The sequence below is a fragment of the Vicia villosa genome, linkage group LG1 (assembly GCF_029867415.1).
Source record: "Vicia villosa cultivar HV-30 ecotype Madison, WI linkage group LG1, Vvil1.0, whole genome shotgun sequence".
NCBI lineage: Eukaryota > Viridiplantae > Streptophyta > Magnoliopsida > Fabales > Fabaceae > Vicia > Vicia villosa.
Genome location: NC_081180.1, coordinates 60,151,984 through 60,224,072, shown reverse-complemented (window position 1 = coordinate 60,224,072; position 72,089 = coordinate 60,151,984). Strand labels below are relative to the sequence as shown.

Here is a 72,089-nt window from a genome sequence, read left to right as displayed (position 1 = left end):
TCTAAGTATGGAAAGTCAAACTTTTGACTTTTTGATTCTTGGTTGATTTTCTTGATTTTTCTTGATCAAATGACTTCATATATCATATATTGATGATTCAAAACTTCAAAAGTCATGGTTGACCAAAATTCTCCAAAAGTCAATGGTTATCTTGTACAGTTGACTTTTTCAGACGAATCGCGTTTCTGGAGATTTCAAATGAAACAGGCTATCCTCACCAAATGAATGGCATGAATGGATCACATTGAAGCATTAGAGGTTATTGAGCCATGGTTTGAGTTGTGGCACCATGTCCTGATTAAAAAGGTCAGTTGTTCAGTGAATTAAGTCAAAAACCCTAATTGTCGACCTGATGAAATTGATGACTGTGGATCTTGAATTGAAATGCAATTTCCATTGGATGTTGTCATAGGGATTATTTGAGGATGATTGAAACCTTTGATTGACTTCCTGGGGATTTTTAGGGTTTCCCAAATGTGATCCCTGATTTCAGTCCCTGACAGTTCAAAACCCTAATCTGATGATTTGAAATTTCTCTGTTGATCAATCCTTGTGTAGGAGATGTCTTGAGCCAATGGATTAGGTCAAAATAATATACTTGGGGTCTTGAGGTCATGTCCCAAGTCATTGGGTCAAATCCTGAGCAAAAGTTAGGAGTATGCTATCTTCAGTCAAAACCTTAATTTGGTTGATTCAGTGCTTTTGAGCTTGTTGAAATGAATCTCTGGGGACCAAATGTTGGTTGTTTGATGAAGATGATTCATTTGAGATGAAGGGAGAACAAAACCCTAGTTGATTGTTGCTTGTATTGATGAGTGATTTCTTGTTTAAATCCTGCTGAGTCACAAGTAACAAACACAAGCTATGCAATTTGTTAGGGATGCAAATGATGCATATGCTATGATATGAGGTGGTATCTTAGGTCAAAAATTGGGGTATGACAGATGCCCCTATTTAAGTTTCTTCAACCTGAGACATGAAGATTGAAAATCTTCGTTTTGATAGGGTGGAAGAGACTTAAATATCAGAAGACGCAAATTTTGGACCTAAGATACCAAAATTGCGAATGATGCAAGGATGTATTTACCGAGGGAATATCAAGAACTGACTCCACTGGGGAAAAGAGATCGGGAAGGATACCTCAATCCGTTTTAGGAAGAGAATCCGTTTTCTTTCTTTTCGGGGAAGCAAGTGTATGCTTCACCGGGGAATGATAGCTTTGTAAGAAAAGCTTACCTATCGACATTACCGACTATCAGCACAGGGATAGACTTGTTAATAATGCGAAGGTGAAAGGTATGAAACTGTATTACCGACTATCAGCATGGTGATAGACTTGACAAGGTAAAAAGAGTTTCAAAGTTTTGGTTAATATTACCGACTATCAGCATGGTGATAGACATGTTTAATAATATAACCAGAACAAAAGGTTACCGACTACCAGCCTTGTGATAGCGGTTTTGAAGACATGATCAATTATCAGCCAAGTGATAAAATGATTCTGGAGACTTTGCTAGGGAAATTACTGGTTATTCAGCCTTGTGAACAGTAATAAGGCCCTGATTGTCAAATGGTCTTCATGATTGATTTCCTTGAGAGGAAAAAGCTTTTGAAAGAGACATAAGCTGCTCAGATGACGAGGCTATTGCTTATTGTCTATTTTTCACGACTCTGTTCGAGGAATCGGAATTTGAATCTTTGGTAAAGACAGGGTTCTAACCAAAAATGAATTGGAAAGAGACAGTCAAACAAGACTTTGTACCCATGAGGAATGAACTCAACTGGGGATTCTCTCCTTTGTTTTGAGAGGAGAAACTAAAGCAACCTTCTTCCACAAGGAATGATCTCAGTGGGGAACTGGAGAAAGAAAGGATGTTATTTCTGCTTATGGGTGACAACCTACTGGAGAGATGACACGCCCATATCTGCTTTGTTTTTCTTTTTCTTTTTTTCTCTTCTTCTTTTTTTTTCTTTTTTCTCTTTTTTTTTTTTTGGGATAGATATATCCTAAACAAGTGATTTTGAGGCAAACATTGAAAAATGCAAGAATGCATAAATGATGCAAATATGTATGAATGATGAATGTCATGAATGTAGCATGCATACTGACAATACTGACAGACAAAGAAGTATATACTGGAGAAGGACCGACGTCGTAATACAACCAGATACTTGGCAAATGTTCTTCAACACGGTGTAGATAACACAGGTGATGAATGGTGTTGCGTGCTTTAAACTTCTCTGGGGAAGATGAGCATCTTTTCTTATTGAGATGAAAGAACCTTCTCACTGGAGATGGAAAATCTTCTTCACTGGGGATAACAGATCCTCTTCACTGGGGATAAAAGACCTTCTTCACTGGGGATAGAAGAGCTTTTCCTATCATAATCTTTGATTCATCCTATGGAGATAGCTGTTGATTTTCCTTCTGTTGTTCACAACTCAAAGGAAAATTTCGCTTTTATTTTGAAAAAGAAAAGTAAATTCATTTAAAACTTATTTTTTTTCTTTCTTTTTTTTTCAAAAGTGAATAACACAATTAAAGCGTCATTTTGCAAGCTGAAAGAAATTAAAGATTGCAAACAAATGGGCACAAGGCTCAAATTTATTTAATAGGATGGTAATCAGCTAAAGGCGTGATTCCATGGAGTATTTACAAAAGTTGGAAATGGTAATTATGCGGAAAAGGCTACATTGAAAGCAATAACCACTATTCCTCCTAACAACTTTGAGTTCCAACTGTGCTGGTTGCTTCAGATTGGCGATGATTTGATTGAAGATCCTTTGATGAAAAAGACTCCTCAGGTGACGAAGTACGGACTGATGCAGTTACTTTGTCATAAATCCCTAATTTTTGCCTAGATTGCCCTTTCAGGTTTTCAATCTACCAGGATGAATTTTTTTCTATTTATTGTCTCTAATTTTTGCCTGGACCGCCCTTTCAGGTTTTCAGTCCACCGAGACGCTCATTTTTGCCTAAGTCGCCCTTTGCGGGTTTTCAACTTACCGAGCTGTTCTTTTGTATTTTTTTAGACAAAGTATTTCTTGATTGCGTCAGCATTCACAGGATGTGGGAGTTCATCACCATCCATGGTTGCAAGAGTCATGGCGCCGCCAGAAAATGTTCTTTTGACAACATACGGGCCTTCGTAATTAGGAGACCATTTGCCCCTAGAATCTGGTTGAAAAGACAAGATCTTTTTAAGCACGAGGTCGCCTTCTAGAAATTCACGAGGTCGAACCTTTTTGTTGAAGGCTTGTTTCATCCTTGCTTGGTATAACTGTCCATGGCATAGAGCAGTCATACGTTTTTCTTCGATTAAGTTCAACTGATCGTATCTGTTTTGACACCATTCAGCCTCTGATAACTTAGTCTCCATGAGAACTCTCATTGATGGGATTTCAACTTCTATGGGGAGCACAGCTTCCATGCCGTATACTAGAGAAAAGGGAGTTGCCCCTGTTGAAGTACGCACTGAAGTACGGTATCCATGTAAAGCAAATGGCAGCATTTCGTGCCAGTCTTTGTAAGTGACGACCATTTTCTGGACGATCTTCTTAATGTTCTTGTTAGCGGCTTCGACGGCGCCGTTCATTTTTGGTCTATAAGGAGAAGAGTTATGATGCCCAATCTTGAATTCCTCACACAATTCTTTCATCATTTTGTTGTTCAAGTTCGAACCATTATCAGTAATGATCTTGCTGGGAATACCATATCGGCAAATGATGTTGTTCTTGATAAACCTCACAACCACTTGTCTTGTAACATTGGCATAAGATGCTGCTTCAACCCATTTGGTGAAGTAATCAATAGCTACCAAGATGAAACGATGACCGTTTGAAGCTTTCGGTTCGATCATTCCAATCATGTCGATACCCCACATGGAGAAAGGCCATGGAGATGAGAGAACGTTGAGTAGAGTCGGTGGCACATGGATCTTATCTGCGTAGATCTGGCACTTGTGACATCTCTTCACGTGTTTGTAACAGTCTGATTCCATTGTCAACCAATAGTATCCTGCTCTTAACATTTTCTTGGACATTGCATGTCCGTTTGAATGAGTTCCAAAGGACCCTTCATGCACTTCATGCATTAACATGTCTGCTTCGTGTCTGTCCACGCATCTGAGCAAAACCATGTCGAAATTTCTTTTGTATAGCACATCTCCGTTCAGGAAGAAACTGCCAGAAAGTCTCCTTAGAGTTTTCTTATCTTTGTTTGATGCCCCAAGCGGGTACTCTTGAGTTTGAAGGAAGCGTTTGATGTCGTGGATCCACGGTTTATCATCGATGATTGCTTCAGTTGCAAACACATAGGCGGGCCTTTCAAGGCGCGTGATTCTGACTTTAGGCACATCATTCTAGTGACTGACTTTGAACATGGAAGATAGAGTAGCCAAGGCGTCTGCCATTCGATTCTGATCTCGAGGTATATGATGCAATTCAACCTGGTTGAAGAAAGTCAACAGACGTCTTGCATAATCTCTGTAGGGAATCAAGCCAGGGTGGTAAGTTTCCCACTTGTCTTTGATTTGGTTGATCACAAGGGCTGAATCTCCATATATGTCTAGGATCTTGATCCTTAAGTCAATGGCTTCTTCGAGACCCATGATACAAGCTTCATATTCTGCGATGTTGTTGGTACAATCAAATAGCAATCTGGCAGAGAACGGGATATGAGTACCCTTGGGAGTGATGATGATTGCCCCAATTCCATTGCCAAAAGCGTTTACTGCTCCATCAAAAATTAGGCCCCATCTTGATCCAGGCTCAAGACCTTCTTCAAGTAACGGCTCGTCACAATCTTTCATCTTCAAGTACAAGACATCTTCATCAGGAAAGTCAAACTTGAGAGATTGATATTCATTAATTGGTTGATGCGCCAAATGATCGGCGAGAATGCTTCCTTTGACCGCTTTTTGAGCACGGTATTCAATGTCATATTCGGATAACAGCATTTGCCATCGGGCAATCCTTCCTGTTAATGCAGGCTTTTCAAAGACATACTTGATCGGATCAATTTTGGAGATTAACCAAGTAGTATTGTTGATCATGTACTGGCGGAGACGTTTTGAAGCCCAAGCCAAAGCACAACACGTTTTTTCGAGCATGGAGTAACGAGACTCACAATCTGTGAATTTCTTACTCAAGTAATAGATGGCATGCTCCTTCTTACCGGTTTCATCTTGTTGTCCAAGCATACAACCCATGGATTCTTCCAACACGGTAAGGTACATGATTAATGGTCTCCCTTCAACTGGAGGAATCAATATTGGTGGTTCTAACAGGTATTCCTTGATACTGTCAAACGCTTTCTGGCAATCTTCAGTCCATACAACCCCTTGATCTTTGCGGAGAAGCTTGAAAATCGGCCCACAAGTAGCAGTCATTTGAGAGATGAATCTGGAGATGTAGTTCAATCGTCCAAGAAATCCTCTTACTTGCTTTTCTGTTTTTGGTGCAGGCATCTCTTGAATAGCTCTGACTTTGTCGGGATCTACTTCAATACCTCTTTGGCTGACAATGAAACCCAAGAGTTTTCCAGATCTAACCCCAAAAGGACATTTGTTAGGATTCAAGCGAAGCTGATATTTCCTTAGTCGTTGAAACAACTTCAAAAGGTATTCAATATGTTCTTCTTCTGTGCTGGACTTGGCTATCATGTCGTCCACATAAACTTCAATTTCTTTATGCATCATGTCATGAAAGAGAGTAGTCATCGCCCGTTGGTAAGTTGCGCCTGCATTTTTTAATCCAAATGGCATCACTTTGTAGCAAAAGGTACCCCATGGGGTGATGAAAGATGTCTTCTCCATGTCTTCAGGAGCCATCTTGATCTGATTATAACCGGAGAACCCGTCCATGAAGGAAAAGACGTTGAACTTAGCAGTGTTATCAACCAACATGTCAATACGTGGTAATGGAAAGTCATCTTTTGGACTGGCCTTGTTCAAGTCACGGTAATCAACACACATTCAGACTTTGCCATCTTTCTTCGGAACTGGCACTATGTTAGCCAACCATTGAGGATACTCAGAGGTGACAAGAAAACCTGCGTCGAGTTGCTTTTGAACTTCCACTTTAATCTTGTTAGCCATATCAGGGTGAGTCCTTCGCAATTTCTGCTTAACCGGCGGACATTCTGGCTTCAATGGCAAGTAATGCTGAACAATATTGGTATCCAACCCAGGCATGTCTTGGTAGGACCAGGCAAACACGTCCACATATTCTTTGAGAAGGTCTGTCAACTTACTCTTGACATCAGCATCAAGCAGCGATCCAATGGTCACTTCTTTTTTGTCTTCTTCAGAACCCAAGTTGATCTTTTCTAAAGGCTCTTTGTGAGGCAGAATGGCTCTTTCCTCGTGCTTAAGTAATCGAGAGATCTCGTCCGGGATCTCCTCTTCCTCCTCTTCTTCGGCTTCGAACACAGGAAACTCAAAGTTGGGAGAGGGCATAGGGTTATTGCATTCAATGGGTTTATCAATAGTAAATCTGCACATGTGATTTATATTTATTTCAGAAAATTTATGAATGCAGGAGTGTATGCAGATTTTTTTTGAAAAAGTTTTTTTTTTTATTTTGGTTTTTTAGGATTACCATTTCCAGAAAAAGCAAAAATAAAACATATAATGTAGGGAATTCAAAATGACACTTTATTTATGATTCATCTTTGAAACAAAGCCCTAAACACAAACTCATTTGTCTTGGGCAGGACAAAGAGGGAAACTTTTAAAACAAAGCCCTATACACAAAGTTATTTGGGCGGAACATTTAAAAGCAAAGCCCTATAAAACATCTCTCTGCTTTGGGCAAGGCAGGAGGTCAAAATAACAGCGAGGTGATTACTTTGAGCGGCGAACAACATTCGGAACGTCGACAGCTTTCCAGTAGCAACGAACTCCTCTGTGTATTATATATTCAGGAAAATTCTCCCCAGAGTTGTCTTCAGTATTGACATTGACCGCTGGTCGAGCAGGATTTGAAGGTCCTGGTTTGTCACCCTTGTTCTTTGTAGAGTTGAAACGGTCTTCTTCTACTTCTTGAAGAGCATAAGACGAGTCAAAATCTTCAGAATTCTCAGGATGTATTTCCCAGTCTTCAGGATGAAGAGACTCATTGTCAGCGACACTTTCCGAGTCAATTGCGGGGCCATCTTCCCCTTCATCTTCAAAAATGGCATTTATGTGATAATAACCATCTTCAGGATTGTTAATCTTGGCAGATGCATTGAATCCGAAATCTCCAGTAATTTCAGGTTGCTGAGAAAATTGACAGGGCTGATAAGCCTCTTCTGGTTGACTATTGCATTCAAAGGAATCTCCCCATCCAGTTGGTTGAATATCTTTAATCGCAATCTTTGAACTTTCAGGTGCAGTATATTTCACCATATAATCATATTTTCCACTTGGTTGTCCCAAGGTGTCCCAGATTTCTGCAGGAACAGGCTCAGTTTCTTTGCCATTGGATTTCTCTGAAGGAGGATATGGTTCTTCCTGAGATATATATCCCGAGTCATTGAGATAACATTTCCATTCTTCTTCATCATCGGAGAGACCTTCTTCGATGCATTCTTCGATAAGGACATTAACCTCTTGAGGAATTGGATTAAGGAATCCTCCACTAATGAATGTTTCTTTGATCGGACGAAGGGTTTCATCCTTCTTGGTGCAGTTTGAGAATGTTGGTGAACATCCGAGACCTGCTCTAGTTTCATTCTTGGTAGGGATCACAACTTGCCCCCAGCCAGTGGTAGTTCCATCTTTCACTACTTTTACCGCCTCTTTGTAAGAAGAGATCGATGCTTTCTTCTTGGAAGATTCGTCTTCTAAAGAGATACCTTGGAACTGAGTTCCTTCCACATCATCAGCACCAATGAAAGAGAAATTGGATAAATGGCTCACCATCAAGGCTTGCTCTCCACTTATTGTTACCAATTTTCCATTTGTTACAAATTTTAACTTTTGATGGAGCGTAGAAGTTACTACCCCTGCTTCATGGATCCATGGTCGTCCTAACAGACAACTATAAGCAGCTTGAATGTCCATGACCTGGAAGGTGATTTGAAATGTATGTGGACCAATTGTCATGGGAAGGTTGACTTCGCCAATAACAGATTTTCGCGATCCATCAAATGCTTTGACAACTACACCACTGAACTTCATATGCATTCCTTGGTAAGACAAGCGAGCAAGAGTCGTCTTTGGCATCACATTCAAGGAAGATCCGGTGTCTACCAACACATTGGACAAAGAGTCTGACTGACAGTTCATAGAAATGTGCAAAGCAAGATTGTGATTTCTACCCTCCTCGGGGAGTTCTTCATCACAGAAGCTTAAATTGTTGCAAGCTGTTATGTTGGCTATTATCCCATCAAAGTGGTCAACAGTCACATCATGATCTACAAAAGCTTGATCCAAGACCTTCATCAGGGCTTCCCTGTGGGCTTCTGAATTCAACAGTAATGAAAGTATTGAGATCTTTGAAGGAGTTTGCATAAGCTGATCCACAATCTTGTATTCACTTCTTTTGATAAGCTTCAAAATTTCATCAAAGTCAGGATTGACATTGGTTCCACTGGATTGACCAACATCAGTGTTTGTATTACTGACAGGAGTTTCCACAGGATTCCCTACTGGTGTACCAACAGGATTTTGCCCGGTTGCAGGAGTAACAGGCTGCTTTGGAGGTAGTGGAGTATACACACGTCCACTTCTTGTTACTCGACTCACATCAGCGATGTTTACGACAGAGGAAAGAGTAGGTAAAGGAACTTCTTGTCCATTCTTTATCATTGTAGCATTGTAATTGTATGGAACTACCTTGTCAGAGTCATAAGGAACAGGTCCAGGTAGACAAATGATCAAAGGAGCAGTAGGAACCTTCGGCTTGTTGTAAGTAACTTCCATGCGCTCAGGCATGTTGAAATGAGGAACGATGACGTTAACTGTAGGCATTTCCGAGTTGATATCTGAGACTAAAAGCTCATGCGGATAACATCCTATCATGTTAACTTCATTTTCATCCCTATTTCTGTAGATCTGAATAGTACCATTATCCAACAGCACTTGGAGATCTCTTCTCACAATCGAACATCCGTGAGGATCTACACAACATATGCTACATGAACCATATTGATGCTGGCGAAAACTCGGCCCTCGACAGAGAGTGGCGTGCATTTGTACCAAATCGGCTCTTGAGAAATTGATATTATAGACTCGGTACGGACCAGGACATCCATACACCATGTTTACAACATGCCCTCCATGATTGGGCAGCGGATTTGCTTGCACATTAGGATTCAAATTTCTGAAAGAGAGGAGATTAGACCTAACCAACCTCTGAACTTCATATTTCAAGGCTATGCAATGCTCAAGATCATGGCCAGGTGCTCCTTGATGATAAGGGCATGAGACCTCAGCTTTGTACCACCATGGGAGTTTCTCAGGTACTGGTGGTGGTGCTTTAGTTTGAACAAGACCTCTTTCAACCAAAGCAGGGTACAATTCTATGTAGGTCATTGGAATCGGATCAAACTGTGGAGCTCTTTGCACACGATTCTGATTATTGTTAAACTGCTGAGCCTGTGGTCGAGGCTGTTGTTGTTGAAACTGCGGAGTAAACCCCGGATTCGGTGCGGTATTAACGGCTGGTGCGATAGCAGCTACCTGTCGTTGACGATTGACATTTCCTCTTGGCCTCCCTTGGGATACCATGTCAACACTTTGTTCCTTCTTCTTTGGGAAACCAATTCCGAACTTTTTGGTTCCGCTTGAAGATCCACCTTCTTTAGTTAGACGTCCGGTTCGAACTACTTCTTCTAGACGCATCCCCATGTTTACCATTTCGGTGAAATCACTTGGAGCACTAGCAATCATGCGTTCATAATAAAACGGACTGAGAGTATTCAAGAAGATCTTTGTCATCTCTTTCTCTTTTAACGGTGGATTAATCTGAGCAGCAGTTTCTCTCCATCGTTGGGCATACTCTTTGAAAGCTTCATGGTCTTTCTGAGCCATGGATCGAAGCTGATCTCTGTCTGGAGCCATATCCGAGTTATACTTGTATTGTCGGACAAAGGCCTCACCTAGGTCATTGAATGTTCGAATATTAGTGCTATCCAAGCCTGTGTACCACTTCAGTGCGGCACCAGTCAAACTGTCTTGAAAGTAATGGATAAGCAACTGATGATTATCTGCATAAGTAGACATCTTTCTGGCATACATCACAAGATGGCTTTCTGGACAAGAACTACCTTTGTACTTTTCAAAGTCAGGGACCTTGAATTTAGCAGGTATTTGTACACTGGGAACCAAACATAGCTCCTGGGCATTCTTTCCAAACAAATCTTTTCCACGGATAGCCTTAACTTCCAACTGCATCTTGTTAAACTGTTCTTGGAGATCTTCCACAAGGTTACGCGGATTTGTGCTATCACCCTGATCATGATAAATCTCATTGTCTCCGTAAGGAACAGTGTGAACCATAGGAGTCGGAACCGTCATAGTGGGTTGAGAAAGTGCCATAGTGACTTGAGAAAAAGTTACCCCCTGATTTGGAGTGAACTGTGAACTTTGTGCAGCAGGCGCTTCAGTTGTGGATGTTTGAACCCCAGAAACATTATGGCGGAAACCTGTACCGAAGCTGAAAGGCGTGCCCCAACCTTCTGGCATGGAGAAAGATGGAATGCTGAACGCAACTGTAGAAACTGGAGTAGTGACTTCAGATGTTACTGTTGCTTGGCTGTTGGGTGGTGGCGGCTGATTCTGTGCGGCCATTAAGGAGTCAACCAGAGTAGTGAGACTTTCCAACTTTTCCTGAAGGGTGGTCACTGTACCACGAAGCTCAATATTCTCTTGTTCAGAGTGTTCCATTACTCTTCTTCTGCTTGAACGAGTATTGTATCTGTGATCTGATTGCGAGCGCGGTCGAGAAACTTTGAGACGCGACAGCTTGACGATCTAATGGAGAAAGATCCAAAAGATGAGACTCTATACAACAGACTCGATATGCAGAATAATGTATGCAAAAAGAAATTTATGATTTTTCCCAAATATTTTAAAGATTATTTCCTTGCAAACATTTGAACACAAACAAATCTTTTATTCATTCATTTTTTTTATTTTATTTTTTTGCAATAATGAGAAATGTTACAACATTGGAGCGTAGCTCCTTACAAAAGCAAATGATAAATAAAAAAAGCTAAACAAATCCTAAACATCTTCATCAGACGAAGAACCAAATGCATTGTGCAGCTTGAGCATCATGATTTCTTTCCCATAGTGAACTTTCAATTCGGCCTTTTCAGCTCTCAGCTTGTCAACAATATTCTTCCAATCATCAGGAGTCGGAGCGTTGCTTGTCGAGCCTTCAAGATTCTTCTTGCTTTCTTTAATGTACCTCTTGATTGCAGCGTCTTTCTGACGAATCTTCTCATCTTTACTCATGAGCCATCCATCTTGATAATAGAGAGTTTCTTCGTGATCTTTCACCCTTTTCTTCAACTTTCTATTTTCCACCTCAGTGCTACGAAAATTTTCTTCCCAAGCATCTTTTTCTATCCTCATCTTAGCCAAAGTGTCTTGGTATTCCTCCATAGTGGGAATGTTGGGTCGTTGAGACACTGCAGGAAACATGGGTTTTTCATAAGTATAAGGCATTTGAAACTCCTTTGCTCTTTTCTTTACCCAGCAGGTGTAGGCGTCCATGGCAATGCAATTTCTTTCCTCACCTTTTTCTTTCCATCGGATGTCGTACCAAGCTCTCACCATTCTTGCTTTCAACCTTTTAGGATTATCCCCTTCTCGGTAGAAGTAACCTTCCACTGTAGGACCGATGGGTTTAATTGAATTTGCATATCCGAGTTGTCGCCGGGCTAGGACCGGATTGTAGTTAATTCCTCCTTGTGTACCAATGAGGGGTACGTTGGCGAACTCTCCACAACTATCAATGGTTTTTGTACCACAGCGAGCCAAGGTATACCAATGAATATCATTATTAGTAAGAGACATAAGTCTTCGAGGCCAACGCAAGCCTTCTCGGTTTTCTGTGAAAATAGGAGACTCAGGTAAGTGTGAAACAATCCATTTGAACAGCAATGGTGCACAACATACAATGATTCCACCGCCTTGGCGATTCCTATGATGGACAGAGAAATACATGTCACCAAGCAAAGTCGGAACAGGATTTCCAATCAGAAAAATCTTTATGGCATTGATATCAACAAAGTTGTCGACATTGGGAAACAGAACCAACCCATAGATGAGCAAGGCTAGTATAGCTTCAAAAGCTATCATGCTACCAGTTTCGATGAAATCAAAGGCTTTCTTTATTAGGAAGTGTGAAGTTAAACCCGGGAGGTTTCCTTTGGTAGTCCAATTACTCTCTACTTCAGACTTTTTCATGTGGATACTTGATGCAATGACGTGTGACTTAGGAATGGCTTCCAAACCATTGAAGGGTATCTTGTCAGACACAGGAATACCTAAAATATTGGCATATTCTTCCAAGGTCGGTACCAACTGGTAGTCTGGAAAGGTGAAACACCGGTAGACGGGATCATAGAACTGAACCAGAGTTTTGAGAAGTCCTTCATCAACATGAGTGTTCAAAATAGGCAAAAGCTTTCCATGGCTTTTCCTAAAATTACAAGGATCTTGTACAAAAGATGCTAACTTTATCAGTCTTTCTACATCAGGCGCTTTGAAACCGTACTTTTTGGTATACCTTTTTTCCATAACTTAATCCTATAATGTTTGCAAGGAAAATTCTCTAAATTTTTTTGGAAAAATCATGTTTTTTATGGAAAAAGATGGGTTTTCTAATGAATGTATGCATGCGTGGATGCATGGATGCCACATATTCAAACATGGTAAAGCAAACATGGTAGTTCAAACATGGTAACACTAACATGGTACTACAAACATGGTACACAAACATGGTAACGCATAGGTTCAAAGGTCCAAAGTCACGAGCATGAGGTCAGAGAACCAAAAATGGGATAGTTCTAGTTAATCACCTGCACAACATGTTCTACTGATACGTCAGAGTCTACATTTTTCTTTCGGATATTACCGGCTTTCCACAATTAAACTCATGAGCCAGCAATATTCTCAAGAAAAACTCGTCTGAGTGTGGTTCTCCGCATGACAACTAATCCAAGTCTTCACCTGAATAGTTTCTGCACCACAACCTAATAAGGCCAGGATGGGTTGGGGTTCTACGGCCAACTCAGCTTCTACAGTTCAATGAAAGTAATAATGTCTTCGCTACGAAACATGCTAAACATATATTACCAACAAGGAACCTCCACTGAGCGGAAGGATTCTCACGTGCGCCTGCACATGACTATACCCTCCACCTAATTTCTTATGTGTACTTAATCCGGGTTAGGATTTGTCCATAATGTATCACTTGTAACAGAACCACGCAAGTAACAGAACCAGAACCACACATAAAATGAAATGAAAAATAAAGCAAATAGAATTAACCCTTCCTTTGGAAACAATAAAAAGACGGTCCCTAGTGAAGTCGCCATTTTTCTGTCGCGGGCGAAAAATCGTTGTCCTTTTTCGGGATGAGACACCTGATGCCTTCTTTGGGCTCGAGTGCTCAAAAAATGATTTTTCTTTTGTACCGACCAAACTTTTTATTATTTCCAAAGGAGGAAAAGGAAAAAAGCTGCAATAACCTAAAAGTGGGGGGAGAGATCTTGGGTAAGAGGGTTGGTTATACGAAGGGAAGGTATTAGCACCCAACGTATCTATAGTACTCTATAGGTTTCTTTGCTTTGTTTTTTCATTCCATGTTATTGAGAGGTTCTTGTGAAATAGGTGGGACCTAAGGTGTTTGTTTGATTATGCTCGCAAAGATCATCGCGATCCTCTGCATACATATCCCTTAGAGGGAATCAGAGCATCTGTAGCTCGGGTCTACGGGTGCTAAGGTTTGAGTGGTTTTTTTTGTTTTGTTTTGCTCGCCAAGGATCGACCTTGTGCCTACGTATTCTCAAAGGGATGTTGAGAAAGTCAGAGCAATCGTAGTTCCCACTTATGCTAGTGGAAGCAAAGGAAAAGAGACAAATGTCATCTAAATGTTCGATGTATCTAATCTATATCATCACATACATCTGTTTGTTTTTGTTTGAAAATCTTTTCATTATAAGCCCTAGGCCATGCCACTTATGGCGCTTAGAATGATAAAGATGTTTTTGTTTGTTTAACCAGCCTTGTGGCAAAAACTTTCAATGAAGTCAGCCTTGTGACAAAAAGTTTTGATTAATCAGCCAGCCTTGTGGCAAAAGTTTCAATGAAGTCAGCCTTGTGACAAAAACTTTGATTAATCAGCCAGTACGGTGGCAAAACGGTTTGATTGATTAGCCAGCCTTGTGGCAAAAAGAAGTTTGATTGATTAGCCAGCCTTGTGGCAAAAAAAAAGTTTGATTGATTGATTGTTTGTGATGATATAGAAAAGATACTCCTATCAAAGAGATGATAAATGTCTAATCTCCTAGGGTATTTGATTTGGATATTGGGGATGCTTATAAGAAGCCTGTGGGTCCTTGTACGAAGCCCAAGAGGAGGCTATCCGAGGGTCCTTGCATTGTAAGCCCAAGAGGAGGCTATGGGAGGGACAATCGAGGGTCCTTGCATTGTAAGCCCAAGAGGAGGCTATGGGAGGGTCACTCGTTTGTACAAAGCCCAAGGGGAGGCATGGTATAGTTGGTTTGAGCTCTTAGAGCGATTTCACCGGGAAACCATACTCTATGTCCTAACCTAAACTAGTGGAAATTCTTTGCACGAAGCCCAATAGGAGGCTATGGGGAACCTAGTGTTGTACTAAGTTGAACAAGCACACATATCACACATATGAACAAACATGAACAAGTATGAACAAACATGAACAGGTATGAACAATTATATATATATGACAGAGTGTGTGTATATAATGGAGTTTATGAAGGAAATATACCTGTAAGCATGATCCATTTGTATACACGGGGGGCTCGGGACTCACTCGATGAAAGGTCCACTTGAGTTTATTCAAAGCTATGTAAACAGGTATTTACAAAGGGCTTGGGACTTATACCTACATGGAGGCCCATGGTGTTTTTTGGGAAAATTTAAAGAAAACCTTCATTTTTGATTAGTTGTTCAAAGTTAAAAAACAAACTGATCGGGGTATGTACAAAAAAGTGTATGTACAAAAAGGCGTACAATGAAATACCTAATGAGACTTATACCTACGTGGAGGCCCATGTTTTATTTTATAAAACATGGTTGATTGTTTTATTTACAGACGCGTTGTTTGGAAAACTGTTTGAAAGTTGTTTTGAAAGAAGTTTTCTGTACAAAGAAAAACTGTACAAAGAAAGACGAAAGGGACTTATACTCTCTAATATTCGAGAGGCCCCACATCGCTTTGAAAATCAATTGATCAATTAAAAAGATTTAATCAATAGTTTTCTTTGAAAAATCAAAAAGAAATGGTTTATCGTTTTTTTTGGAAAAAATCGCGATTGCTCGTTTTAAAATGATTCGAATTTGACAAAAGTCAGCTTAATTAAGTTAAAATCAAATTTTAATGCTTAATTAAGACCTAAGTGGTTATGGTTTGATCACAAAACTATTTACAAGTGATTAGGTTTGAAAATTAGATGAAAAACAATATTTAAAGTATTTAAAAGTACTTAAAAATGTATCATTTTAAACCTAATTAAAAACATATTAAATAAATCCTTTTTTGTGATTTTTTTTTATATTGTCAAAATATGTATATTAAATAAGAGGTGTGTAAAAAATGAATGAAAAATGAATTGATTTGATTGGTTAAATTAAATGATGAAGTTTGTTAAAAAATGAAAGAAAAATAGTGTCAAAAAATTGGTTTTGGTCCTACCAGGGTTTGAACCCACGCACCCACGCTTGCTGACCAAAACATGGACCAACTGAGCCACGCTTGTGGCTTGTTAAACATACGCGTTTTGTAAAATATATTTTAAATCAAGAATTTGAATTTTCCAAACCAAATCTGGCGCCAAGAACACAACCCTAACTGATTTTTGAATTTCTTCAAATCTGTGTTGTTTTGATCGATCAAAGGGTCTATCTCACTCGGTTTTGGACGAGGAACATGATGATGACCTTTAATTTCATTTATTTTTGCTCTAAGATGATTAATTCTCTGATGAACACGAAGAACCCTAATATGGCAAATCTTTGTGAAATCGTGTATGATCATGATATGATGCAATTGATTGAGGGTTATTATTCAGTGATATGTGAAATTTTGAGTTATTCCCTTCCAAAGTTTGGAAAAAACCATGAAAAAACACTCAAAAACTTTTCTAAGTATGGAAAGTCAAACTTTTGACTTTTTGATTCTTGGTTGATTTTCTTGATTTTTCTTGATCAAATGACTTCATATATCATATATTGATGATTCAAAACTTCAAAAGTCATGGTTGACCAAAATTCTCCAAAAGTCAATGGTTATCTTGTACAGTTGACTTTTTCAGACGAATCGCGTTTCTGGAGATTTCAAATGAAACAGGCTATCCTCACCAAATGAATGGCATGAATGGATCACATTGAAGCATTAGAGGTTATTGAGCCATGGTTTGAGTTGTGGCACCATGTCCTGATTAAAAAGGTCAGTTGTTCAGTGAATTAAGTCAAAAACCCTAATTGTCGACCTGATGAAATTGATGACTGTGGATCTTGAATTGAAATGCAATTTCCATTGGATGTTGTCATAGGGATTATTTGAGGATGATTGAAACCTTTGATTGACTTCCTGGGGATTTTTAGGGTTTCCCAAACGTGATCCCTGATTTCAGTCCCTGATAGTTCAAAACCCTAATCTGATGATTTGAAATTTCTCTGTTGATCAATCCTTGTGTAGGAGATGTCTTGAGCCAATGGATTAGGTCAAAATGATATACTTGGGGTCTTGAGGTCATGTCCCAAGTCATTGGGTCAAATCCTGAGCAAAAGTCAGGAGTATGCTATCTTCAGTCAAAACCTTAATTTGGTTGATTCAGTGCTTTTGAGCTTGTTGAAATGAATCTCTGGGGACCAAATGTTGGTTGTTTGATGAAGATGATTCATTTGAGATGAAGGGAGAACAAAACCCTAGTTGATTGTTGCTTGTATTGATGAGTGATTTCTTGTTTAAATCCTGCTGAGTCACAAGTAACAAACACAAGCTATGCAATTTGTTAGGGATGCAAATGATGCATATGCTATGATATGAGGTGGTATCTTAGGTCAAAAATTGGGGTATGACAGTAGGTCTGAAGAAACAGAGAAAAGATCATCAAATCAAAATTCGGGACAAAACACATAGTCAGGAGGAAAAAGGAAGACATTAACCTTAGCTACCCAGACGCGTATGAGAGTGTCATATGTGTATGGCCCCTCAGCCTCACATTGCATGATACGAGTATGGGAGCTTCAACAGCCAGTAAGAGGCACCATATTGGGTCTTACACATATTGAACCAGGCCGATCATACACGTCATCTTGCTCCATACACATATGAATATACAACAAAAAGAGGCCATATGCCTATGACATGTGGCAATACACATATGGAAGCCCAAAAATGCAGAAAGCCCATAATTGATCTATTTAGCTAGAGAGCACGAATTTCTAAGGGTTGCACTTGGTTTTTGACGACAAAAGACGATTTTGGAGTTGGATAACACACTACAAGCGAGGTGGAGCATAATATTCAAAGATTTTTCACTATTGAAGACCTTTTCATCTTGATTCTTTATCATGTTTCTTTTGTTGATAATTCTGATTTGAATCTTGTATTGAATTATGCTTTATTTTCTAATAGATTTATTTCGTTTTTGAGTTTAATGTTTTCTCTCTCGGAAAAATTGTGGATGATTTATGGTTATCTGTAAGGAAGGACTGTAACAATAATGCTTGATGGAAATATTATATCTTAACTATTACCTAACATTAGGGATACCATTTAGAAACCTATATGATTTGATAAACTAAAGTATATATTCTTTATAAGTGAATGCTTAAATTCATCTACAATTCACTATGGACATATGAGTTAATTTGAATGTTTAAAGATTTACTCACTAAGGACTTAGGAGTAGATACACTTGAGAACAGTAATTTGTAAAGATAAAGTAAGTTGATACAAGGTCAAGTTAGGATTATTAATGAGTTCATGATCAAACCCTAATTCGTAGCATGCTTTACTCATATTGTTTTATACTCTATTTTAATTTGGTTGTTATTTAATCTTGTTCACTACAAACCTAATTCAAAACCCTTGATTGCTTTTGTTTAACTAAAAAGAAACATGAGCCTTATACCGTCACGCAATCTTTGAGATTGATATTTCAAGATTTCCCAATATTGCTACACATGAAGATTAGTACACTTGCTGATTTACTGATCAAATTATTATTAGTAAATGAAAAGTTTAACAATACTCTCCCCTAAAGATTCACCTTGTCCTCTAGGCGTAATAAATACACGGTAGGAAGAATGTGTTCTCTCGGATCCCATAAGTTAAAGTAGAAGGATTAAATTATACATGGAATTTAAAAAATTTCTTCTGGATTAAATTTGCTTGCTACCAACAGCCCTCTAGTGAACGGTTGTTAGGGCCACGCCAATACTGATAGTGGAACTTTCTCGTTCCTAGACATTATCTTAGGAATATTAGTAAGCACCTTTGTGTCGATGTTTAGCGATTTCGACAATGGAGGCTGTTGGTTTAACCATTCTGGCAATGGTGTCTCATTTGGTTTTTCACTCTCTATTGAATTAGTTTCTAACCCAAATTTCTTAAGGATTGTATCTTTAAAATTTTCCTAAGTGTAACTTGGATTAACCAAAATCCATAATTGGTAACAAGTGACAACTCTACCACATATCCACTTGGAAATTTTTGGTATTTTATCTTCTTTTTTACATACATCACCGACATCAAAATATCCCTTGCCTCAAAGACTTATATTTTGAGTTGTAAGTCTTTGATTTGTCTTTTTCATTCTCTATTCTCTTTCAATACTTCTTCAACAAGGCCAGGTATTCCTTCCGTTCTTGATGACAACTCAATTTTTTCTCTGTTTGTCCCCTCTCAGATAAGATGTACTATGATACAAGCTGATATAAACCAGCTGATGTATAAAATAAAATAGGTAGAATCCTTTGAATTTCATATTAAACCGTAAAACTTTGAATCTATGCACCTTCTAATGCCAAAATTACCCCTTTTTCCTATGTTCGACTCTTCTCTATCTTCCCATATTTGTTCTAAACCTAAACTCAAATCATTAGTAAAACATAATTATCCCTAATAATATAATAATTTTCCATTAATAAATTTTAATAATAATTAATAATTGTAACTTCAAAAGATAATTGCTAGTAAATGAAAAGTCTAACAATACTCCCCCTAAATATTCACCTTGTTCTGAAGGTGAAAGAAATACACGGTAGGAAAAATGTATCCTCCCGAATCCCAAAAGTTAAAGAAGAAGGATTGAATTGTACATGAAATATGAAACATTTCTTTTGGATCAAGTTTGCTTAGTGCCAGCGGCCCTCTAGTGAATAGTTGTTGGCACGACGACGATATCGTCAGTGGAGCTTTCTCTTTCCTAGACATTATGTAAGGAATATCGATATGCACCTCTATGCCTATGTTTGGTGATTTTGACAATGGAGGCTATTGGTCGAACCATTCTCGTAAGGTCTCTCATTTTATTTTTTACCCTCTATTGAATCATTTTCTGACCCAAGTTTCTTGAGGATTGCTTCTTTAAAATTTTTCCATGTAAAGCTTTTATTAACCGAAATCCATAATTGGTACCATGTGACGACTCTACCACTCATCCACTGCGTAGTTTTTGGTATTTTATCTTCTTTTTTACATACATCTCCTGCATCAAAATATTTCTCAACCTTGATCATCCATCCAACAACACCCCTTCAGTCAAAGATTAATATTTTTAGTCGTAACTCTTTGAGTTGTCTTCCCCATTATCTAATTTCTTTCAAGACTTCTTTAACAAGATCAAGTATTCCTTCCATTCTTGATAACAACTTCATTTTTTTTTCAACTCCCAAATCATACGTGCTCTTATGCCATTTGATAGAAACCAACTAATATTTAAAATAAAATAAGGAGAGTTCTTTTGAATTACAAAATTTCGAGGATATGCTCTTCCTAATGTCAAAATGACCATTTTTCCTATCAAACTCCATGATGAATTGACTCTTCTATATTTTTCCCTATTTATTCTTAACCTGTATTTACATCATTAATAAAACTTAATTCTCCCTAATAATATGATAATTTTCAACTAATGAATCTTAATAATAATATCTCTCCGTTTCATTTTTCATAATAGGTTTCTCTTTAAAATTTTCACACTTTTTAAAATAATGATTAATTGTATTGATTTCAATTATAAAACGAATATCATTTATTAAAATAATCTTATTAATAATATATGATAGAATAATTACATAAATTAAAATACAATAAAAATGACAAGTTAATGGAAATAAATATCACATTATTATTCTAAAAAGATAAATAATTTAAAAGAGAGGAATAATTAATAATTTTTTTTTTAATAAGCAATTTGTATCTAGCGGGTTTCAAACATGAGACCTTGAGAGGAGCACACTCTCAAGACTCAAACGTTTCACCACTAGACCACACACACGCACACGGAATAATTAATAATTGTTACTTCAAAAAGAGATTAAAAAAAAGGAAAGAGAGGAATAATTAATAATTCTTACTTCAAAAGATAATCTTATCAAAAGATAATCGCTAGTTGATGAAAAGTGTAATACAATACAACCATACATGCCCTTGCCTCTCAGGGTTCAAAGCTCAGAAATCGTATTAAAGGAAAACACATGGATATCGAATCGCAAAAGAATAAAATGCTTTTACAATGGCAACCAAGACTGCACAGGTTTGATAAACCAAGCTGATACCATTTCAATTTCTATCATTTATTCGTTCAAGACCCGATCATTGATAGAAGTTATGCATTTCCTATGGACAGGGTCAGGGTTTTAAAATACTGTCTGCAACCGCAAAAACGGTCGTGACAAAACAGTATTGGCACGTCAATACCGATGCGGTTATCACCAGTTTTTCTGTTAATCACGACAACCACGATTAGGGTTGTAACACCTGTAAGGACCGAAATCATGAAAGCATTTATGCTACGGAACTGTTTTTTAAAATCCTGAGCAGGGTTAAGAAAGTGAATGATATACATATACTTGATTGGTTTGTCCCGATTTCTGGGTTTTAGGAGACAGGTATCTCTTTTATGTTTGATTTACCCTTAATTTGTCAGTTGCCCCGGATACATTGGTGAAATTTAACCAATGACTTAATCTTTTATGTTTCAGAATTTTTTATTTATTTTACCTTCCTGTTTATTTTATATGATTGAATAAGATCAACAAATAGAGAAGGGGGAAATTTGATTAACTTTCTTGCAACTACATGTATATATATTCAATAAAAAGGTGTTTCCAAATTAAAATTTTGATATCACATACTAGTACACCATTGGTAAGACCTATAATGTAATTGGTATTGCTCAAGTTAAGTGAAAGTTTTATCGGATTATGATAATATATGTGATGTTGTACGAGATAGAATATTGGACGCTTAAAAATCAACACAAGAATAAAGCAAGTGTAGCAGATGTGAAAATGTTGCATTAAATGTGTGGTAAGACTATAAATGATAGGATTAAAAATAAAAATTTTAGAGACACTATTGGGGTAAGACATATAGTAGAGAAGAAGGTGGAAAATAGAATTAGGTGATTTGGACATGTAGAAAGAAGATGTGTCAATTTTGTGGTAAAGATAATAGATCAGATGGAGAAAAGTCAAACAACTAGAAGAAGAGATAGACCTAGAAAGACTATAAAAGAAATTATTAAAAAAAACTCGAGTTTAACAATTTGGATAAAAATAAAGTTTTGAATAAAACTTTGAAGCAAAAGTTGAACCATGTAGCCGACCACTTAGTAGGATAAGTTTTGTTGTTGTTGATGTTGTATACTAGTACATACCATTGGCTATTGCTGCCCACAGTATATACTATAAACATTGGTGCAAGCATTCAAACAGATGCTACATATACTACACCTAATTACCATTAATTTATTCCATGTATCAGAAATAGACATCATAATAATTTATCTTACAATTGAGAATACACCAACAACCTTAACTAACTATGAAAAAATATATGGAAACAAGGACAAAACATAGAAGTGGGCTATCTAAGAAAAACAGCTCCTCCACTTGAGACACATGCAAGTTGATTATCCTTTTTTGAAGGACATAACATGAAGTTCTATCTACCGTCACCAATTTTCAACTGAGAGAAAACAGTATCTGCTGCAGTATCAGATTCATCAGTAACCCTCCCAATAGACATGTCATCCGTTTCACTTAGTGTTGACAGCGAAGGAAAACGGCGAACATTAGGCAATTGAATTGATACAAAAGCACTGTTGGAACTATCCTCGTGAGGCTGTCTATGTATTGCACCTCTCTGAAGCTGCAAAGCATATTCCAAGTCCCATAGCACATCACCCATTGAAGGCCTATCACTACCATCATCTTGTAAGCATTTTTCCACTATCTCACTAAATTTTCTTAGTGAGTTTTGATCAACATGTCCTTTAATGGATGGATCAATAATATCTTCCAATATCCCTTTGTCTTTGCAAAAAACTCCCCACTCAGCCAAGTTCACCTGTTCCCTTGGAAGCGCCGGTTCAATGGCTGGTCTTGCACACAGCACTTCTAGTAGAACCACGCCGAATGAATAAACATCAGATTTTTCTGTAAGCTGTTGTGATCTAAAGTATTCTGGGTCAAGATACCCGAAAGTTCCTTTAACACCTGTGCTGACATAAGAATGCTGATCAAGAGGACCCGTCCTTGAAAGACCAAAATCAGCAACTTTAGCAACAAGATTCTCATCAAGCAATATGTTTGTGGATTTCACATCCCGGTGAATGATTCCACCAGTTGCTCCTTTGTGAAGGTAATGAATACCTCTAGCAGCACCAATACAAATCTCAAGCCTTTGCTTCCAACTCAAAAAATTAGGCAAATTTGTATTGTACAAACTGTCTCTAAGTGTCCCTTTTTCCATGTACTCATACACAAGAATCATCTCATTCCTCTCGTCACAATATCCAATTAAGGAAACAAGGTGTCGGTGACGAATTTTGGACAAAACCATTATCTCAGCTTGAAATTCTTGAAGTCCTTGACCACATCCTGGTTCACTTCTTTTCACAGCCACAATCTTTCCATTCCCGAGAACTCCTCTATAAACAATTCCAAAACCACCTTTTCCAATTATCCACTTCGCATCAAAATTCTCCGTTGCAAGTTGAAGATCAAGCAAGGAGATTTTCAATCCAAGATTTATGTTAGGTAGAGGTGAGCCTTGAGTTGTTCCATCAGTTAGTCTACTGTGAGAACTTCCTCCCGCAACAGCTCGAACTGGCAACCAATTGGAATTCTCATCAGGCGTTTGTTTCCTTATTTTACAAAGATACACAACGGCGATAACAGAAACTAAAACCAAACCCCCAATGACTGAACCCACCAACACTGGAAGTCTGACCTTCGATTTTGAATCGAAATAATCTGCAGGAACTAAACCTGACGACTCAATCACTTTCATTAGTTCTAGCCCATTTAAAAATGCGTTTGGTTTAAAATCTGTCTTATTAGGTGTTACCGTAACCTTCAATACGCCAGAGCTATCGGAGCGAACCACATAATCATAATAATAAGGATCACGCAACTCAAATAACAAACCTACGCCATCATTTACATTTTGAACATAAGTGTCATAAATGTAGAGAAAGAAAGTTGTAAGACCAGGCTGTGGATTTAAAAGGTCACAAAAGTGAAGCCTAAGAAAATGATCAATGTTTTTCTCCACAGGAACACTCCAACTTATGCTTAATCCGTTAGAACCGTTTTTACTCTCTTTGGCATTTTGATAAACAATATCTGGAGCAATATATTGATTTGAATTTGGACCGTCAGATTCATCGTCTGCCGAGCGTTTGATATCCCCGTTAAAGTTGCCATCGTAAGCGTTTTGTGGAGTAGTTATATAACTGTTATCCGGTAACCAATTTCTCGATAAGTTATCGGTTAGTCTAGTGACAGTTTCGCCTCCTACATTAAGACGGTGTTTGGTTTCCAAAGCTCGAGAGAGTAAACTGCCAGTATAAGTAGATAGGCCTCGACCAGTAGTAGAACCGATGTAATTGAAACGTGCGATTGAATCGGGGATAAAATGAATAGGAAGCATAAAGAGTTCTATTGCATTAACAAACGCAAATGATGAGGTTTGAGGTGTGAAAGTTATTTTGAATCTTTTTCTTATGATTTTGACAAAATACTCTTTTATTAAAGGAGTGTTGGTGGTGTTTTTTGCGTCGAAATTTTGTAACAGATAAAATCCAGGAACAGAAACATTGAATTTAGCAGAGGAAAGGTTAGTTGATGAAGAGAAGGAAAGGAAATGGAAACGTACCATGTAGGTGTTGTTTGGGATGGTATTGAACTCATAGGATGATTCAGAATGGAAAATTCTAGCTGTTTGGTAGAGAGGTGACAGAACTGATGATTGGCTTGTTTCTGTGGAGCTTTTGGTGAATATTGTTTTAGGGTAAGTAGAATTTGATTCACCAATATAAAGATTGTTGTTTTCTTTAACATTGATATCTGATCCACAGTTGATGAAGTAAGTGTGTTGGAGATTGTATAATCCGAGTGAGGGAAATTGTAGTAATGAGAATTGAAGAAGAAAACTGAGTAAAATAATATAGTGTTGAATTGCCATAGGCATTGATGATATTTTTGAAGCAATGATGATACTGATTATTGCGACTCTTACAAGTAGGGAAGAGAACCAATGAGGAAGAGTTAGATAAGTGGAAGAGAAGACTTGAGCTTTGGACAGTTGAGAAGACTTAAGATAAGTGGAAGACTTTAGCTATGTTCTGTGTGGTTATTGGTTAATTCGTCAACTTTGAATTTTCTTCTTCCTTGTTTGTTTCTATTTTTATTTTTATATTTAAGTATCTTTGGAAGCTGATTTATCAACTACTGGAATTCTTGTCAACAAGTGTCGCAATTGAACTCGCATCTATATAATTCGATGTCCCTAATCAATTGAATTGTATTTAAAAGACTTTTTTTTCATTTTTAATCTAATACGAATTTTTTAACCACACACTAAATTCTCAACAAAGACGTTTGTTGAACTCATCCAGAGTTTTATCTGCGTGAGTCTCTGGGGCTCAACGACATAATAACAATTAAAAATCAAATACTTTTAGAGACAACAGCGAGAAGGATTTTTCTTGAACTTTTAGAAACATTACATTGGATATTAATGGTGGTCGGAAATATACTGAACATATTAAGTTTATCTTTTGATATGTTATAGAAAGATATTTCATACACTTCACTCAATTATTAACGAAGTACGAAGTGAAAGATGATTTATAATAATTGTAATATAAGAAAAATGATTTAGAAGAAGTATGAGTTCCTGTAAACTTTTATATATTATTTATAATAAATATTATGTTGTATTTAATTTTAGTTTTTTTTATAAAAATAACGAAAAAAATCTATTTGTGGGTGAATATCTCGCAAACCCTATAAGAACATACTCGAATAAGGTATTTTGAGTTCATATTAAAACAACTTTTTTGGCACAACCCTTTAAAGGTCAAGCCGTTAGGATCATATAGCACATTTAAATAGCTTATTAGACTTCATAAATTGGCGCAAGCATTCAAACAAGTGTTGTATATGTTGGAACAATTAGAGTTTTCAAGAAAGATGAGGAGGATGAAGAGAGAAAAAGAGAGATGAAACTATATTGAGAAAGAGGGAAGTTTATTTCGTGAAGTTGCTCTATAAAACTGTAAAACAATTTTTGAAATGACAACAACATACTTATTTATAGGCAACTAAGGCCCAAGCCCATAACATAGAGCCTATCCCAAAACATATAAATTGTCTTTCAACTTACCAACTATATGATGTATTTGCTCCGTTGAATACAAGTGATTTCTACTACTTCGACTAGGTCAAACACGCTCGTGTCTAATATAGTATTTTCTAAAAAAAATGAATTACAACTTCTAACACACCCCCTAATTCATGTTTTTGAGACTTCTTATCCCAATGCTTTTTTTCAACTCATCGAATCTGACTTTCTTCAGAGATTTGGTGAGTATATCAGCTAGTTGCCATTTTGTCTTGCAATGATCAAGTTCAAGCTTCCCTTTATTTACTTGATCCTTGAGATAATGATACCTCCTCTCTGTATTTACAACAACCATGACACATAGGATGAATAACTAGGTCAATAGCTGACTCGTTATGGACAAACATCTTCATTTTCTTAGGTTCCATGATCTTCAGTTCTTTTAGCAGCATCTCTATCCATCCTGCTTGAGACACTTGCCTATTTATTAAGCATATCCTCCGCCTGAGACACTTGCATGTTAATCATTCTACTTTGAAGGACTTTACATGAAATTCTATCTACCATCACCAATTTTCAACTGAGAGAAAACAGCATCCGGTGCACTATCAGATTCATCGGTAGCCCTCCCAATAGACAGGTCTTCCATTTCACTCAGTGTAGACAGCGAAGGAAAACGGCGAACATTTGTCAATTGAATTGACACTGAAGCACTGCTGGAACTATCCTCATGAGGTTCTCTGTGTATTGCACCTCTCTGGAGCTGCAAACAATATTCCAAGTCCCACAACACGTCACTCATTGAAGGCCTATCACTACCATCATCTTGTAAGCATTTTTCCACTGTCTCACTAAATTTTCTGAGTGAGTTTTGATCAATCTGTCCCTTAATGGATCGATCAATAATATCATCCAACAAGCCTTTGTCTTTACAAAAAAGCCCCCACTCAGCCAAATTCACTTGTTCCCTTGGAAGAGACTGTTCAATGGCTGGTCGTGCACACAACACTTCAAGTAGAACCACGCCGAATGAATAAACATCAGATTTCTCTGTAAGTTGTTGTGATCTAAAGTACTCTGGATCAAGATATCCGAAAGTTCCTTTAACTCCTGTGCTGACATAAGAATGCTGATCAAGAGGACCGGTTCTTGAAAGACCAAAATCAGCAACTTTAGCTACAAGATTCTCGTCAAGCAATATGTTTGTAGATTTCACATCGCGGTGAATGATTCCACCGGTTGCTCCTTTGTGAAGGTATTGAAGACCTCTAGCAGCACCAATACAAATCTCAAGCCTTTGCTTCCAACTCAAAAAACTAGACAAATTTGTATTGTACAAACTGTCTCTAAGTGTCCCTTTTTCCATGTACTCATAAACAAGTATCATCTCAAACCTTTCATCACAATACCCAATTAAGGAAACAAGGTGTCTGTGACGAATCTTGGACAAAACCATTATCTCAGCTTGAAATTCAGGAAGTCCTTGACCTGATCCTGGTTCACTTCTTTTCACTGCCACATTCATTCCATTCCTGAGAACTCCCTTATAAACAATTCCAAAACCACCCTTTCCAATTATCCACTTCGCATCAAAATTCTCAGTTGCATGTTGAAGATCAAGCAAGGAGATTTTCAATCCAAGGTTTATGTTAGGTAGAGGTGAGCCTTGAGGTGTTGTCCGATCAGTTAATCTGCCGTGAGAACTCCCTTCTGGGGCACCTCGAAACGGCAACCAATTGGAATTCTCAATAGGCATTTGTTTCCTTATTTTACAAATCCAGAGAAACACAACCACCACAACTGAAACCAAAACTAAACCTCCAACAACAGAACCCACCAACACTTGAAGACTAACCTTCGAATTTGAATCCGATTCATCTAAGGAACCGAAACCCGATGATTCAATCACTCTCATTAGTTCTATCCCGTTTAAAAACGCGTTTGGTTTATAATCTGTCTTATTAGGTGTTACAGTAACCTTCAATAGCCCAGAGCCATCGGATCGAACCACAAAATCATAATAATAAGGTTTATGCAACTGAGACAACAGTTTTGTATCATGATTTACAAATTGAACAAAACTGTCATATATGTAGAGATAGAAAGTTGTAAGACCAGGCTGTAGATTTGAAAAGTCACAAAAGTGAAGCCTAAGAAAATGATCAATATTCTTCTCCACAGGAACACTCCAACTTATGTTTAAACCGTTAGAACCGTTTTTAGTCTCTCTGGCAGTTTGATAAACAAGATTTGGAGCCAAATATTTATTTGAAATCAGACTATCATATTCTTCTGTGTATGGAATTGAAACTGCCTCAGAATTACCATGAGCGTTTTGTGGATTAGTTATGTAACTGTTATCCAGTAACCACTCTCTGGATAAGTTATCGGTTGATCTAGTGACATTTTCGCCACCAACATTAAGACGGTGTTTGGTTTCCAAAGCTCGTGAGAGCAAGCCACCACCGTAAGTAGTTAAGTTTTTGCCAGTAGAGTTGATGTGGTTGAAACGGTAGATAGAATCGGGGATAAAATGAGTAGGGAGCATGAAGAGTTCTATTGCGTTAACAAACGCGAATGATGAGGTTTGAGGTGTGAAAGTGATTTTGAATTTTTTTGTTATGATTGTGACGAAATACTCTTTTATTAAAAGAGTATTGGTGGTGTTTTTGGCGTTGAAATTTTGTAAGAGAGAGAAACCGGGAACGGAAACGTTGAATTTAGCGGTGGAAAGATTAGTTAGTGAAGAGAATGAAAAGAAATGGAAACGTACCATGTAGGTGTTGTTTGGGATGGTATTGAATTTGAATTCATAGGAAGATTTGGAATAGAATATTCTTGCTGTTTGGTAGAGAGTTGAAGGCACTGAAGATTGACTTGTTTCTTTATAGCTTTTGCTGAACATTTTTTTAGGGTAAGAAGGATTTGATTCACCAATATAAAGATTGCTATTTTGTGTAAAGTCGGTATCTGATCCGCAGTTGATGAAGTATGTTTTTTGTTGATTGTATAATCCGAGTGAGGGAAATTGTAGTGATGAGAATTGAAGAAGAAAAGTAAGTAAAATGATAGAGTGTTGAGTTGCCATAGGAAGAGAGGGAAATTGTGTTTGGTTGATGATTATTTTGAAGCTATGATAGTATTATGATTGCAATTATTCGTCGTTAGTAGAAGACTTAGATAAGTAAAAGACTTGATTTGTGGTCTGTGTGAGAAATGAGCTTTGAATTTTCTTCTTCCTTGTCTGTTCTGTTCTTACTTTTCTAATTTTATTTGGAAACTATATTTGAGAACGTAAAATGAAAGCTCCCTGTATGTTAAAACGTGATTGGCTGGTTTGGAGTTGAGACGCACTTATTATAAACATATTTCATTAATCAAAAGCTGCTGAGATAATGGTGCCAAAATGAAAAGGTACTAGAGTACAAATATCTCTCCTAGGCCATGAATTTTCCTAAGGTTCAAAGTGGTATTTGTCCTTGCATTCTGGAATTTATTCTATTCAAACTTAAACAATAGAAAATTCTTTAGAATCAGACATCAACAACAACATCGCTTAAATCCAGGATCTATTCTTGTCTCTCCACGCCTAGACGAGTTTTTATGTAACCCAAGAGTAGCCTCTACATATTCAATCATTCCACCGCTTATAGATATAACTACACTGTTAGCAACTTTCGAAGTAATTCTGAATTTATACATAAACGTGTAAATGTTGTCCATAACTTTATTCTTTAGCACTCTAGATTAGACCATCCATCTTACATTGTTGCTCCCACTATGTGTAAATACTTTCCTTATATTAATGTGAATAAGCACTTTATATGTTACTCTTTTCATTTAGCTAACCAATGTAGCCTTTCATTTTCTAATAACATTACTCAATCTCTGTATGTCTTTGTTTTGAGTCATATGGACATATCGTAGCCTGTTAACACTACCTCACATGAATACTTTTATTTTCTTTCTTTTGTGGATTATTTAACTAGATATACTTGAGTTTATTTAATGAAATCCACTAGATATACTTGAGTTTATTTAATGAAATCCAAGTCCGACACTAGATTACTTGTGCAAAATTTCGCCTCTTATGTTTCCACTCAATTTTCAACCAAAATCAAAACAATTAAAAGTGATAATAGTCTTGAATACCTCGAGACTAATTTGTATAATTCCTTAAGAAATTTACAACATAAGACACTTAACAAAATTCAAATTTAGAGACAGTTTGATTGTGTTGCAAGTGTGTGACTTGTAACACAAACAAACTGACACTTTTAAAATTCAGTTAATCAGTTATTTTTTCTTATGTATAAACTCTTTCCTATAGTAATAATTGATTTAAATCATTAAAACTAAACCTCTATTTCCCTAATTACTTCTTACATCTCTCTAAACTTCATCACTCTCATGTGCATTAACTTGTGAATTAACCAATCTCAACAAATTGATAACAAGAGCATTAGTTCGATCCAAGCTTCCATCAATGAAAAATAGAAGCACACCCTCTAATCAATCCCCTAAAAATTTACCAATGTTTGAAGGGGAACACTGTGATAGATGTTTCATGCAAATAAAGGCCATATTCAGAATTTAAGATGTCCTTGCAATAGTGAATGATGGCTTGCTTGCACTGGAAGCCAATGCAATTGTGGAACACAGGCAATTCATTGTGAATTGAGCAAAAAGATGACAATGGTATGTTCTTGATCCATAAATGTGCGGGTCTAAATATCTTTGAGAAGATTAAGGGTGTGTGGGATACACTTAAGAAATTGTATGCAGGTGGTGACAAATCGAATAAGGTAAAGTTGAAATCTTTGAGGAAGCTATATGAGACCACTCATATGAATGATGGTGAGAGAGTTGCAAATTCTTCTCAAGATTTGTGTTTCTAACCAAACAAATGAAATCATGTGGTAATAAGATCATTGAACTAAAAAAGGTTTGAAAAAGTCTTTGAGAGCCTTAACTTCTAAATTTAACCATATAGTTATGGAAATTGAAGAATCAAATGACGTATCTATGATGAAGCTGGAAGATTCCCAAGTATCTTTAGAAACCTGTGAGTTAAGGTAAAGGTAGAAAAATTCTAAGACGGTCACAAAATAAGCTCTACAAAGCCGAAGTTCTTCAAAAAGATAAAAGAGGATACCTCAAATATCAATAAAGGGAAATAAAAGCGGGAGAAGAAGTAGTGGAATAATGATGGTGTTGACAAGAATTCTTAGATTCAAGGAGAGAAAATCAAAAGTTACTCCTAACACAACAAGAAATTCAAAAATAAGGTGGATATGAAGGAAGTTGCTAGTTAAAAATGTAAGTTTAAAAAATAAGTCGAATTTGACATCAAAAGATTGAGAACTAATGTAGGTGGTGAATATACTTTAACTGAGTTTGCACAATTTTGTGATAAATAAGGAGTTTAGTATTAGAGGATAGATCTGTACACATCTCAGCATAATGGCATTGTTGAAAGAAAGAATATAAGCATATTGACCATGACAAAAAGCATGCTCAACTACAGTGCACATCATCAATAGTCGCCTAACAAATAAGTTAATAAACAAGACACCATATAAAGCATGAACACGTCTTAAAATGCGAAGTGTTGCTCATTTCAAAATCTTTGTCTCACTTTGCTTCAGGCATGTGCCTGAAAAATTAAGAAGAAATCGGGATGGTAGAAGTCAAGTAATGATCCTCATAGGTTACCACTAAACAGGTGTAAACAAACTATTCTCAGCTAATGATGATAAGGTGGTAATGAGTAAAGATGTGTAGTTTGATAATAGGGAATTATGGAAATGGATGAAAGTTTCAAAGGATCTAATGCATAATGATACAGACTCAAGTAATGTTATAACAATATTGCAAGAAGATCAAGTAGAGGAGTTGTGCAAGATCCAGAGGTGAAGAGATCAACCAGGGCTAAAACTCAATCATTCAGGATAACTGACAATGAAAGATTCCCTGACCAAACAATAAATGAAGATGGTGACATGATTAGAGAATCCATGATGGCTTAATCTCCGCTACATGGCCTTAATCAAGATCTGAAAGATGAAAATTTGCAAGAATATATGAAGGAAGAACTTAAGAAAATTAAGAAGAATTAGAAATAGGAGTTGATTAATCAATTAAGCAATAGAACCATAGATGTGAAGTGAATCTATAAGCTGAAGCTCAAACCAAATGATGAGATGGCCAAGTACAAGGCAAGGCTAGACGCAAAGGGATTCCTTCAAAGACCTGGAATTGACTTTGATGAGGTATATGAATGATGAATCAATTTTTATACCTGAAGCCATAAGCATAATAGTTGAAATTGTATTATACTAAGGATGGAAGATGCATCAATTAGATGTAAAGTTATCTTTTCTCAATGGACCACTAGAGGAGGATATCTATGTAAGAAATGTAATTATGCAAGGTTTATGTCACTCAACTTTTTAATGAAGACAAATATCAAGATCAAGTCTCAAGCTTAATACAAAGGAAGCAAAATATCATTCAAGTATCTATGGCTAGAAGATGGTATTCAAGTGAAGAATTCAAGAAGATTATATGTAAAATCAAGGTACATGTTGCAATTCATTATCGGTACTTTCAATTTCTCATGAGAAATATTCTTATTCTTAGTCTTAAAACTCTCGCATATGCGTTAAAACATTTTTCAAAGTGTTAAGAATCATTCAAGTTTAAAAGTCAATCGAAAAAGTCATTTTTGCGAAAATGAGGTCTATAGCTGTAAGTTGTAGCTGCTATAGTCGACTACAGAAATTCGTAGCTGCTGGCTATAGCTGACTACATTGATTTGTATTCGAATAAAGTTGCGAACAGAAGAAAATTTGGGCTATCTATAGTCGGCTACGAGCATTTGTATTCAAATACAAGCTGAAAATTTTCAATTTTTTGAATGTTGGAAAACCTGTAGTCGAATACACATATGCTGTAGTCGGATACAGTTTCGAACCAATGCAATTTTCATGTTGTACCTGTGTCAGATCAGTGCACTTGTTCATGGAATGTTTGTGAACGATTTCCATTAATTGAAGGGGTGTTCTAGATAGTATAAATAGCCCTTATCTCGAATGATCCTAGTAACCCATTTGTCAAATTTAAAACACCAATCTAATTTACTATTTTTTTCTATTTTTCAAGTGCATGTTTGAAAGTTTCATATATTTTAGAGAGTTCTCTTTATATCTTGAAGCACTTGAAATTATCTTGAGTGGATTGTAATTCTTTACAAAGGGAAGAACATTCATTGTAATATCTCTTGATTGTAGTCTAGCATAGTGGGGTGCTATCTTAGTATGTTTGGAAAATAAGGAAGTGGTGTGCTTCTTTATTTTTGTTAGAAGATTGTATGAGAGTCTTAAGTGTAAGGATACTAGACGCACTATCGGATTGTGAGAGGAACTAGAACAATTTTCGGTGTTCTTTTTTTTTGCACTTTACCGCTTTATCGCTCATACTCTAAACCAGAAAAATAAACCAGTAGTGTCTTTAAAAACCAGAAAAAATATCCTATCAATTAAATGTCACTTTATCCAAAAGTTGACAATAACTTAAGCATAACTTTTTACCTAATTCACCCTCCTCTCTTAGGTGCACTCTGAAACTTACAAGAAACCATAAAGTTTTGAAATCAAAAAAGCAAGAAAAGAATGTGTACATATTGAGAAAAGCATTGTATGGTCTGAAACAAGCACCTATAGCATGGAAAAGAGAATTGAAAACTTTCTCATTAAGGTGGGATTCAACAAATGCACATCAAAACTTGAAGTTTATGTGAAAGGTTCAAGTTAGTATAACCAAATTATTTTATCCTTATATGGAGATGATCTACCAGTAAGAGGATCAAATGAAACTGAAGAGGAAAGACTTAGGCCAGCATGAAAAATGAGTTTGAGTTGTCAGACCTAGGGAATTTGGTCTATTTCTAAGGAATGGAATTCGTGAACACAAAGTTGGTGTTCTCTTGCACAAGAATAAATGTGTAAAGAAATTCAAGCAATTTCAACCATGCAATTACTCTTATTGAAACATGTACAAAGTTGAAGAAGGGCACAAATGATGAACTTGTGGATGTAACCTTGTATAAGCATCTTATTGACTCACTAAGATACCTATGCAACATTAGACCAAACATTTGCCAGAGTATTGACTTGATAAGCAAATTCATGGAGAAACCAAGATCATGCCATCAACTTGTAGCTAAAAGAATCCTCAAATACATTAAAGGCATTACAAAACATGATATACTCATTCTATATCAAAAGAACACTAGAAAGGAGGCTAATGCTTATGGCGATTCTAAATCAGATCGGAGAGGAGATCAAGATGACAAGAAAAGTACGACAATGGTTAGAGAAGTTCCAATTTCATGGAGCTCAATGAAACAAGGAATAATGACTCTATCATCTTGTGAGGGAGAATATGTTGCAGACTCTTATACAGTTTGTCAAGCATTGTGGATGAAAATGTTGTTGGAAGAATTGGAGTTTAGTGAGTTGGGAAAATCAAACTGTTAGTTGACAACAAATCAACAATTAATCTAAGTAATCATCCAATGAGTCGTGGAAGGAGCAAGCATATAGAAAGGAAGTATCATTTCTTAAGAGGCCAAATTAGCAAGGATAGATTGAATATTGCAATACTAAGTTACAACTTATAAATATTCTAACCAAGCCATTGAACAAAAAAAGGTTTGAAAGTCTCGAAAGATTGATGGGAATGAAGAGGCTAGTCCATATGAATTATGAGGTGTATTGACATTGTAATTCGGATTTAGTGGCAGATTGCTTGTAAGTGACTTGCAACACAAACAATCTATCACAAACTGAAAGTTTTAAAATTCAATTAATCAGGTACTTTTCTCTCTATATAAACTCTTGCCTATGGTGGCAACTGATTGAGATCATCAGTACCAAGCCTCTCTTTCCCTAACTACTTCTTGCATATATCTAAATTTCATCACTCTCTCTTATGTTCATTAATTTGTAAATCAAGCAATCCCAACAATAATTTACACACTTCAGTACAATAAAAACGCAGCATCTAGTATTAATGATTGAATTAGTTCATGAAAGTAGAGAGTTGGTAAAGAGAAGAAAAACCAATGACGACTTAACCACATTCCACATTCCTTGTTATAAAAGTAACTTTGATATCTCATTAAATTAATCTTATAATTGATTATTGAATTGTTTTATTCCATTAATCCTACATTTAGGAATAGACAAACCACAATAGCTAAGGATGAAAAAAAATACATGGAAACAAGGACAAACAGAAAAGTGAGATATCTAAAAAACAGCTACTCTTATGGAGACACACACGAGTTGATCGTTGTGCCTTGATTTGCTTCGCACGAAATGTTATCTAGCATCATCAACGCTGCACTTTCAGATTCATCAACCTTCCCAATAGACATGCCGTCCACTTCGACCAGTGTAGACAGAGAAAGTAAACGTTGAATATTAGAAAATTGAAGTAATGTTAAACCAATGCTAGAACTATCCTTGTGTTGTTCTAACTGAAGCTGCAAAGAATATTCCAAGTTCCACAACACATCACGCATTGTTGGTCTATCACTACCATTTTCCTGCACGCATTTTTCCACTGTCTCGCTAAATACTCTAAGCGAGTTTTCATCAATTTGCTCTTTTATGGAAGGATCAACAATCTCTTCAAGTATCCCGTTGTCTTTGCAACCCAATCTCCACTCGACCAAATTGACTTGCCCACTTGGACAAGATTGATCGATGGCTGGTCTTGCACACAACACTTCAAGTAGAACAACCCCAAAAGAATAAACATCAGATTTTTCTGTAAGCTTGAGTGATTTGAAGTAATCAGGATCAAGATATCCAAAGGTTCCTTTAACACATGTGCCGACATAAGATTCTTGATCAATAGGACCTGTCTTTGAAAGACCAAAATCAGCAAGTTTAGCAACAAGATTCTCATCAAGCAATATGTTTGTGGATTTCACATCGCGATGGATTATTCCACCAGCCACTCCTTTGTGAAGGTAATGAAGACCTTTAGCAGCACCAATACAAATCTCAAGCCTTTGCTTCCAAGTAAGAAAACTAGGCAAATTTGTATTGTACAGATTCTCTCTAAGTGTCCCCTTTTTCATATACTCATAAACAAGTATCATCTCACCGCTTTCATCACAATACCCAATTAAGGAAACAAGGTGTATGTGTCGAATCTTGGACAAAACCATTATCTCAGTTTCAAATTCAAGAAGCCCTTGGCCTGATCCCGACACACTTCGTTTCACTGCAACATTCATTCTATTCTTGAGAACTCCTTTATAAACATTTCCAAAACCACCTTTTCCTATTATCCTCTTCGCATCAAAATTCTCCGTTGCTAATTGAAGATCAAGCAATGAAATTTTCAGGCCAAGATTTATGTTAGCTAAAGGTGAACCTTGAGTTGTTTTTCCATAAGTTAATCTTCTATGAGAAATCGCTCCTGCAGCAGCTGGAATCGCCAACAAATCAGAATTATCGGGAAGTCTTTGTTTCCTTATTTTACCAATCCAAAGAAACGCAAACACCAGAACAGAAACCAGAACTAAACCTCCAACAACCGAACCCACCACCACGGGAAGACTACTAACCTTTGAATTTGAATCCAAATCATCTAACGGAATCAAACCTGATGGTTCAATCACTTTCATTAGTTCTAGGCCGTTTAAAAATGCGTTTGGTAAAGAAACCGTCACATTAGGTGTTACAGTAACCTTCAATAGCCCAGAGCCATCGGAGCGAACCACAAAATCATAATAATAAGGATCATTCAACTCAAGTGATATACCTGGGCCATTATCATTTACATTTTGAACATAAGTGTCATAAATATAGAGAAAGAAAGTGGTAAGACCAGGCTGTTGATTTGAAAAGTCACAAAAGTGAAGCCTAATGAAATGATCAATATTCTTCTCCACAGGAACACTCCAACTTATGCTTAAACCGTTAGAACCGTTTTTACTCTCTTTGGCAAATTGATAAATAATATCTGGAGCAATATATTGATTTGAATTTGGACCATCAGATTCATCATTTGCTGTGCGTTTTATATCACCACTAAAGGAACTATTCGTAGCGTTCTGTGGAGTAGTTATATAATTATCATCTGGTAACCACTCTCTCGATAAGTTATCGGTTAATCTAGTGACAGTTTCAGCACCAATGTTAAGACGGTGTTTAGTTTCCAACGCTCGAGAGAGTAAATTGCCACTATAAGTAGATAGGCCTCGACCTGTAGAACCGATGTAATTGAAACGCACTACTGAATCGGAGATAAAATGAATAGGGAGCATAAAGAGTTCTATTGCATTAACAAAGGCGAATGATGAGTTTTGAGGTGTGAAAGTTATTTTGAATCTTTTTCGGATGATTTTGACAAAATACTCTTTTATTAAAGGGGAGTAAGTGAAGTTTTTGGCATCAAAATTTTGTAAGAGAGAGAAACCGGGAACGGAAACATTGAATTGAGCAGTGGAAAGATTAGTTGGTGAAGAGAATGAAAGGAAATGAAAACGTACCATGTAGGTGTTGTTTGGGACTGTAGTAAACTCGTAAGAAGATTCAGAATGGAAAATTCTTGCTGTTTGGTAGAGAGGTGAAGGCACTAATGATTGGCTTGTTTCTGTAAAGCTTATGTCGAATAATGTTTTAGGGTAAGTAGAATTTGATTCACCAATATAGAGCTTGTTATTTTCTTTAACATTGATATCTGATCCACAGTTGATGAAGTAAGTGTCTTGGATATTGTATAGTCCGAGTGAGGGAAATTGCAGTGATGAAAATTGAAGAAGAAAAGTAAGTAAAATGAAAGAGTGTTGAATTGCCATGGGTATTGATAAATTTTTGAAGCTATGATGATATTAACGACTGCAGTTCTTTAGAAGTAGGGGGGAGAACCAATGAAGAAGAGTTAGATAAGTGGAAGAGAAGACTTGAGCTTTGGACTGTTGTCAAGTCGTCAGCTTTGAAGTTTCTTCTTCCTTGTTTCTATTTCTATTTTTAAAAGTATATGTAGAAGATGAATTATATTTGAGATATGAAAAATGAAAGTTTCAACTTTCCGTTAAAACGTGATCGGTTGGTTTGGAATTTAGACGCAGTCAATCTTATTACGTCTGTCAGTTAATATAATTTAGCATTTAAATAATTGTTTGTATGATAACTTTGTTGCTTCGGAGGTATCTTCTTGTTGATAGACTTTTAAGCAAATTTATTCTTCTTCGTTTGAAGGAGATTATTTGAAGGTTCTACCCGATATTGATTCTTCGAGATTTTTTCCTTGATGTTAAGTTTCTCAATATATCACTTGTTGAGACTTTCTCCTTCCTTGTTTCGAGAATATTTGTAGGTATTAGTATAAACAATAATGCTACCTTGATACCAAATTATGATATCAAATACTACATCGTATACACTGTTCATCTATTTATAAGGTGAATAGTGTTTTTTAATTAAAATAAATTACTTCTTCCGTTCTATATTATTTGTCACATTTGATCATTTCACATAGATTAAGAAACAGTAATAAATGAAAGAGAATATTGATTTTATCAAATTGTCATTTTGGGAGAGAGTGGAGTATTTTTTTTTTTTTTAAATTAAAAAATATTTTTAAAATTTATTTGATGATAGAAATATAAGAATGTGTCATTAACCAACTTTACAATTATATTAACCACAAAATGTACATCGTTAACAACTTATTTTACTTATAATTCATTAACATCTTTCACTATTTAATTAACCAATTAATACATACTATTAACTATGTTCTTGTTCTGACACTAAATTATAAATGTATTAACTAACTTTTGCATTTCATTAACCAACTTTATTTCACTATTTAATTTTTTTTTTTTTTTGAGATCTCATGTTATAAATTGTATTAGCCAATTTTATACATAATATTAATCAAAGTTGATTTATTATGTAATATTTAATATTTGATGTCATAACTCTGGATAACCATACTCTTAACTAGAGGTGTCAATTTATGGGGCCAATTAATTTGAACCCCAGCCCCATAATAATGGGGCCTAAAAAAAATTCAAAAATAATAGGCCCTTAAACACATAGGGCCCAAACTTAAAAGGCCCCAAAATTTAAAAGAGGGTCATTAGGCCCCAAATCAAATAAAATTTTAATTTTAATTTAAAAAATAAAATAATAAAAAATTCAAAAATAATAACTTTTAAACAAAATAAATATATTAAAAATTATAAATAAATAAAAAGTTTTTAAAAATTTTTTTTAAAAAAAAAATTAAAAAATTGCACTAAAGAAATTCTAAAACTAAAAAAATAACTATTTAGAAAAAACTAATAGATTATCCTAAAATGGCCGTTGTCGCAACTTGTAAAACAAATTTGTATTATCCTAAAGTGTGTATGATAAAGATCAAATTTTGTTAAAGATCATAAAATAATAATTATTTTTAGTACAAACATGCAGTTATTATTAATAGATTAATTATATAAAAACATTTTATATTAAATTTATACAAATTCAAGTATGTGGGAATAGTTCATCTGATATTTATTGGTTGTCATAATAGATACAAACAGTTGGTACAACATTCAACCATTGCATTTTTGTAATAGTTTTTCGTATTGTACTAATATAAATTAATTATATAAATTAACAACTATAGACTATATGAATTGTATATTTAATTTACGGGTGGTGATATTTATAGTAAAAAATAAAACATCAAACTTATTTAATTTGCATATCTGTGTAGGACCTAAATTCACAAATTGGCTTAAATTGGATTCAAAATATATTCATAAAATTTTGAAATTTCTAAAACTGCATTTAATTTAAAAAAAAAATTCAAAAAATTACAACACTTGTTTAAAAAATTCGATAGTTAAATCCGGTATGTTAAATTTATTTTTTAAAAAAACGGTCAAAATTCTTTTCAAACTTTGTAAAATACACTATCAAATTTTTCATTTGTAGTATCAGATTTTTCGTGAGTATGCAATATAAATTGAGGGGTGGCACCACAAATTCTCATCAAAAAATTACTTAAGTTAAAATATATATATATCTTTTTTGTTTTGATAGGTGTTTATTTTAAAACTATTTAGATAGATGGACTAAACTAATCAATACTTTTAAATTAAAGAACGAAATTTATATTTTGTAAATTTAAAGAAATAAATCGACTGATTTTTTACAACTTCAGAAGACTGAATTGCATATTTTGTAAAATAAATGCAACCATACTATCAAACTGAACAAATGAGAATAAATAAAGAACACATAGCAAAATAAATGCAAGATTACAAGAGTAATAATCTATATTGGAACTAGAAATGAAATTTTTGAAACAAAATAAGGCCCCTCAATAGAGCCCAAAAATAACACATTAATTAAGGGGCCTAAAATTTTGGGGCCTAAAAAATTTCTCATTAACAAAGGGCTTAATAAAGTAGGGCTTTAGTGGGGCTAAAAAATTGGGGCTTTGAAAAATTTGGCTTATTTGACAGCTCTACTCTTAACCAAGTCTTTATATACTATCAACCAAAGTTGTTTTAGTGTAAAAACTATAAAAAAAAAATTATTGTTCAGTGTATTTGTGAACATTAACTACGGTATAGGTGTAATATTTAGTATGAAAATAGTGGTGTGTATTAGATTATGTAATATTCTCTCATTGGGCTTTAGTAATGCTCTTTCATTGGGCTTTAGTAATATTAGGATTGGGCCTGTTATCTGTATATATAGCCCATGTGTGGTAATGTAATACACAAGTCCATTTCATATTTTTCCATTGAATTCAAATCGTGAGTTTACCGCCAAGATGGAAACTCATCTTCTTCATTCATTCCTTGTACTGTAATATTGTGGAATACTAAAGCTTTTTTAAATTTGTTCAAAATATTATAAATAGACTAATTAACTGTTTTAAAATATAATAAGTGTAAATACTAAATAGTTTAGAAGAGAAAGGATGGTTAAAAGAAAACAATATTATTTATTATATTTTTTTTACAAACAAATTGTTTTAGATATATATTAAAAAGAGACAAGGATATTAAATTCCTAAATTTGTACTTGAGAGTTGATGCATAAATCTTTGTATGTGTTCAACGTCTCACCACCAATGGCTCAAATTGTAATTTAATATCCTTATTTTAAACACAACTTATGTTAAGGTGAAAGAAAAACATATCACTTTATGATACATGAATAACTTCATATAGTCACTAAAGAATATTGGGTTTAATGGAGATCCTCTAGCAGTGTAAAAGTTTTACACTATTATTCAATAATAATGTATCACTACAATCTCATATGAGTTATTTAAAATTTTCAATCTGATTTATCATAATTCTTTTTTTCTGAAGTGATTTAAACTTCATATTCTTTTTTTCTGAAGTGATTAATGATTTACTCCATGGACATCTTTTCATCTGCTTCAAGAAAAACCTTGTTGATGACATTAAAACGAGCTTTACACATGGCTTCTAAGGGAATTAGCTTCGGTGTAGTGGCCCCTTTTCCTTCACTCATATCAATTTCTTTCTCACTTATTCTTTTCCAATCAAAACATTGAATACATTGAGCCAATGTTAAACTTACTGTACGCTGCCCCAAATTTGCTCCTGGACAAGCCCTTCTTCCCAATCCAAATGGTATCAACTTTTCAGCTTCCCCTTCTTTCTCAAATCTCTCTGGCTTGAACTGTGTTGGATCACTCCATAGCTGAGAATCTCTATGAATTGCCCAAGCATTAACCAACAAAATAGTACCCTTTGGAACATTATAACCTCCTATGGTGCAATCTTCCGAAGAAAAATGGGGCGCCAGTAATGCAAATGCGGGATGCAACCGAAATGTCTCGTGGATTATGTTTTGAAGGTAAGGGAGTTTTGAAATATCTGATTCTTCTACTAAGCGATCTTGCCCTATGTTGGTATCGATTTCTTCTTTAGCCTTCTTCAACACTTCTGGATGATTTAGTAATGCAGACATTGCCCATTCTAATGTTGTAGCTGATGTTTCTGTTCCTCCAAGGATCATAACCTGTCAATGCAAAACAAAATTGGTTCTAATTGATAAAATGTGTGAAATCATTAACACTGACACGTTGACATCTATACTAATTTGAAATAAATAAATAAAATATAATCACGTGTATCAAAATCGTGTATCAAAATCATGTTGGTATATGATACGCGTCAGACAACCCGATCATATAGAAAGAAGGCAACTTACCAGAACAATCCCTTTGATGATTTGATCAGTATAATACTCTGGTTGCGATTTTTGCAAGTTCAAGAGATGATCAATCATGGTATTCCCATTCTCCTTCTTTCTTCGATGTTCATCAACTAGACCCTGCAAGAACCCGTCAAATCTTCTACTAATTCTCTTCAACCTCTTCTCATAACTACCAAAATCAAACAACCTAAAAATCCAAACAAATTCGCTAGGATTACTCGATCCTCCCACCGATATAAACTCGGTAATCACCTCCCTAAATCTCTTGGCTTCTTCCTCATCACTCACGTAACAATCCTCTCCATAATACCTTTTTCCAGCTATCATTCTCATTATCATGTTAAAAGTCATCTCCGAAAACCTCGACTTCAATTCCACTTTGGCAAAACTATCTCCACTATCACGAGCTAGCTTTTGCATGAGTTTCTTGATTTCATCTTTTCTGATTCCTAAAAAGGAATTCAAACGGTGAGATGAAAGGATCTCCAGGGAGATTATGCGGCGAACGTTACGCCAGTGATCGCCGTAAGGTGCCACTGTAACGGCGGTGTAGTTGTAGCCTAAGTGTTTTCCGGCGAGAAGAGGTGGACGGTTTGCTAAAACGGTGTCGTTTTTGGTGAAACATTCGTGTACGACGGAAGGTGATGAAACGACTACGACTAAACGAGAACCGAAGCGTAGGGAAAAGACTTGACCGTATTTTAGTGAGAGATTGTGGAGAGTGCGGTGAAGTGGGTGTTTGAGTTGGTAAATGTTTCCAATTATGGGAATACTCAGTGGACCTGGTGGAAGGTTTCTGAGTTTTTTTGTTGAGATTATGAGAAATTTTAGTGTTATAAGAGAAATAACAGCAAGAATGATGTAATACATTTTTCTTTCTGATAGGTACAAAATATTCCGAGCGCAACCGCAGACTAATCTCTTGAGTCGGGAAGAATGGTAAAGAGTCTTTAATTGCCAAAGTGGTGATATTGATTCTATGATCTGTTATTATGCAGATGAATGTTGCATGTTGCTTTATAAATAGGAGTTTGGGTTGGTTTTGGGGTTATAATAATCTAAGTTGTTGAGCTGTTGTTAATTGTAGTCTTTGATCTTGACTTGTCACGAGATTTGTTATTCTTTCTTCTAAAAGTGTTTTTTTGACAAATCTTCATCTGGATGTTGGTGTGTTTGAAACGGAATGAATTTGAGCCATGGAAATAGAAATGTGCTGTTTATTTGATAAGATATGATGTAGGTTTATGATGTTTTTAAGAAACATTTACAATCAGATGTTTAGAAAGATATTTTGGCCTTCTTGAAAATTCTTTTTTATCTTGGACTAGTAAGAAGTTGAGCACTTCTTGAAATTGGCTTCTAAAATTAAGTCAGCATTGTCACCTTTAGGGTCAGAGGAAGGAAATAAAATACTAATCAAAAAATACAAAATTAAATGGATATTAAAATGTTTAATTAAATGTAATTGAAACAGATTTAATATTGTTTTTTTATAACAAAAAAAAATATTATCTATTTATTTATTTTGATTTTAATATAATATAGTTTAAACATAAATATATGGCTGTTCTTTTTGGATAACAAAACTAATCATATTAAAAATTATATTTATAAATTTAGGAGATACAACATTATTCTTCATAAGTTTTTGGACTTTTTGTAAAATATCAACGGCTTCTGATGGTAAAAAATTTAAAAGTGTCAAAGACAAATGATATGAAAATACTGATTGTCGGAACACGCTTTCTCATGTTTGACCATTTAATTTGAAGCAACTTTAAGAGTTGTCTGTCTCACAGTAAAACCTCCTATCCTCAGTCCCACCAGTGTAGAAACTCTACTCAAGTCCACACAGACATGTTTCCGTCCTATTCACCCATACGCCATAACATCTATTGGTCTAAGTGTTGATCTCTCTCATGTGGGTCAATCAAAAAATTCACATGTACCTCTTTCTTCACATATACTTCGGTCCACTAAAATATATCAAACAATAGATCTCTAACAAGGTCATGCCGGTATTTGAAGCCTAAGCTCCCTACAATGAATTATGTGTTACCCAAATGTATCCAAACATTTCTTACGACAAACAGAACAAACCTTATCAATAGGAAATAAAAGAAACATAAAGTGGTATCTTAGGATAGTACGGTACTCCACGGGTGACATATGTTGGCCTAGCCAGTCAATAGGAATAGCAAGGAGAAAGTCTTGAGTATGTGCGACTTGCAAACAACCAAAAACTACTTTTTGTCTTGTGGTCATGTCAAACATTACATCCATGTCCCTAACTGTTTTACTAAAAAGTGCACTCGCCAAAACATGGTGTGCTTTAGGAGGGACACTATACATGCTAGTAAAACTGCTGAGGTCAAAATCTGGAATCGCAACCCTAAGAACATCCAAAGCTCTATCAAAATCTGAGTCCATATCACATACACCGCTATCTCTCAAAATATGATCTTGTAACACCCAAGATTGGCCCTAGAAACCACAAAAGCGTATGAGGCAACCTCTATTGTTGAGTACAAATTCAATTCCCTAACTCTAATGGGTAAAGAAAGTCGTCCTCCATTGAAAGTCCCTGAAGAAAGGACCTCTAACGACATCAATGTCTTAAGCTAATATTCAGAACTCTTTATCAAACCAAATTGCTCCTTCCTCCATATGATTAGATTGACATGTTCTTAGGCAAAATAAAATTTGGAAATACCCATGTAGAATTGAAGTAGAAGAAATTCACTATGAGGATCCCTTAGTTGCGATAGAAGATGCATTAGCTCAATATCCCTATAAGCTCTCTTCATGGACAACCCTTTGATAAAGTCGTCCTCTTGACTAACAGACCCTCCAAGCAACTTCATCCCCAACATCAACCTCCTAATGCCCGAAGGGAACAAATCCTCACGAAGTTTACTACCATCACATGAAGGTCAAAATGTCTCAGTCTTACATATTCAATACGAGTCCTAATCTTGGACTTGTCTCCCAAATGATGTCAAATGCTTTAGCTACCTTTTATGAATCCTCTATAATAGTCCCATCAACAAGATTCCAGGCATGAAAAAAAAGCTTATAATTGTCTCTAACATGATGAATTACTGGATGTAACACAGGAGTAAAAAGGAGCCTTCCTAACGAGTCACATTGTTACACTCTAGTGGCTGACATAATATGTCCTCCCCAAGGTACAACCTCGTTGCTTGGCCATAAAGAAACTCAACCCACAAAAAAATAAATGGAAATCTTACCCTTACCTCATGCAATAGGATTGGTTGCTTTACCAAGCTGGAAATTTTGAGAAATCTACTGTGAGCATAGCCAAAGAACCATCTCTGTGTCACTTGCTTAATACCATGTTGGCACTATGCAAAATAGATTCAACACCACCCGACACCCCAACCCAAACTGAAAGTCATTGTGATAAAGTGCCATATCTTTATTGATCCATTTCATATCGATTTTGGATACCAACCATCTCCAAATAGAATACACAGCAACTGGTCGTATTCCACCATCAAGCTTTAACAATATTGTCAAGCGTGTATAGGCAACAAACTCTGCCAAACTCATAGGACATCTTCCTCCTAACCATAAGTTAACTATTAGAGTGATTACATATAAAAAAATCGCCACAATATAAATAGAATGTTTCTAATATATATTGAATACACAAACCATCTCTACCACATAATGTCCCTTTAGTGTGTTTATAAAGTTGGATTTCAAACTCAATATCTCTAATTAAATTGAAAAAAATCTTTATCATTTCATTAAAGTGTTTTGTTAATAAACTTTGTTGTTAATGGCTCTTTAAAACCAAAAAAAATGGACAGTTGGTTCTTAAACATAATTATTAGGTAGGAGACTATGATCAAAGTTTAAATTAGAAAATGCGATTGTGTAGTAAATTTCTATTAATGATTGTGGTATTGTCTGTAATAATGAAAAACATAGTTACTTTCAAAAATTATATATTCACTAATTCACATAACGTCCTTTATGATATGTTCAACAATATTAATATTCTATACACAAAATGTAGTATGTGCTATGTAAGTTTTGATGAAATGCATTTCAAATGGAAAATCCATTAAAGAATTTTAGAGAACAAAATTATACTTATTAAAAAGTAAAGAAAAATGGTATTGATAATGAGAATGTTGATTACAATAAGATTTATATAATATATTACTTAAGAGATGAAACACTTGAATTGAACATGTAATATATGATATGATCTTCATGTTACTGCTTTCGTTCTAGAACCATAAATAGATAAAGATGTGGAAGCTGTAGCGGAGTAGAGTTTTTGATGTAGCAAAGAGGGGTGTATATGCAAGGTTAGTACAAGTCAGTATATGAACAAGTATAAAGTATTCAAATTATGTTTGGAACTTGTTACTTGATTCGCCGTCATTCCATATATATATATGGGAGAGAAATAATGGTCTCGCTGTTTTTCAAGCGTGGTATACTGAGGACTTTTGGATGTGCATGAGGCATAAATCTCCTACAACAAGGTATATGATAGTCCTACGATAAGGAGAAGATTCTTGAAACATAATTATGTATTCGTCAAGGAGGCTTTGGCCCGGAATGAGTTATCTCAAGGTGGTCGATCCAAGAGGAATATGGTCGGCCCAGAACAGTTGCCCCCTGTAGCGGTAAAAAATACTCGAACATGTTCTCACACTCGAAATATAAACAGAGTCGCCATCAAATTTTATTTATTCCAAGAAGGAAAGGGAAAATATCGATAAAACCCATAAAATAAAAGGAAAATGGATAAGATGGTCATCGTAACCAAATTAGGGTTCGGGAGTCGGTTAAGCAAGGGGAAGGTGTTAGCACCCCTCACCTCCATCGTATTTGATGGGACCCATTTAGTTAGTTTTGTGATCGAGTGTTAGCGTAATGTTTGTGTTCTTTAGCTTATTAATCGAGGAAAGATAAAAGGGAAGGTTTTAGGTTTTTTATTATTTATCGTGAAGAAAAAGAAATGATTTTTTATTATTGTGCTCGCCAAGACGTTTGTGTCTGTCATTGACCATTTGGACATATAATAATAATAATAATAATAATAATAATAATAATAATAATAATAATAATAATAATAATAATAATGGTTATAAACTAAAGAATTAAAATAAAAATGCAAAAAGGACTTAAAGTTAAAATGTAGTCTAAAACACACATATTTTCACTCTTTTTGTTTTTTTTTTTTTACTAAATGATAAAAAAACTAAAATAAATCTAAACTTAAAATAAAAATAATATTAAAACTAAAATTAATCTAAACTAAAAATAAAAATAATATTAAAACTAAAATTAATCTAAACTAAACTATCTAAAGCTGTTTTTTTTATAAATCAAATTAACTAAAAATTAAAACATGCGAAAATGCAAATGAAAGCTATTTTTTGTCGACTTTAATAAAAGTCTAATTTTTTCAAAATATGCAACACGATGCAATGTGTGAACGATGAATGCAGATGAAATAAAATGCGACAAGTCAAAAATGAATGAAATGCGGGTCAAAAATTGGGGGATGACAAATGCCCCTATTTAATTATCTTCAGCCATGGTATCAGTGGCGGAAGGTAGTTAAATACAGAAGGACCCAAATTTTTGTCCTTCTTATGCAAATGAAATGCAATGTAATGGAATGCGTGGACTCTTTTTCTGAATGCAGTATGATATGAGACAGACTCTGAACTTTGTGGGAATATGGTGCCACAAGAGAAAGACTACTGTTGGAGGAACTTATGAAAATAGGGATAAAACTCTGGGTAAAAAGATAGTAGGAACGTCTAAGAGTGGCCTTGAATGAGGTGAAAAACACTGGGGACTGCGACATCCAATTACTGGCTTCGGATGACAACAAAAGAACAAGACATCCAATCACTGGCTTTGGACAACAACAAAATAACATGACATCCAATGATTGGCTTTGGACGACAACAAAGTAACATGACATCCAATCACTGGCTTTGGACGACAACAAAATAACATGACATCCAATCACTGGCTTTGGATGGCAACAAAATAACATGACATCCAATCACTGGCTTTGGATGGCAAACAACAGATTATGACATCTGATTACTGGCTTGGGATGGCAAAGATAATGACATCCGATTACTGGCTTGGGATGGCAAAAATGATGACATCCAATCACTGGCTTTGGATGGCGACAATAGATTATGACATTCGATTACTGGCTTTGGATGGCAACAACAGATTATGACATCCGATTACTAGCTTGGGATGGCAAAGAAACGATTATGGCATCCAATTGCTGGCTTGGGATGGCAAAGAAACGATTATGGCATCCAATTACTGGCTTTGGATGAAAGAAAGAAGCAATACGTCCATAGAATAGCATTGGACAGAAAGATGGTCAGATGAATATACATCTGCTTTGATAGGTGCCAATTAAGTTGGACTTAGACCGCAAGGTAAGATGTTGATAACAACGGGACCTCGATAAAATGAGTATGAATTTTATTTGGATGCATGATTTTGAATTTTCCATGCATGGTATGTGAATGATCAATGTAATGCAATTGGTTATGACAACTGAAGTAGACTCTTTTGTGAAGGAAGATTGGAACTCTGATTCCTCAACACAAGAACACTGTCAACATGGTCTTGTCACACTGATGATCCTTTTGGGGAGGATTGATAAACTGCTCGGGGGTCGTTAAAGGAAATTGCCCCTGATTGACTGATTGTTAACTGATCCTTGCTTCAGTTCTTGAAATGAATGTTGGTAATACTTGCCTTAGTATAAGTCTTGAACAACAGGATCTTGAAGTAATGTGCCCCTGATAGGATCACTGATCAAGTTTCTCGACTGTTTAAATTTCCTAGAAGATGAGTGCTTACTTGCAAATAGAATGTTCATTCAAGAATGGTAATTTTAATGCAACGCTCAAAGCGTGTTTTGAAATCAAAATCATTGATTGGAATGATGCTATTGATGTAAAGCAAAGTAATCAAAGGTCCAAACACAACGGTCTAGACATTCATAGTGAAATATGAAGAAAAGGTCTGGTAAAACAAATGACTTGCAAAACTCTTTAGGAGTCAGGTTAACGCAACCTTGTTATAGTATGCTTTCAAAATAAACCTTGCTTCAATTAGGTCTTTTGATGGTTGTAACGTGGTTTGGTTCACGGTTTCATAAACAAAGGATATAAGCTCAAAGTATATTTGTACCCACCCCATTCTTCGTGATGATCTTCAGTCCTACGTCAAATTAATTCAAACTATGCATTCAGGTTCCAAGAGGCTTTGGAATTGCACCTATGATAATGATGATGTTCATAAGGGAATTTTTGAGATGGCATTCACTTCTTCCTTTTGATAGTCACAACATTTTATTTTTGTTCAAGGAATTTATTGACTTCTCTTTTTTATCTTTCTTTTGATATCCCTAACTTTTGCCTAAACTGTTTTATTTGAGATCACAGTCAGCGGGATGCCCCTAATTTTCCCTAAGTCTCCTTCGTAGGTTTTGACTTAGCGGGCTTTTTTCCTTTGATTTTTTTTTTGATATTGGAAAGATAGTGACTGCCTTGATAATGATTAATGATAACCATCTTGGTCACTTTTGATTGAAACCCTTATTGGAAGGCATACTTACTGATTCTCTTGAAACTGAATGCACAATCAAATTAACTGAGAACTACCTTGCCCCACGTTAAAATTGCGGGTTTTTCATACAGAAAGAAACACCAACTTCTAGGCTCAAAGGGGTTGACTAGGGATTAACTTCCTTATTTATCCAGTGTTTGAGAATGGAAACAATGCATGTACATCATCAAAAAAGTTCTATTTGAAACCATACAATCCAACAACTTGGGTATTTTTTTGTCATCATCCTCCCTCCAATCTTTGCATAAACAAAAGTTTGATAAAGAAAGTGAACTATATATATATATATATATATATTAAAAGAAAGCACAAAGATAGGCATAATGAATGTAAATGAATTGATTCAAATATGTAATGCTCATTTCATTAAAATTAACATTCAGGATAAAACAAAGTTCAAATGCAGTACACAAAACAAAATAAGGAAATTGCAAACAGAAGAAAACAAGGCCTAGTGACTAATCAGTGACGAGGAGGAGCTATCTTGTCTAAAACACTTGGCTTTAGGAGAGTAACTCGTCATTCTCAGTCTTCAGCCACTCTTGTACTGCTCAGGCAAAGGATTCTTGACAACATTGGGATTGGTATCCTTGAAATATATCATATTTACTTTAATCAACTTTTGCACTCTAGTCTTCAGTGCATAGCAACCTACCAAGTCATGGCCTATACCACCTTGATGAAACTCACAATGAAGGTTAGATCGAAATCATTTTGGAGGAGGATCTCGAATGGGAGGGGGAGCCCTAGTTGTAATCAACCCTTTATGAACCAACGCAGGATACAATTCAGTGTATGACATAGGAATATGATCAAAGCGGGTGTCAGCGCGGTTCTGATTCTGATTAGTAGCTTGAGGTTGAGAAGCTTGAACTTGTGGAGCCTTGGCCACAGGAGCAATTGATACTACAATTGGTTGATCATAGTTATTAGGCCTTTGACGAGGTCTTCCGCCTTCATCAATCACAGCATTTATCTCATTCTCCTTCTTCTTGTGGAAGTTCCCATAAGACTTCCTTGCCCCATTAGAAGATTCGGCAGCATTGGCAACATTGACATTCTTGATTCCTTCCTCTAGTCTTTGACCAATGGTCACCAAGTCAGTAAAGTTGGAGGACATACTTCCGATCATCTTCTCCCAATAGAAATGTGAGAGAGTGTGCATAAACATGTCAGTCAGTTCCTTTTCAGCCAATGGAGGTTCAACTTGAGAAGCTAGCTCTCTCCAGCGTTGAGCATATTCCTCGAAGGACTCTCTTTCCTTTTGAGACATGTTTTACAATTGACGGCGATCAGGTGCCATGTCCAGGTTGTACTTGTATTGCTTCATGAAGGAATCAGTCAAATCTTGGAAATAATGAATACGGTTCCTATCAAGTCCCATATACCATTTCAGGGAAGCGCCAGTTAGACTATCTTGAATAAAATGAATAAGGATTTTGTCATTCCTGGTATAGGCAGCCATCTTGCGGTAGTACATGGTCAAGTGGCTTCTTGGGCAAGTGTATCCCTTGTACTTTTCAAACTCAAGAGTTTTGAATTTGTCAGGTATGACCAAATCCAAAACTAAGCACATGTTCTCAGCAGCAACCCCAAAATAATCAGCACCTTCATGGCTCTTAGTCTTTTCTCCAGGATTTGATATTGTTCTTTGACTTCATCAATATCACCAGCTTCTCTTTGGCTTTCACTTTAATGGTCTTCAGCATGGCACTCAAAGAGAGGATTCCCATAAGTGGTTTGGGCAACGGCGTGCACAATGGGCTGAGACTCAGTCATGATAGGAGCTTGGAATATTATTCGTGAAGTTTGACCAACCATAGCAGCAGTGGCGTGAGGCGGAGAATAATTTGGAGGTAAAGCAAATTCGGGCCATGTGGTGGCGGGCCTCTGAACAGGAATAGGGTCTTCAAAATCGACGGGGACCTCTTGAATAACAGTCCTCTGAGGTGGTTCTCCTCTGGAAATCAGGACTTGCAACATTTTTGCGAGCTGGCTCATTCCTGACTTCAGATCCTCAATCTTCATTCTAACTTCAGCATTGTGTTGTTCTTGGTCTGCCATTCTTTGTCTGACGTTGGCTCTAGTATCGTACTCGTGTGGAGGAACCAGTTTGATAGTTGACAGGTAACTGAAGGAAAGAGACAATTGGAATGAGGTACTTGGACAGCATGGATGCATGCATGATACAAATGATATGCAATGTCATGCAATGTTGGATGCAAAGCATGGTAACAGAACAACCTATCGAGGAAGGCTCTTTAAGTTAGGATAGTTCTAAGTTCTTTACCCAAAAATCCCCTCACAAGGTTAGCTCTAGAGTTTTTGGATATAATGGTTCCTAGAGGCATCTGAGCATGATCAGAATTTCATCATGCGACGGGTGAACCATCTTATGACAAATTTCATGAATACGCATCCTCTAGGCGAGGTTATCGTACAAATCGTACAAGGTGTGCACCTTGTGGATCGATACATAACTTCTTTATATGGAACGCGTTCTAAAGGTCCTTGGAGTTAATGATGAAATCAGATTTCTGTCATGCAATGGGCTGACCATCTTATGACAAATTTCATGAATAAGTCTCCTCCAAGTGGGGTTTTCGTATTAGCCATTCAAGGTGTTCACCTTGGGGACTAACACTACACAACCACCACCTAACTTATGTTTTTTTCTCTTGTTTTTCAAAAGCTCGGGTTGAGAGCTTCACTCAAATATCATTTCCATACCCACAATTGAGTATATGCAGAAATAAAATAAAAGCGATAAAGCAAGAGTAAAGAAACATAAACAACACAAGAGTAAACATAAAGAATACAAGAATAAACAAACAAAATCAAACACTCAAATACAAAACAAACTAAACTAGGGTTGACCCTCTTAGGATAGTCCCCAGCAGAGTCGCCACTTTCTGTAGCGGTAAAAAATACTCGAACGTGTTCTCACACTCGAAATATAAACAGAGTCGCCACCAAATTTTATTTATTCCAAGAAGGAAAGGGAAAATATCGATAAAACCCATAAAATAAGAGGAAAATGGATAAGATGGTCATCGTAACCAAATTAGGGTTTGGGAGTCGGTTAAGCAAGGGGAAGGTGTTAGCACCCCTCACCTCCATCGTACTCGATGGGACCCATTTAGTTAGTTTTGTGATTGAGTGTTAGCGTAATGTTTGTGTTCTTTAGCTTATTAATCGAGGAAAGATAAAAGGGAAGGTTTTAGGTTTTTTATTATTTATCGTGAAGAAAAAGAAATGATTTTTTATTATTGTGCTCGCCAATACGTTTGTGTCTGTCATTGACCATTTGGACATATAATAATAATAATAATAATAATAATAATAATAATAATAATAATAATAATAATAATAATAATAATAATAATAATAATAATAATAATAATAATAATAATAATAATAATAATAATAATGGTTATAAACCAAAGAATTAAAATAAAAATGCAAAAAGGACTTAAAGTTAAAATGTAGTCTAAAACACACATATTTTCACTCTTTTTTTTTTTACTAAATGATAAAAAAACTAAAATAAATCTAAACTAAAATTAATCTAAACTAAAGATAAAAATAATATTAAAACTAAAATTAATCTAAACTAAACTATCTAAAGCTGTTTTTTTTATAAATCAAATTAACTAAAAATGAAAACATGTGAAAATGCAAATGAAAGCTATTTTTTGTCGACTTTAATAAAAGTCTAATTTTTTCAAAATATGCAACACGATGCAAAGTGTGAACGATGAATGTAGATGAAATAAAATGCGACAAGTCAGAAATGAATGAAATGCGGGTCCAAAATTGGGGTATGACACCCCCAAGCCCTTATGCTTGAGTAGAAGGGTGGGGGTTTGGATAATTTCACCCCCGCCGATCGATCACCCATACTTCGTACTTTCACTGTTTGGAACGTGAAATGTCTATTCAGTGGCATCGTTATTAACATTCTTAGGAACTAAAATACTTGAGTGTTACGTGCGAGAGATGAGGTCGTTGATAAGACACTTTATTTTTATCTTGTCAGAACATAAGTCTAGGAAGATCTAAAGTCATTTTCACTTGGATCTTTCTTTTCTCCTTCTTCCTGAGCATTTATCTTTTTCTCTTTTGACATTTCGTCTTTTTGTACTTGAGAAAGTTATTGCAATATGGATAAAAAATCACGAAGGAATGTAAAAGGAAATTAGACGAATCCATCATCCTAATGGGAATGGTCTATATATTCTTCCAGTGTATCTATTTTTTCTAAGGAGGGAAACCTGGATAAAGCTTTTTCTTGAAGTGGGGGAACCATCGCACTAGGGTTCCACCACCCCTACTGAGGGCAATCAAATATGTAGCGAGTATGGCGACTACACTATCCCTCTTTATGAATACGTCTATTCAACCCTGGGTGTTCGCTTACCCTTTACTGCTTTTGAGGTTGGCATTTTTAATCACTTGATAGTGGCTCCCTCACTACTCCACCCGTCGAGTTGGGCGTATGCAAGGGCTTTCCAATACTGGTGTTAATATCTAAAGGGGAAACCTTCCATTACCTTGTTTTTAATATTTTCTGCTGCCACCGTAGTACCTTGACTCGACCAAGAGAACAAGATTTAGTTTCCTAGGTTCCAATAATACAGGTCTTTGAAGAATTTCTTGAGTTATTGCCCTTTGTTGATTGGTTCTTTCTGGTTACTCCCCTTCATCCCCTGGCTCATGCAACCATTTACGAGGCCTAGCCAGAAGTAGGGGATAAGTCTAAGTCGTTGTTTTCTCATTGTTGGTCACAGAAGCTTTTCTTCACTAAGAATGATATTTATGTTTATAAAGAGGAATATTTTTCTAATGAGGACTCAAATCAAAAGAAAAAACTAGTAGACTTTGTTAACAACCTATGTTATCTTGGAGGTGGAGTCCCCTTTAATGAGGATAATAGGAAACATTTAAAGTGTCTGATTGACGTTTCGTTGCTGACGGAGGCCTGCTCTCGCAAGGATCATCGAATATCCATTGGTAACTTTGAAACATACTTCATTATTTTGATGTTGGTTTGCCCATTATGTGTGCTTGTCTGAATAACAATCGTTTTTCCTTGTAGATGTGATGAAGGATGAAGTGAGGGTCTGACTCTTTAAGCGGGGGGATATAACTATTATATAATGCAGTAGATTCTTTGCTTTCTCTGGAATCCCCTTGGAATGTTTCTCTTTTGTCTTCCCTTTCGAGTTTGCAAACGGCTCCAGAGACTGGCCCTGATCCTCTTCGTGAGTGCCAAGATTCAGTCTTTAATGATGATGGTCTTTTTACCAATCTTTCTAGGCATGTTCTGGGGGAAAAGTTGAACAATCTGACGTAGTATATTAAGTGAGTTTCTATTGCCCTAACTCTATGGGGTATGGCGGTTGGGATGATCTTTGGACGAACTAGGATGCAGAAGGTTTCCACCTCTTTGAAAGAGGTCGGCAAAACTCTAGCCGCGTTCAATTTCCCAAGCATTATGGGCAATTAGGTGATTCACCTGGAAAGGATGATAGAGAGGAAGATTGAAGTTCTTGATTCTTCCTAGAAGGATTTAGAGTTTTTACATAGTAAAAATGCTTCTCTGACTCAAAAGTTGAAGAAATGTATTTCTTTGAGCCTTGGAGCGGTTACAAAGTCTTTTGAGAATGCGCTGCAATAGGTGGAGTATTTTTACCATCCCCTAGTTATTTTGAGGGAGCAAATATGGATGGGTCAGATACTCCGAAATGGGAGGGTTGTCTCTATTCTTGAGTAGGCCATTGTATCCCTTTTTTGTGTTCTGCATTAGAAACGTTAGGATATGGGAAAATATTTGTATGTAACTATTCATTTTGTTGTTTTAGCAATGTTTGTCTTATTAACTGTATAATTGTGGACTTGAATTCTCAAAATATTTGAATATCTCTTCTTGAGTAGAGAAAGATACTGAAATGATAAATATGGGCTTAGTTTCTCTTGTGAACAAGATTTTCATCATCCATCTTACTTTTGTTTTGATAAAGACAAAAGTTTATCAATGAAGAAAGATCAAAGAAGAAAAACATTGGAATCAAGTATCAAGATTGCTTAGGCTTATGAAATCAAAGGATTGAATCATGAAGATTAATGTACAATGTCAATTCATATTTATATAAGCTTTAGGTACTCAAAAATATTTTCATCTAAACCATTCTATGTTTCTTAAATATTCATGCATGATTGCCATTAAAAACACATCTTTTATAAAGCAAAAAGTCAAGTTTTTAAAAGGTGAAATTGATTGATGCATTGATGAAATCGATTGCTTGTAGCTACTGACTTTCAAAATTGGATTTTTCATTCATGTTCCAATAAATTGATCGATTGCTTCCTGAAGCATTGTGAAAAATCTGAATCTTTGTGATGTCTCTTCATTGCAATTGTTAATGAGAGCTTTTCTTAATCATTGCAATTTATCATGAAATTTTTCCAACCATTGCCACTCATTCAAGAGGCATCCGTGATGTATTTAAAGCAATATTTTTTCACATTACAATTCACCTCTTGAATCACAATTTTTAAAATAATTCTTACTATTTTTCAAGTGTTTATACAACATGACTTAGAAACTTTTACTGCATAATTTTCATATGTCATAGAAAAAGTTTTATAAACCATTGATCACTTAATGTTATTCACCAAGTGTGCGGTAGCATTGTCTATAAAGAAAATGTGTGTACTTTCTACAAGCGTTTGCAAATAGGAAGCAGTGTTTTTTCAGTTTGTTGTAAAAAGGTCCTTTGAAAATATACGGTAGCATTGTTTTTACTAAAAAATAATTATTGAAAATAAATAAACGTATTTAAAATAAAATGAATATAATATTATTGAATTAAATAAATTATATTTAGCATTTTTAAACTGAAATTAATAAATATTAAACTGAAATTAGCATTTTTAATAAGTTTAACTTAAAATTTAATAAATATTTTAGCGTTTTAACTGAAATTAATGAATATTAAATTAATAAATATTAAATATTAAATTAAATATTTTAACTTAAAATTAAACTAATTAATAAATAATTAAAATTAAAATTTAATTTGTTACTAAATAATATTTGTGTAACTTTAATTTGTCTAATCTTAATTTATTAACAAATTAAAATATTTAATAAATAAATTAAAACGTTTTGGAATATATATAAAAACTAAAAATAATAAAAACTGAAAATAATTTGTTACTAAATTAAAATGTTTTGGAATATATATAAAAACTGAAAATATAAAATAAAATTGAAAGTGTTAAAAATATTTAATAAAATAATTGAAATTATTAAATATAAAATTATTAAATAAAATGAAAGTACTAATTATGAAAAATATATTTCTTGATTGCATTAATAATATTTATGTATATATTTAATAAAAATGTATTTATGTATATTTTAATAAAATAAATTAAATATATTTATGTATATATTTAATAAAAATATAATTTATTTATGTGTTATAACATTAAATAAATAATAGTGTTAATTTAAAATAGTGTACATATTTACTTCATTCTTAATTTATGCAAAATAATTATGTAACACTAAAATATTGTATCAAAAATATATAATCCAAATGTTTAGACAATGAATACATTTAGCTCAGTTGGTGGGTTAGTAGCGCCTACAAACATATTGTTCAGGATTCAACACCTATCGGTGTTAGTAAGACTGGAAATTCAAAAAAATTGTATGACATGGCAGAGCGTTATATTTTAATTGGATGACAGTATAAAATAACCATTAAACTATATATATAAAGTTTCCTTAGTGTAGAATCACATTTTATGCTTTCAGAACCTACATTCTTGGCTCGTTTTTCTTCGTTAAAAATAAAATTCAATTTGGCTCGAGATATGTTGTTGAGCAACTGAGAATATAGTTTGTTATCTTTGAATTTATGTTCCAACACTATGATGTTGCGACCAAATGATGTTTGTATCTCATTATGCTGATTTTTAATCATTTTGTGCACAGAGTCTCAATCCCTACACAAATCACCCTTACTATTTTTCAACCAATTCTTCAATGTCGCATGGGCTGACTCAACTCGGTTAGTTGTTGTATTTCTGAGATGTCTAACTTGATCAGTTCAAACACAAAAAATAATTTCCCTCACATGGTCTAGAATTGTACTTTTTAACATATTTTAACAAATCTAGATATTTCTGACACACCTTTCTGAATTGTATAACAACATCAACATAAAATGTAGAAGCATTTATTATCCATATCCATGCATCTGTTATTCTTTCCATTATTTCACTTTCTTTGACAATTATTTTGTCTTTGCCCTTAATTTCTTTTGTCCCAACCGCGACTTTAATTATACTTATCACATTCTTTGTGATGTGATACCTACAAAGAAATGTGTAAGAAGTTGGAAAGACATTTGCAACCGAATTCATCAAGGCGGTATCACAGTTGTTGACAATGACTTTAAGCATGTCTTCATTGTCCTTCAATATTGTCCTACAAACTTCTAAAGCCTAAGAAACATTTTCCTCTTTCTCACTTTCCAAAAATGCAAACCCAACCAAAAATTCTTTTCCGTAGAGGGGACACCAACAATTTCCAATAATGGAAGCCTATACTTGTTGGTCTTATATGTTGAATCGATGATATGGATAGTAGAAAATGTGTTGAACAACTTTATCGAATACAAATGAGTCCAAAATATATCTCGAACGGCTATTCCATCCTCGCAAGTTTGGTACTTATGTTAAAACCTTAATGTTACTTAACTCACATCCAAACCAAACCTAAACATATTATACATTAGCCTTATGATTACAAACAACTTTCTCATCCTTACGCTTATGGTTTCAATTTAAGCCTTCTCAAATCTCTCCTAAAATTATCGCGCCATCTTCCCCACATACATCTTACATGTTTTTCTCTAATCTTTACTATCTTATATTCTTTCTTTTTCGCCTTCTCATTTTTATGCAAATGTTCCCTCTTTCAATTTCATTTTTATCGCACATCTTCTTCAATAATCTCTTCTCTCTTATGTTCTTTCTTTTTTGCCTTCACTAATCTCTCATCTCTTCTATTTTTTTTTTCATTTTAATATTTTTGATACTGTTTTAGGGTTAATAGTAGTTTACCCCCCTGTAATATGAGCGTGTTTTAGTTTACCCCCCTACTGTTGCCAAAGACAGGTTTTGGCAACGGTTTTTTTGAAAAAACCGTTGCCTAAAGGTAGGGAGGGGGCAAAAGCAAAATTCGCTAACATTACAGGGGGTTGAATTACTATTAACCCTACTGTTTTATGCTATTATTTTATGTTTATTATTTCACTTTTGTCTAATCTAATTTATACATATTAAATGGGAAGTTGTTGACCAACTATGTTGAGTTTTGTTGTTATTTGGTAGTTATGAATGACTAAATATAAAGTTGTTTTGACATCTATATGTGTATGTATGAATCAATAAAATATTTGTAAAAAACCAAACCAAACCAAACCGCATTGGTTTGGTTCGATTTTTTTCTAAAAGCCAACCGAACCAAACCAAACCACACGTTTTTTTCTCTTACGGTTCGAATGACTTTTAGCGTCAAAACCGCTCAAACCGCAATGCGAACACCCCTACTCTTGCATTTCAAAGTTGCAAGTATGTTTTTAGGCTACACCATATTCAATGTCATGTCTATAACAATTTCCTTCTCTTCTGGGATTAGGCGACATGCAATTAGATGCCCGACTAATTTGACATATAAGTCATGATTATGTAAACCACAAATAACATTAAATTTCCAATTTTTATTCAACAATAAATAACCACGCAACTTAAAATGACACTCACATTTTCTCGAATGAGTGTCATCTCGTTTGAATTTTAGAAGATGAGTTATTTACGTCCCACTTCTTTCCCATCTCATTGTCACAAATGTAGTTATTCTATCTGAGTCATTGTCGGACCTTCCAATTATAACACCAAACCCCAATTTAGATGCATTCATGCGTATCCAATGAATCATATGATCATGAAACTCAAATTCCTATCCGGTTGTTAATTGTTTGCCAACATTTACCTCTTTCACCACGACACTTTTGGCATTCGTAGACACAACATATTTTGGGAAACAATCTGGGTGCACCATAACTAATGCAAACAAAAATACAAAATATTTAAAAACTGAAACATGGGACATTTCATTAATGCATTTTTGTAAGAATTCATCTAGAATTCGGAGATTCATTTCCGAAAACAGCCTAACTTTGGCACCAAAAAAATAAGATTAATGTGAGCAATGAAGAATGAAATGAATGATCTTTATCTTGTATTTCAGCTCCTTTTGCTCCTTTTGAAATGATGAAACACAATACTTAAGTTTTTGAGATAAAATATTGATTGAGAATGAATTTTTTTTACAAGGGTTGTTGATAAAGGTTGACGATGGAGTTTGATCATGCAAGGTTCTATTTTATCAAAAAAATGACGTTTGAGTTTTTCGGAGATGCATCTCCGAAATAGGTTAACCTTTAAAAGATACACCTTTTCAATCTCCCACTTCACAATTCCAGAGATGCACCTCCGACGCATATTTTAAAAAAAAAAGAGACGCAACTCAATTGAAATGTGTTTGAGTGGTGTAAAAGACTCGTTCGAAAATGCATTCTGAGAAATATTTTCGAATTTTCATAGAATGTTATTCTACCTTATAAGATAAAATTAACAATTCTCTAAATATCATATTACCCACTCAAATGATCCCTCGAGCAAGTACATAATCCTTTCTACATTTCAATAACATAAATCCTCTTAATCAATCTTACAAATATTTTATATTAAAATAGTCATCACAATCTTACATACAGTTTTAAAATTCACCACTTTTTTAAATAACAATATTATTCAAATCTAAAATCTATACATTCTTTAAAGATTGTATATTTTATTCACGAGGCAAATTAGACTATACTTTTGAAAATTTCTCACCCCACCCCATAGCATTTAGGCGCATCACTGAATTGACAAATTTGCCCTCGTGCTTTCGTAGATGGATCTCCGAAAGCACCACTTTTTTTTTGTTTACGTTTACTTTGTTCTGTAGATACACCTACGGAATAATTCCATGGATCCATTCACGGAGGCAGACAAGAACAAAAGCATTTTGAATCATAAAAGACCCATGCATTGATTCAGTGATTAATCGACATTACAACGAAATTTCCGACACAAAATTAGGAAAACTAAGAGACCTACGAAATTACAACAGTTAAAACAATGTCATATAATCCATGCATCATTTGAATGCAATCCATGTCCAATTTCACTTCAACCCACCAACGATCCGTTTTTCCGGTCTCAAACGAGGTCTTTGTTTTAAGCTTCTGGATCCTTTTGATTTCTTCTCCGGGTTTGTACCCCCCCTCTAAAAAAGACATGATAGTCCTCTTGAGTTGGTTGAAGGAATGAATATTCCAAAACTTCATCAGCACGGGGGGTTCGACGGGAGAGAAAATGACATGCCCATCCCTTATGCGGTATTCCAGTTCAGGATCGGGACGCTTCATTGATGTTCGGTGACATCCATCCGGCCTAATGAGAGACATTTTTGTGTTTGTGTTTAGGGTTTGTGTTTGTGTTTGTGTGTAATGCAAACCTAGAAACCCCAAATTTATAGAAGCCTTTGGAGACTATGGACCACACAAACTCTGTCACAGAAAGTTTCGTAGATATATCCACGGAAGGATTTTAAAATTCCCCTTTCCGTAGATGCATACGGTAAACACCTATAATTTTTGAAATTAGCACCTTTCGTAGATGCATCTACGGAAGTTTTCCTGTTTGTTTTTTCAACAGAAGAAATGCAGTAGCTAGCAGTAGTGAGAAAAAGGAAAAATGCATAAACACATAAACACATAAAGTAAGACTTGACAAAAAAGGATTATATTGCAATGTTATAGAGTGTATATATTACACTTTGAAACTACATAAATACATCAAAAGAGCTATCGCCGTCTAAATCTATTGAAGGTTCGAATCTTGACTTTTCGGCATTTGATTCCTTCTCGGTGTTGTTCAACCTTTCAAAATCGTGCATCTTATCCACAAAACGGTTCGGCCACGTATCGACAACTTCGGTGTGATAAAGTTCCCATTCCGGTGAAGTAGGTGGTATGGGGCGTCCCGGTTTCAAGTACAATTGTACAAAATGACACGACTTGGCGAGCCATCCAACACATATAATACGATCAATTGGATTTGTAGGAGGTGTCGTGCGGAGTGGAAAAAAGGTTTCTGAAAAACCGTAACGCGTCAAGTCAATGAATACGATGTCATATGCGGATGCAATAAGATGCCCCATGTCCGGGAATCTCATCCAATGCGAAACCAGTGCGTAAGCGCCACCCCAAGGAACAAAAGCCTCGTTTACCGATTCAAATTTGGTTTCGTCTCCAAATACCCGCGTGTACGAGTCTTTATGGTTCACCAATTCTTTGATAAGATCATGACGGACAAGCTCATGGGCATCCTCTCCCTTACCAAGCAAAGTCGATACGGCCTGGAATCCGCAATTATCGTCCCCACCACATTGACGATCTGGTCGATGTATTTATGCATAAAAACCGGCATCTCGTCAATGAATGGAATTTTTGGAGCAATTTATACCTTTTAGATTGATAGGGCAATAGGTGTTTTTCAATACCATTGATTATACACATGCCTTATGTTTGATATGTTGTCGGGTTCATTCCTTTTCAATGTGGCAAGTATATTTTTTCAATTGGACAAAATTCAAGGACATGTCTTTAATAAATGCCTTCTCAACCAGATTGAGCCGACATGTCATATGGTGGCCTTGTAATTTTGCGCACAGTTCATGGTTATGCAAACCACAAAATAACAGAGCTTCTCCACTTCTTGCTAGCCAACATATAACAACGGATTTTAAATGGACACTCGCATTTTCTAGTACCCGTGCCGTCTTTTTTAAACTTCTTTAGAGGAGATTTGTATTTCCCGCTTCTTTCGCACAACATTGTAATAAACGGGTTTCTTCTTGCGATACCGCTATCTGATCTTCCGATTACCACACCAAATCCAAGGTTAACTCCTTTCCGACGAATCTATGTTAGCATGCTTTCACGATCATCAAAGTCGTGCTTGCTAATAAAGTCACATCTGACATCTACCACATTTGCGACCACCTCATTGATACTCGCACTAACATCGACTAAAGAAGCTAATTTACATGAAATATTATCTGGGTGCACCATACCTATTTTGCCAAAAATCACACAAAATTACAAAATGCTGGAAAAAAACTGCAGGGACTATTCTGTAGATCCATCTACGAAAGTGTTCTTCCTCAACACGTTCCGTAGATCCATCTACGGAAGGTACGTTACATTTTTGCACAGAAAATGATTGATAATGTGAACAATGTAGCGGATGAAAGTGATTATTTACCTGAAATTTAGACTTTTCTAGCTCCATTTGATTTGTTGCACCAAAAAGTTTGAGTCTTTGAGTGATATAAGGTATTGATGAAGTAAGGTTTTTAGGGTGTGGAGTATGTGGTGTTTGGAGAAATGAAACAATGGAGGGAGTGATCATGCTAATTCAAACTATATCAGACACTTCCATAGATGCATCTACGGAAGAATGTGGCGCTAAGAGCATTCCATAGATGCATCTACGGAATAATCTATGATCTGATTTTATGTGTATTTTCTCCCAATATATACTAATATATTACGCTTCCGTAGATACATCTACGGAAGAAATCAAATTTTTTCAAAATATGGGGTGCTTCCGGAGATCTATCTATAAATGCTGGGGGCAAAAATGGAAATTTCTGTAGTGTGTAAGAGATCTATGAAATTGGTTGAGAAATTTTCATACCATTTTTTACTCTTAAGCTATTTTATTTTTGTTGGATGACAAACTATTTTTTTTTTTTTTTTACAAAATCACTAACTAAAATATTTGAGTATAAGAATACTAAAACCTATATGGGATTCTCTTAACCTCCCCCATCTACCAATTTACAAATAAATCTTCCTTTTTTTTCTTTGTCTTTTAATTTAAACAAATAATAATCTCTTTTATAAAAAAAAATATAAAATAAATAAAAATGTGAGTCGGGTCGGGCAAAGCAGCAACGAATGACAGCCCGATTTAAGTTTCACAACCTAATTAGTTGCAAAATTGTTTGGCAAGAAAATTATTAACAGATTATATGGTGCAGCTTTGGCATCGTCACACCATTACATTATTATTAAACACAATCACAAACACCACCGCAGTCTTAACTATCGCCAGTATCGCTTTCGCATCAAAGCAACTCCTTCTTCTCTTTCTTCTTCTCTCCTTTCACTATTCCATAGTCCTCTCAATTCCACGTTTCCATCGCCGCCTCAAAACTCTTCATCTCTCTCCTAAATACGATGCTCTTTTCTCGATTTTCTAGAAACCTCAGAGGCGCCTTCAATGGATGTCGCTGCTATCTCTCTATTCGAGACCACAACCACCGCTTTCTTCTCTCTCGCTCACCTACAGACTTTACTCAACAGGTGCGTATCCTCTCTTTTCCTCTGACTTTTCGTTTTCAGTCTTTAATTTGATTTGTGCAATTCGGAATTACTTGTAATTTGTGATTTGTGTTGTTTCTGCTTGGTTTCAATATTTGTATGAAGTAGGATCCTGTTGTGGTGATTTTGTGATAGTTGCAAATACATAAAGTACTTTTAGGATCAATAATGTTTTTTTTTTTTTTTAATTTGAAAAATTATTACTTTACTTAGTACTAGTATTTATGTTTCAATTGCATTGGAATTGAATATTATAGTTCAAATGGAAATGGTCTATTTTTGACTCAAATGCATCCGATGGTTGAGCCATGTAGTAGCTCCCACCTTATGGGAAAACACACTGTTGTTGACAATTTTATTCTTGTGAATTGCTCAAGCTGAAGGGAAATTTTTTAGACTGTAGTAAGACCTCCAAATCCAATGTTATATCGGACAAAATGTTGGGTGGTTAAGAATCAACATGAGAATAAAGCAAGTGTCACAGAGATGAGGATGTTACGTTGGATGTGTGGTAAGATTAGACATGATAAGATTAGAAATCACAATAGTAGAGAAAGTGTTGGGGTAGCACCTATAGTAGAAAAGATGGTGGAAAATAGATTTAGGTGGTTTGGGCATGTAGAGAAAGAGCTGTAGATTCTATAGTAAGGGCAGTAGATCAGATGGAGAGAAGTCAAACAACTAGAGGTAGAGGAAGACCTAGAAAAACATAAAAGATGTTATTAAGAAAGAGCTCGAGATTAACGATTTGGATAGAAGCATGGTCTTGGATAAAACATTATGGCGAAAGTTGATCCATGTACCCGACCCTACTTAGTGGGACAAGACTTGGTTGATGTTGATGTTGTTGTTGTGTTTTGCTTATTTTGTTGGTTCGTTTTCCTATTAGTTTGTCCGAATATTATATACTATCCTCCTTCTATCCTCTAGTTATGCAATCTTCTCTTTTTTTTTCCCATGAAATAGTCTTCTTTCATCTATAGAAAAATATTGTGACACTAGATTTTACTTGTTCATGATTCTTGTGTGGTGCAGGTTATGAGCAGTTTAGTTTTTTCAAAGGGCATGCCAGCGTTGTATAGTAGTAGATATCAAATTCATCATCAAAGCAGTTCCCTAGTCGAGGTCAATTCCTTTGTGCTCTTTCTTATGTACGCTGGTTCAGCATGTTTTAAAAGTGATTTTCGCGTTTGATGTGGAATAAACTCTAGAGTAGTAGAATATCTTGCTAACAATGCAAAATTGCAATGCAAAAAAAACTTTTCTCATCATCATTCAATATTTATTCTTACCAACTTCTTTATAATACCCATTATTCTCAGGATGAACTTGATCCATTTTCACTGGTAGCTGATGAACTATCACATATTGGTAACAAGCTGCGAGAAATGGTAGTAGCTGAGGTATAAGACTGATCCTTGATAACTTTCTAGTTTCTAATATATGCATGGAAGGAATAATAGTATTTCATCATGTGCTGCATAGAAATCAGACATTCATGGTGAAAATTGGGTATTATGCAACAGGTTCCTAAGCTTGCCTCGGCTGCTGAGTATTTCTTCAAAATGGGCGTGGAAGGAAAAAGATTTCGTCCCACAGTAAGAATATTCTCAATGATATGCTGATCATGTTTGTATGCTTTGTAGATTTTTTTTTGCTTTTGCATATTTATAACTGTAAATAGAATGGGACTAAACAACCAAGTTTAAGCTTGGGAAGTTAGTTTTATTGATCAACACCTCTTTTTCAAGTTTCCCTTTCCAATTACTACAATTTGGTTCATGCATTCTATGAAATACGGTAATTGACGCCTAAAATTAGAGGGGATATCTCAAAGCATAAATATAAGATACTAATAGTTTAGACTATGTTAAGGATAATAATGTTTTTAAGAATAGCTACACCTCTTACTTAGTTTTTGTTCTGGTATTTCTGGGATCTGGGTGCCTTCCTTCCATTCTCAAACCTCAATTCCTCACTTGGTTGTGCCGACTAGCACAGATTACCCTATTGTTACTCCATCTATCTGTTTGAGTGCACATATAGATATTAGGTGATAAAATACATATTTATGAGTTTTCCCATCCTTATTCATGATTTTTCTTGCCTAACTATGTAACACATGGGATTGGGTTAATGAAAGGTTGTTTATGCAGGTTTTGTTGTTAATGTCAACAGCATTAAATCTACCAATTCCCCTAGCACCTCCTCCAATGGAACTTGGAGATGCTACAAGAAATGACCTACGTTCAAGACAACAGCGCATAGCTGAAATAACAGAGATGATCCATGTCAGTCCTTTAGAAAGTTTCACTTATTAAATAATGCTTTCATTATACTGTTGAAAAATATTGTTTTTGAAGTCCATATTATGATTTCATTCGATCAATGCAAATAACCTCACCTAGCTGAATAAGGGTTGATTGTTTTGTTGTGTGTGCCACCTACCATAGTTTTTTCTATATTGTTTGATTTTGTTGATTCTTTACAAGCAATATTGAGAAATGGCTAAAATTAAACTATTTTGGCTTACTTTTTGCTTTAGACTACAACAACGATAACCAAGCATTATCCCACTAAGTGGGGTCGGCTACATGGATCAACTTTTTACTGTAGACTTGCAATTAAATGTTGCAGTTTTTTTCTATGTCTCCATTTTTATTTGTATCGCGGCCCATTGCTATTCAATAGCCGACTTTTTGTCTCCTCTAGTTTCATTTATTTGTTTTCCCTCTAATAACATTTATAAGGGCATTCTAGTGCCATAGAGCTGTCCGTAATGCGGTGTCCAGGGAAGGGAAGGATCCATTAGGAATTTGTTATATCATATTTTGCTAATTCATCAACTTAAACCTGTGACCTTTTAGTCGCAGGGAAACTCCAACTGTTCAGTTGTGCCAACTCCAACTGCTGAGATTTCCCTTTAAAAAGGATACCCAGTGCTACAAAGCACTCTCCATGTTAGGGTCTGGGGAAGGGTACCGTAGAACCCATTGTGGGTCTATTATATGCAGCCTTACCTTGCATTTACAAAATTGATTTCACAACTTTAACTCGTGAGTCGTGAACCTTTAAGGATTTTGAAAATTATTTTATGATGCAAGTCTATGTTTTCATGCTTACTGAGAAAGATCTTTATCACTCATGTTTTTGTTGTTAATGTCATCCCAATTAAATCATCTCTGAAGAGAAAGTTGTTCATGTTAGTCATGTAACAAAATTGCAAAATACTATACATGATAAATAAAAGGCTTAATTTGTGCTGGTGAGATATTAATTTACTAAACCATATATTCTGTTAGCCACCATCATCACCATGCCACTTCTTTTGTGCTTATGGGCGAAGTACCCCTTATTATGACTTGTACAATCCTCCATCCGTGAGCTTGTTTTGGGATGGAGTCATAACAAGTTATTCAAATATGATTTCAGAGCCTATCCTATTTATATTGTTGGGCTACTTGTAAATGACTAAACCTGCAAATTTCATGTTCCAAACTTGTTGTGGGTGGAGGGGGGGTGTTAAAATCTCAAATCAGTTGGGTATATGAATAAAGTACCTCTTATCTCATAATGGGTTGACATCTAGTTTAGTCGGTTCTTTCTTTAGGTCCATCAATCAAGTCGTACACTGAAGGGGCCCAATGATAATTCTAAAACCTGTTTATACATTACTAAATAATTTTGGCATTATTTTGTTCCAGGTGGCAAGTCTTCTTCATGATGATGTATTGGATGATGCAGATACCAGACGTGGTATTGGTTCATTAAATTTTGTAATGGGAAATAAGGTAGCGTATCAAGTTTTTTTTTTTGCCTGTATACTGTTTGCCAGTTGATCATAATTGTTCACTACTTTTTACATGTAAACTGTGATATCATGGTGGGTGTAACTTGCTTGAGGTTTTCTTGGGTATACTTTTGTTGCAGTTGGCAGTTTTGGCTGGAGATTTTTTGCTTTCCCGGGCTTGTGTCACCCTGGCTTCTTTAAAGAACACAGAGGTACAGTAAATTGGTAATATATGTTTATATGTACCTATAATATAACTGTAGAGATGTATTATATACCTAGGTCCTTGCTGGTATCTACCTGATTATGCACAAGTCATCTGCTTAAGGACTGTGTTTCTGTGCATGTAGGTTGTTTCTTTGTTGGCAAAAGTTGTAGAACATCTTGTGACGGGGGAGACTATGCAAATGACTACAACATCTGATCAACGGTGTAGGTATGCTTCTGAGTTTGTTTGTTGTCACATGTATATACACTGCTGGGTAGTTAACCTTCACCCTAGATAATTTGTTGTGTAAGGTTGGATCTACAATTATCAATGCGTAAGGTGATGGGTTCTTATATGAATATATGGATGAATAGGGAATATATGAATAAAATAGTAAAAGAATACCGTAATTGTATTATCGTGGATGAACAAATACAAAATAATAATGATGAAAATAATAAACTGATAGTGACTATCTATCAGCCCCTAAGCACACAGTGCTTCCCTCACCAAGATAGTGATTCTAAATTCTAATAGAATACCTAGATCCCTTATTTCTACCCTCTTTTATAGCCACAAGCTTATTCCTATTTTATCGTAACAGACTCCTAAAAATAATAACAAACTCCTATAATTATAATAACAAACTCCCATAATTATTCCTTCTATACTTTTATTCCCTTATCACTTCTTCTAGTATAAACCCTCCACACTTTTGGCTTAGGTCCATAGTTAGGGCCCACCTCGTCATCCATATGGTTTCCCTATAAAAATCCCTGGGTTTTCGCTTGCAATTACAAAAGTCATTATTATCCGTCTTAACTTTGAGAGTGTGTTGAATGATAGTGATAGGGCACCTATTGTTCATTTCATTTCTAACAACTGTTTATATTTCCAGCATGGAATATTATATGGAAAAGACTTACTACAAGACTGCATCATTAATATCAAACAGTTGCAAGGCAATAGCCATCCTTGCCGGGCAAACAACTGAAGTTGCAGTGCTTGCTTTTGAGTATGGAAAAAATCTGGTTTGTAAATTTGTAGACCTACGGTTTATAGTATGTATGAGCTTTCTATTATAAATATCATGTTAAATAACTATTAATAAATATTTTTCATACAGAGGAGAAAGGGAACTTTTCTGGGTCTATCCATTTCACAGAGCAACTAATCGCTTGATATCTTTCTACCTATCTGCACGTGTTAAACTTGTTTGTGGATACCATAATTTAATTCTCTCTCCTTTGTTTTGCAGGGTCTGGCATTTCAATTGATAGATGATGTGCTTGATTTCACAGGGACATCAGCTTCCCTCGGAAAAGGCTCTTTATCAGACATTCAACATGTAATTTCACAATTTAATCTGATTCTAAAATTTTATCTAGTCTTGATTTAGACATTTCAATTACAATTTGAAATATTTTATTGAAAGCCTGTGAATCTTGGTGCTCAAGCTAGTATAACATGATCTTCATTTTGAAAGATTATGATGAAAGAAGCAAGTATATTACTGCTAACACTATGACTTGTTGAAACGTCTTCTCTTTGTAGATATAAATAAATGTGTAATACAATCTGCTCTTTCTTGACCTTTTTTATTAAAGAATTTTGAAAAATGTTTTTGCATTAATACTAAATCTCTATGTTGAAATTTGAAAACCCTTCTTAAGTAGCTAACAGACTTTTAAAATTTCTCTTTTTGTGCTGCCTTTGTTTTTCATCTGTTCCAGTGTTGTTTCTGTTATGTACTATACTAATCTATGGCCTGCTCCAAAAAAATTTATTACAGGGAATTGTTACTGCTCCAATATTATTTGCGATGGAGGAGTTCCCCCAATTGCGCACAATCGTTGAAGAGGGCTTTGAAAAGCCTGAGAACGTTAATATTGTAAGCTAATAAGTTTTGCTTGGTTGCATGTATCCATCATAATTAGTTCATAATTAGTGTGCATGCATATGTATGCATCAGTAACTCCTATATATGTTGAATTTTAACTTGTACCATAAACACTTCTAAGCTCAGTAACATGGCTATCTTTGTACTAGAGCTTTATAATATAAGTCCTTCACATTAAGATGTTGTTACACAAAATCCAAATCATATAACCTTGTAATGCGATTACATAGTTTTGTATTTACATGTGCAGGCTCTGGATTATCTTGGGAAGAGCCGAGGTATACAGAAGACGAAGGAGCTAGCCGTGAAGCATGCTACCCTTGCAGCAGAAGCAATTGATTCCTTACCTGAGAGTGACGATGAAGACGTAAGAAAATCAAGGAAAGCCCTAGTAGAACTTACTCAAATAGTCATTACAAGAACAAAATGACAGGAAGTCTTCGTCTCCATTTTTGTTTTTTTCTTTTCTTTTCTGTTTTGGTAGCTAAAAGAAGTCTCTCACAGTATAAATCAACAGCTAACATTTTGTTCTGTCGCCATTTTTCAATTCTTCCATCATCGTTCCCCATTGGGGAAAATAAGTTATTCTTAGGATAATGTCATATTGTCGCCATTCCTTTTTCTTTCTTATATTTAATATTTTTCCTTGTTATCTCTTATGTATCATTCCCTCTGCGTTTTGTTGTTTGTACAACTGAAATGAGACTCGAACTACGCACGGATAAACTTTTGTTTTATGTATACATCCGTAAGTGAAAGAAATAGTGAAGGACAAAGTTGAAAACAAGCTTGTGTTAAATTCTTTGGTCTAATTTTATGTATGACAGTTCCATTTCATTTATGGGAGAATATATCCATAATCCCCTTAAGATATCATGAGTTCCCAAGTATCAGTTGATAAAATAATTCTGAAAAGAAAAGGAAATTGTTAGTTAATTTAACTAATGAATAAAAAGAAGGTTGTATCATACAAATTTGTATTTTTCAATAAAAAGAACAAAGGACTTTGTTTATAAAACTTAAGATCAGAGGAGGGTCTCAACTCTAAACAACTCTTATGAAAATCTTGGGTTAGTTTTTTTTTTTATAAGCAATATATATTAATAATGAAATTGAGTACAAGGGGTACTCGACCCGGATACAAGAATACGCTCAACAAAAATTATACAACATTGATCGAAATCAAGGGAGCTTGGTACCAGTTATAAAATGGCGAAACCTTTTCCCCTGACGAACCAATCGCTTGCCAAATCCACGATGTCACTTTGATATTTGTAGTAACGTCGTCTATTGCAAGGACGCCTTCGTTGAATATGATTTTGTTACTCGTATTCCAAATAGTCCAAACTGTTGCCAACCATATATTACATAACTTCTTCTTATTGACCCTCCCTTTTAGAGCTAAACATAATTGTTCTAGGTGATAAACACCATCCAGTAAAAGCATATTTTGTAAACCCAGCCAAGCAAAAATGCCACTCCATACCTTTAAAGAAACTCCACATTTGAATAGCAGGTGGTTGAGATCTTTTACTTCTTCCATACATAACACGCACCATTTGTCTTGCGAATTGTTAATAATACCCCTCTT

At 35.4% G+C, this 72,089-nt stretch overlaps 7 protein-coding genes across 7 annotated transcripts in view; 1 reads left to right on the top strand and 6 right to left on the bottom strand.

Annotated features, from left to right (window-relative positions):
• Positions 1-21,661: 21,661 nt before the first annotated feature.
• LOC131639134 (probable receptor-like protein kinase At2g23200) lies at positions 21,662-25,077 on the bottom strand. Its single transcript, XM_058909640.1, has one exon. The coding sequence runs from the start codon at positions 24,913-24,915 to the stop codon at positions 22,384-22,386; it is 2,532 nt and encodes an 843-aa protein (XP_058765623.1). The 5' UTR covers positions 24,916-25,077; the 3' UTR covers positions 21,662-22,383.
• An 860-nt stretch (positions 25,078-25,937) lies between these two features.
• Positions 25,938-29,367, bottom strand: LOC131639127 (probable receptor-like protein kinase At2g23200). The gene has a single exon (XM_058909631.1). It carries the CDS (start codon positions 29,156-29,158, stop codon positions 26,627-26,629), a length of 2,532 nt encoding a protein of 843 aa, XP_058765614.1. The 5' UTR covers positions 29,159-29,367; the 3' UTR covers positions 25,938-26,626.
• Positions 29,368-34,966: 5,599 nt separating this feature from the next.
• LOC131639118 (probable receptor-like protein kinase At2g23200) lies at positions 34,967-38,140 on the bottom strand. The gene has a single exon (XM_058909625.1). It carries the CDS (start codon positions 37,949-37,951, stop codon positions 35,402-35,404), a length of 2,550 nt encoding a protein of 849 aa, XP_058765608.1. The 5' UTR covers positions 37,952-38,140; the 3' UTR covers positions 34,967-35,401.
• A 2,946-nt stretch (positions 38,141-41,086) lies between these two features.
• On the bottom strand, positions 41,087-43,538 carry LOC131639112 (cytochrome P450 81E8-like). Its single transcript, XM_058909620.1, has 2 exons — positions 42,351-43,538; positions 41,087-42,158 (listed from the first exon to the last, which is right to left on the bottom strand). The coding sequence occupies exons 1-2, from the start codon at positions 43,224-43,226 to the stop codon at positions 41,523-41,525; spliced, it is 1,512 nt and encodes a 503-aa protein (XP_058765603.1). The 5' UTR covers positions 43,227-43,538; the 3' UTR covers positions 41,087-41,522.
• Positions 43,539-61,992: 18,454 nt separating this feature from the next.
• Positions 61,993-62,370, bottom strand: LOC131643812 (uncharacterized). Its single transcript, XM_058914138.1, has one exon. The coding sequence runs from the start codon at positions 62,368-62,370 to the stop codon at positions 61,993-61,995; it is 378 nt and encodes a 125-aa protein (XP_058770121.1).
• A 1,864-nt stretch (positions 62,371-64,234) lies between these two features.
• Positions 64,235-71,285, top strand: LOC131639103 (solanesyl diphosphate synthase 3, chloroplastic/mitochondrial-like). The gene is made up of 12 exons (XM_058909610.1): positions 64,235-64,582; positions 65,636-65,725; positions 65,923-66,003; positions 66,127-66,198; positions 66,757-66,891; positions 68,305-68,391; positions 68,531-68,602; positions 68,741-68,826; positions 69,497-69,629; positions 69,857-69,946; positions 70,391-70,489; positions 70,749-71,285. The coding sequence occupies exons 1-12, from the start codon at positions 64,457-64,459 to the stop codon at positions 70,926-70,928; spliced, it is 1,251 nt and encodes a 416-aa protein (XP_058765593.1). The 5' UTR covers positions 64,235-64,456; the 3' UTR covers positions 70,929-71,285.
• A 375-nt stretch (positions 71,286-71,660) lies between these two features.
• LOC131643803 (uncharacterized) overlaps positions 71,661-72,089 on the bottom strand; it is a 681-nt gene continuing 252 nt past the window's right edge. Inside the window, exon 1 of the mRNA XM_058914127.1 lies at positions 71,661-72,089. This exon is cut by the window's right edge and continues 252 nt beyond it. Coding sequence (XP_058770110.1) covers positions 71,661-72,089 — 429 coding nt within the window.

Coding starts and splice junctions, on each gene's coding strand:
- LOC131639112 (XM_058909620.1), bottom strand. CDS start 43,226: ATGTATTACATCATTCTTGCTGTTATTTCTCTTATAACACTAAAATTT. Junction 42,159..42,350: donor TCATCAAAGGGATTGTTCTG/GTAAGTTGCCTT, acceptor TTGCATTGACAG/GTTATGATCCTTGGAGGAAC.
- LOC131643812 (XM_058914138.1), bottom strand. CDS start 62,370: ATGGGGCATCTTATTGCATCCGCATATGACATCGTATTCATTGACTTG.
- LOC131639118 (XM_058909625.1), bottom strand. CDS start 37,951: ATGGCAATTCAACACTCTTTCATTTTACTTACTTTTCTTCTTCAATTT.
- LOC131639127 (XM_058909631.1), bottom strand. CDS start 29,158: ATGGCAACTCAACACTCTATCATTTTACTTACTTTTCTTCTTCAATTC.
- LOC131639103 (XM_058909610.1), top strand. CDS start 64,457: ATGCTCTTTTCTCGATTTTCTAGAAACCTCAGAGGCGCCTTCAATGGA. Junction 66,199..66,756: donor GAAAAAGATTTCGTCCCACA/GTAAGAATATTC, acceptor TTGTTTATGCAG/GTTTTGTTGTTAATGTCAAC. Junction 68,392..68,530: donor ATTTTGTAATGGGAAATAAG/GTAGCGTATCAA, acceptor CTTTTGTTGCAG/TTGGCAGTTTTGGCTGGAGA.
- LOC131639134 (XM_058909640.1), bottom strand. CDS start 24,915: ATGCCTATGGCAATTCAACACTATATTATTTTACTCAGTTTTCTTCTT.